Source organism: Phalangium opilio, unplaced genomic scaffold (assembly GCF_054372755.1).
Source record: "Phalangium opilio isolate 3A_F unplaced genomic scaffold, DU_Popi_V2 ptg000032l_1, whole genome shotgun sequence".
Lineage (NCBI taxonomy): Eukaryota > Metazoa > Arthropoda > Arachnida > Opiliones > Phalangiidae > Phalangium > Phalangium opilio.
In genome coordinates, this window is record NW_028324159.1 from 9,090,356 (window position 1) to 9,153,521 (window position 63,166).

The following is a 63,166-nucleotide window of genomic DNA, read 5'->3' on the forward strand; positions in this document are numbered from 1 at the left end:
GCCACCAACGGCAGGTGATCAATCCCAGATATTAGAATCCCCCAACAACGGGTGATCATATTCAAGATATAAGAAGCCCACAACAGCAGGTGATCAAATCCCACATATTAGAAGCCACCAACGGCAGGCGATCAATCCCAGATATTAGAAGCCCCCAACAACGGGTGATCATATTCAAGATATAAGAAGTCCCAACGGCAGGTATCAAATCCAAGATATTTCCAGCCCCCAACGGCAGGTTTCAATTCTAAGATATTAGCAGCCCCCAAAGGCAGGTGATCAAATCCCAGATATTCGAAACCACCAACGGCAGGTGATCAAATCCCAGATATTAGAAGCCCCCAACAACGTGTGATCATATTCAAGATGTAAGAAGCCCACAACAGCAGGTGATCAAATCCCACATATTAGAAGCCACCAACGGCAGGCGATCAAATCCCACATATTAGAAGCCACCAACGGCAGGCGATCAATCCCAGGTATTAGAAGCCCCCAACAACGGGTGATCATATTCAAGATATAAGAAGCCCCAAAGGCAGGTATCAAATCCAAGATATTTCCAGCCCCCAACGGCAGGTTTCAATTCTAAGATATTAGCAGCCCCCAAAGGCAGGTGATCAAATCCCAGATATTCGAAACCACCAACGGCAGGTGATCAAATCCCAGATATTAGAAGCCACCAACGGCAGGCGATCAATCCCAGATATTAGAAGCCCCCAACAACGGGTGATCATATTCAAGATATAAGAAGCCCACAACGGCAGGTGATCAAATCCCACATATTAGAAGCCACCAACGGCAGGTGATCAATCCCAGATATTAGAATCCCCCAACAACGGGTGATCATATTCAAGATATAAGAAGCCCACAACAGCAGGTGATCAAATCCCACATATTAGAAGCCACGAACGGCAGGCGATCAATCCCAGATATAAGAAGCCCCCAACAACGTGTGATCATATTCAAGATATAAGAAGCCCACAACAGCAGGTGATCAAATCCCACATATTAGAAGCCACCAACGGCAGGCGATCAAATCCCACATATTAGAAGCCACCAACGGCAGGCGATCAATCCCAGATATTAGAAGCCCCCAACAACGGGTGATCATATTCAAGATATAAGAAGCCCCAAAGGCAGGTATCAAATCCAAGATATTTCCAGCCCCCAACGGCAGGTTTCAATTCTAAGATATTAGCAGCCCCCAACGGTAGGTGATCAAATCCCAGATATTCGAAACCACCAACGGCAGGCGATCAATCCCAGATATTAGAAGCCCCCAACAACGGGTGATCATATTCAAGATATAAGAAGCCCCAAAGGCAGGTATCAAATCCAAGATATTTCCAGCCCCCAACGGCAGGTTTCAATTCTAAGATATTAGCAGCCCCCAAAGGCAGGTGATCAAATCCCAGATATTCGAAACCACCAACGGCAGGTGATCAAATCCCAGATATTAGAAGCCACCAACGGCAGGCGATCAATCCCAGATATTAGAAGCCCCCAACAACGGGTGATCATATTCAAGATATAAGAAGCCCACAACGGCAGGTGATCAAATCCCACATATTAGAAGCCACCAACGGCAGGTGATCAATCCCAGATATTAGAATCCCCCAACAACGGGTGATCATATTCAAGATATAAGAAGCCCACAACAGCAGGTGATCAAATCCCACATATTAGAAGCCACCAACGGCAGGCGATCAATCCCAGATATTAGAAGCCCCCAACAACGGGTGATCATATTCAAGATATAAGAAGTCCCAACGGCAGGTATCAAATCCAAGATATTTCCAGCCCCCAACGGCAGGTTTCAATTCTAAGATATTAGCAGCCCCCAAAGGCAGGTGATCAAATCCCAGATATTCGAAACCACCAACGGCAGGTGATCAAATCCCAGATATTAGAAGCCCCCAACAACGTGTGATCATATTCAAGATGTAAGAAGCCCACAACAGCAGGTGATCAAATCCCACATATTAGAAGCCACCAACGGCAGGCGATCAAATCCCATATATTAGAAGCCACCAACGGCAGGCGATCAATCCCAGGTATTAGAAGCCCCCAACAACGGGTGATCATATTCAAGATATAAGAAGCCCCAAAGGCAGGTATCAAATCCAAGATATTTCCAGCCCCCAACGGCAGGTTTCAATTCTAAGATATTAGCAGCCCCCAAAGGCAGGTGATCAAATCCCAGATATTCGAAACCACCAACGGCAGGTGATCAAATCCCAGATATTAGAAGCCACCAACGGCAGGCGATCAATCCCAGATATTAGAAGCCCCCAACAACGGGTGATCATATTCAAGATATAAGAAGCCCACAACGGCAGGTGATCAAATCCCACATATTAGAAGCCACCAACGGCAGGTGATCAATCCCAGATATTAGAATCCCCCAACAACGGGTGATCATATTCAAGATATAAGAAGCCCACAACAGCAGGTGATCAAATCCCACATATTAGAAGCCACCAACGGCAGGCGATCAATCCCAGATATTAGAAGCCCCCAACAACGGGTGATCATATTCAAGATATAAGAAGTCCCAACGGCAGGTATCAAATCCAAGATATTTCCAGCCCGAAACGGCAGGTTTCAATTCTAAGATATTAGCAGCCCCCAACGGCAGGTGATCAAATCCCAGATATTCGAAGCCACCAACAGCAGGTGATCAAATTCCACATATTAGAAGCCACCAACGGCAGGCGATCAATCCCAGATATTAGAAGCCCCCAACGGGTGATCCTATTCAAGATATAAGAAGCCCCAAAGGCAGGTATCAAATCCAAGATATTTCCAGCCCCCAACGGCAGGTTTCAATTCTAAGATATTAGCAGCCCCCAACGGCAGGTGATCAAATCCCAGATATTCGAAACCACCAACGGCAGGTCATCAAATCCCAGATATTAGAAGCCGCCAACGGCAGGTGATCAAATCCCAGATATTAGACGCCCCCAACTGCAGGTGATAAAATCCAAGATTTTAGAAGCCACCAACGGCAGGTGATAAAATCCCAGATATTCGAAGCCACCAACAGCAGGTGATCAAATCCCACATATTAGAAGCCACCAACGGCAGGCGATCAATCCCAGATATTAGAAGCCCCCAACAACGTGTGATCATATTTAAGATATAAGAAGCCCACAACGGCAGGTGATCAAATCCCACATATTAGAAGCCACCAACGGCAGGTGATCAATCCCAGATATTAGAAGCCCCCAACAACGGGTGATCATATTCAAGATATAAGAAGCCCACAACAGCAGGTGATCAAATCCCACATATTAGAAGCCACCAACGGCAGGCGATCAAATCCCACATATTAGAAGCCACCAACGGCAGGCGATCAATCCCAGATATTAGAAGCCCCCAACAACGGGTGATCATATTCAAGATATAAGAAGCCCCAAAGGCAGGTATCAAATACAAGATATTTCCAGCCCCCAACGGCAGGTTTCAATTCTAAGATATTAGCAGCCCCCAACGGTAGGTGATCAAATCCCAGATATTCGAAACCACCAACGGCAGGCGATCAATCCCAGATATTAGAAGCCCCCAACAACGGGTGATCATATTCAAGATATAAGAAGCCCCAAAGGCAGGTATCAAATCCAAGATATTTCCAGCCCCCAACGGCAGGTTTCAATTCTAAGATATTAGCAGCCCCCAAAGGCAGGTGATCAAATCCCAGATATTCGAAACCACCAACGGCAGGTGATCAAATCCCAGATATTAGAAGCCACCAACGGCAGGCGATCAATCCCAGATATTAGAAGCCGCCAACAACGGGTGATCATATTCAAGATATAAGAAGCCCACAACGGCAGGTGATCAAATCCCACATATTAGAAGCCACCAACGGCAGGTGATCAATCCCAGTTATTAGAATCCCCCAACAACGGGTGATCATATTCAAGATATAAGAAGCCCACAACAGCAGGTGATCAAATCCCACATATTAGAAGCCACCAGCGGCAGGCGATCAATCCCAGATATTAGAAGCCCCCAACAACGGGTGATCATATTCAAGGTATAAGAAGTCCCCAACGGCAGGTATCAAATCCAAGATATTTCCAGCCCCCAACGGCAAGTTTCAAATCCCAGATATTAGCAGCCTCCAACGGCAGGTTTCAATTCTAAGATACTAGCATCCCCCAACGGCAGGTGATCAAATCCCAGATATTCGAAGCCACCAACAGCAGGTGATCAAATTCCACATATTAGAAGCCACCAACGGCAGGCGATCAATCCCAGATATTAGAAGCCCCCAACGGGTGATCATATTCAAGATATAAGAAGCCCCAAAGGCAGGTATCAAATCCATGATATTTCCAGCCCCCAACGGCAGGTTTCAATTCTAAGATATTAGCAGCCCCCAACGGCAGGTGATCAAATCCCAGATATTCGAAGCCACCAACAGCAGGTGATCAAATTCCACATATTAGAAGCCACCAACGGCAGGCGATCAATCCCAGATATTAGAAGCCCCCAACGGGTGATCATATTCAAGATATAAGAAGCCCCAAAGGCAGGTATCAAATCCATGATATTTCCAGCCCCCAACGGCAGGTTTCAATTCTAAGATATTAGCAGCCCCCAACGGCAGGTGATCAAATCCCAGATATTCGAAACCACCAACGGCAGGTGATCAAATCCCAGATATTAGAAGCCGCCAACGGCAGGTGATCAAATCCCAGATATTAGACGCCCCCAACTGCAGGTGATAAAATCCAAGATTTTAGAAGCCACCAACGGCAGATGATAAAATCCCAGATATTCGAAGCCACCAACAGCAGGTGATCAAATCCCACATATTAGAAGCCACCAACGGCAGGCGATCAATCCCAGATATTAGAAGCCCCCAACAACGGGTGATCATATTCAAGATATAAGAAGCCCACAACAGCAGGTGATCAAATCCCACATATTAGAAGCCACCAACGGCAGGCGATCAAATCCCACATATTAGAAGCCACCAACGGCAGGCGATCAATCCCAGATATTAGAAGCCCCCAACAACGGGTGATCATATTCAAGATATAAGAAGCCCACAACAGCAGGTGATCAAATCCCACATATTAGAAGCCACCAACGGCAGGCGATCAAATCCCACATATTAGAAGCCACCAACGGCAGGCGATCAATCCCAGATATTAGAAGCCCCCAACAACGGGTGATCATATTCAAGATATAAGAAGCCCCAAAGGCAGGTATCAAATCCAAGATATTTCCAGCCCCCAACGGCAGGTTTCAATTCTAAGATATTAGCAGCCCCCAACGGTAGGTGATCAAATCCCAGATATTCGAAACCACCAACGGCAGGCGATCAATCCCAGATATTAGAAGCCCCCAACAACGGGTGATCATATTCAAGATATAAGAAGCCCCAAAGGCAGGTATCAAATCCAAGATATTTCCAGCCCCCAACGGCAGGTTTCAATTCTAAGATATTAGCAGCCCCCAAAGGCAGGTGATCAAATCCCAGATATTCGAAACCACCAACGGCAGGTGATCAAATCCCAGATATTAGAAGCCACCAACGGCAGGCGATCAATCCCAGATATTAGAAGCCCCCAACAACGGGTGATCATATTCAAGATATAAGAAGCCCACAACGGCAGGTGATCAAATCCCACATATTAGAAGCCACCAACGGCAGGTGATCAATCCCAGATATTAGAATCCCCCAACAACGGGTGATCATATTCAAGATATAAGAAGCCCACAACAGCAGGTGATCAAATCCCACATATTAGAAGCCACCAACGGCAGGCGATCAATCCCAGATATTAGAAGCCCCCAACAACGGGTGATCATATTCAAGATATAAGAAGTCCCAACGGCAGGTATCAAATCCAAGATATTTCCAGCCCAAAACGGCAGGTTTCAATTCTAAGATATTAGCAGCCCCCAACGGCAGGTGATCAAATCCCAGATATTCGAAGCCACCAACAGCAGGTGATCAAATTCCACATAATAGAAGCCACCAACGGCAGGCGATCAATCCCAGATATTAGAAGCCCCCAACGGGTGATCATATTCAAGATATAAGAAGCCCCAAAGGCAGGTATCAAATCCATGATATTTCCAGCCCCCAACGGCAGGTTTCAATTCTAAGATATTAGCAGCCCCCAACGGCAGGTGATCAAATCCCAGATATTCGAAACCACCAACGGCAGGTGATCAAATCCCAGATATTAGAAGCCGCCAACGGCAGGTGATCAAATCCCAGATATTAGACGCCCCCAACTGCAGGTGATAAAATCCAAGATTTTAGAAGCCACCAACGGCAGATGATAAAATCCCAGATATTCGAAGCCACCAACAGCAGGTGATCAAATCCCACATATTAGAAGCCACCAACGGCAGGCGATCAATCCCAGATATTAGAAGCCCCCAACAACGGGTGATCATATTCAAGATATAAGAAGCCCACAACAGCAGGTGATCAAATCCCACATATTAGAAGCCACCAACGGCAGGCGATCAAATCCCACATATTAGAAGCCACCAACGGCAGGCGATCAATCCCAGATATTAGAAGCCCCCAACAACGGGTGATCATATTCAAGATATAAGAAGCCCACAACAGCAGGTGATCAAATCCCACATATTAGAAGCCACCAACGGCAGGCGATCAAATCCCACATATTAGAAGCCACCAACGGCAGGCGATCAATCCCAGATATTAGAAGCCCCCAACAACGGGTGATCATATTCAAGATATAAGAAGCCCCAAAGGCAGGTATCAAATCCAAGATATTTCCAGCCCCCAACGGCAGGTTTCAATTCTAAGATATTAGCAGCCCCCAACGGTAGGTGATCAAATCCCAGATATTCGAAACCACCAACGGCAGGCGATCAATCCCAGATATTAGAAGCCCCCAACAACGGGTGATCATATTCAAGATATAAGAAGCCCCAAAGGCAGGTATCAAATCCAAGATATTTCCAGCCCCCAACGGCAGGTTTCAATTCTAAGATATTAGCAGCCCCCAAAGGCAGGTGATCAAATCCCAGATATTCGAAACCACCAACGGCAGGTGATCAAATCCCAGATATTAGAAGCCACCAACGGCAGGCGATCAATCCCAGATATTAGAAGCCCCCAACAACGGGTGATCATATTCAAGATATAAGAAGCCCACAACGGCAGGTGATCAAATCCCACATATTAGAAGCCACCAACGGCAGGTGATCAATCCCAGATATTAGAATCCCCCAACAACGGGTGATCATATTCAAGATATAAGAAGCCCACAACAGCAGGTGATCAAATCCCACATATTAGAAGCCACCAACGGCAGGCGATCAATCCCAGATATTAGAAGCCCCCAACAACGGGTGATCATATTCAAGATATAAGAAGTCCCAACGGCAGGTATCAAATCCAAGATATTTCCAGCCCAAAACGGCAGGTTTCAATTCTAAGATATTAGCAGCCCCCAACGGCAGGTGATCAAATCCCAGATATTCGAAGCCACCAACAGCAGGTGATCAAATTCCACATAATAGAAGCCACCAACGGCAGGCGATCAATCCCAGATATTAGAAGCCCCCAACGGGTGATCATATTCAAGATATAAGAAGCCCCAAAGGCAGGTATCAAATCCATGATATTTCCAGCCCCCAACGGCAGGTTTCAATTCTAAGATATTAGCAGCCCCCAACGGCAGGTGATCAAATCCCAGATATTCGAAACCACCAACGGCAGGTGATCAAATCCCAGATATTAGAAGCCGCCAACGGCAGGTGATCAAATCCCAGATATTAGACGCCCCCAACTGCAGGTGATAAAATCCAAGATTTTAGAAGCCACCAACGGCAGGTGATAAAATCCCAGATATTCGAAGCCACCAACAGCAGGTGATCAAATTCCACATATTAGAAGCCACCAACGGCAGGCGATCAATCCCAGATATTAGAAGCCCCCAACAACGGGTGATCATATTCAAGATATAAGAAGCCCACAACAGCAGGTGATCAAATCCCACATATTAGAAGCCACCAACGGCAGGCGATCAAATCCCACATATTAGAAGCCACCAACGGCAGGCGATCAATCCCAGATATTAGAAGCCCCCAACAACGGGTGATCATATTCAAGATATAAGAAGCCCCAAAGGCAGGTATCAAATCCAAGATATTTCCAGCCCCCAACGGCAGGTTTCAATTCTAAGATATTAGCAGCCCCCAACGGTAGGTGATCAAATCCCAGATATTCGAAACCACCAACGGCAGGCGATCAATCCCAGATATTAGAAGCCGCCAACGGCAGGTGATCAAATCCCAGATATTAGACGCCCCCAACTGCAGGTGATAAAATCCAAGATTTTAGAAGCCACCAACGGCAGGTGATAAAATCCCAGATATTCGAAGCCACCAACAGCAGGTGATCAAATCCCACATATTAGAAGCCACCAACGGCAGGCGATCAATCCCAGATATTAGAAGCCCCCAACAACGGGTGATCATATTTAAGATATAAGAAGCCCACAACGGCAGGTGATCAAATCCCACATATTAGAAGCCACCAACGGCAGGTGATCAATCCCAGATATTAGAAGCCCCCAACAACGGGTGATCATATTCAAGATATAAGAAGCCCACAACAGCAGGTGATCAAATCCCACATATTAGAAGCCACCAACGGCAGGCGATCAAATCCCACATATTAGAAGCCACCAACGGCAGGCGATCAATCCCAGATATTAGAAGCCCCCAACAACGGGTGATCATATTCAAGATATAAGAAGCCCCAAAGGCAGGTATCAAATACAAGATATTTCCAGCCCCCAACGGCAGGTTTCAATTCTAAGATATTAGCAGCCCCCAACGGTAGGTGATCAAATCCCAGATATTCGAAACCACCAACGGCAGGCGATCAATCCCAGATATTAGAAGCCCCCAACAACGGGTGATCATATTCAAGATATAAGAAGCCCCAAAGGCAGGTATCAAATCCAAGATATTTCCAGCCCCCAACGGCAGGTTTCAATTCTAAGATATTAGCAGCCCCCAAAGGCAGGTGATCAAATCCCAGATATTCGAAACCACCAACGGCAGGTGATCAAATCCCAGATATTAGAAGCCACCAACGGCAGGCGATCAATCCCAGATATTAGAAGCCACCAACAACGGGTGATCATATTCAAGATATAAGAAGCCCACAACGGCAGGTGATCAAATCCCACATATTAGAAGCCACCAACGGCAGGTGATCAATCCCAGTTATTAGAATCCCCCAACAACGGGTTATCATATTCAAGATATAAGAAGCCCACAACAGCAGGTGATCAAATCCCACATATTAGAAGCCACCAGCGGCAGGCGATCAATCCCAGATATTAGAAGCCCCCAACAACGGGTGATCATATTCAAGGTATAAGAAGTCCCCAACGGCAGGTATCAAATCCAAGATATTTCCAGCCCCCAACGGCAAGTTTCAAATCCCAGATATTAGCAGCCTCCAACGGCAGGTTTCAATTCTAAGATACTAGCATCCCCCAACGGCAGGTGATCAAATCCCAGATATTCGAAGCCACCAACAGCAGGTGATCAAATTCCACATATTAGAAGCCACCAACGGCAGTTGATCAAATCCCAGATATTAGACGCCCCCATCTGCAGGTGATAAAATCCAAGATTTTAGAAGCCACCAACGGCAGGTGATAAAATCCCAGATATTCGAAGCCACCAACGGCAGGCGATCAATCCCAGATATTAGAAGCCCCCAACAACGGGTGATCATATTCAAGATATAAGAAGCCCCAAAGGCAGGTATCAAATCCAAGATATTTCCAGCCACCAACGGCAGGTTTCAATTCTAAGATATTAGCAGCCCCCAACGGTAGGTGATCAAATCCCAGATATTCGAAACCACCAACGGCAGGTGATCAAATCCCAGATATTAGAAGCCACCAACGGCAGGCGATCAATCCCAGATATTTGAAGCCCCCAACAACGGGTGATCATATTCAAGATATAAGAAGCCCACAACGGCAGGTGATCAAATCCCACATATTAGAAGCCACCAACGGCAGGTGATCAATCCCAGATATTAGAAGCCCCCAACCACGGGTGATCATATTCAAGGTATAAGAAGTCCCCAACGGCAGGTATCAAATCCAAGATATTTCCAGCCCCCAACGGCAAGTTTCAAATCCCAGATATTAGCAGCCTCCAACGGCAGGTTTCAATTCTAAGATATTAGCAGCCCCCAACGGCAGGTGATAAAATCCCAGATATTCGAAGCCACCAACAGCAGGTGATCAAATCCCACATATTAGAAGCCACCAACGGCAGTCGATCAATCCCAGATATTAGAAGCCCCCAACAACGATTTTTCATATTCAAGATATAAGAAGTTTCCAACGGCAGGTATCAAATCCAAGATATTTCCAGCCCCCAACGGCAGGTTTCAATTCTAAGATATTAGCAGCCACCAACGGCAGGTGATCAAATCCCAGATATTCGAAACCACCAACGGCAGGTGATCAAATCCCAGATATTAGAAGCCGCCAACGGCAGTTGATCAAATCCCAGATATTAGACGCCCCCAACTGCAGGTGATAAAATCCAAGATTTTAGAAGCCACCAACGGCAGGTGATAAAATCCCAGATATTCGAAGCCACCAACGGCATGCGATCAATCCCAGATATTAGAAGCCCCCAACAACGGGTGATCATATTCAAGATATAAGAAGCCCCAAAGGCAGGTATCAAATCCAAGATATTTCCAGCCCCCAACGGCAGGTTTCAATTCTAAGATATAAGCAGCCCCCAACGGTAGGTGATCAAATCCCAGATATTCGAAACCACCAACGGCAGGTGATCAAATCCCAGATATTAGAAGCCACCAACGGCAGGCGATCAATCCCAGATATTAGACGCCCCCAACTGCAGGTGATAAAAACCCAGATTTTAGAAGCCCCCAACAACGGGTTATCATATTCAAGGTATAAGAAGTCCCCAACGGCAGGTATCAAATCCAAGATATTTCCAGCCCCCAACGGCAAGTTTCAAATCCCAGATATTAGCAGCCTCCAACGGCAGGTTTCAATTCTAAGATATTAGCAGCCCCCAACGGCAAGTGATAACATCCCAGATATTCGAAACCACCAACAGCAGGTGATCAAATCCCACATATTAGAAGCCACCAACGGCAGGCGATCAATCCCAGATATTAGAAGCCCCCAACAACGGGTGATCATATTCAAGATATAAGAAGCCCCAAAGGCAGGTATAAAATCCAAGATATTTCCAGTCCCCAACGGCAGGTTTCAATTCTAAGATATTAGCAGCCCCCAACGGCAGGTGATCAAATCCCAGATATTCGAAACCACCAACGGCAGGTGATCAAATCCCAGATATTAGAAGCCGCCAACGGCAGTTGATCAAATCCCAGATATTAGACGCCCCCAACTGCAGGTGATAAAATCCAAGATTTTAGAAGCCACCAACGGCAGGTGATAAAATGCCAGATATTCGAAGCCACCAACGGCAGGCGATCAATCCCAGATATTAGAAGCCCCCAACAACGGGTGATCACATTCAAGATATAAGAAGCCCACAACGGCAGGTGATGAAATCCCACATATTAGAAGCCACCAACGGCAGGTGATCAATCCCAGATATTAGAAGCCCCCAACAACGGGTGATCATATTCAAGGTATAAGAAGTCCCCAACGGCAGGTATCAAATCCAAAATATTTCCAGCCCAAAACGGCAAGTTTCAAATCCCAGATATTAGCAGCCTCCAACGGCAGGTTTCAATTCTAAGATATTAGCAGCCCCCAACGGCAGGTGATAAAATCCCAGATATTCGAAGCCACCAACAGCAGGTGATCAAATCCCACATATTAGAAGCCACCAACGGCAGTCGATCAATCCCAGATATTAGAAGCCCCAACAACGGTTGATCATATTCAAGATATATGAAGTCCCCAACGGCAGGTATCAAATCCAAGATATTTCCAGCCCCCAACGGCAGGTTTCAATTAGAGGGCTGCAAACTGAAAAAAGTCATTCCCAAAGCCTGCCAACTCCAATGGTAAAATTTTCACAAACGCCACTGCCACCCTAACGCCATTGTTATATTTTCAACTCCTCCCTAACGCCACACTCAAGTTCATTTCATTTTTGAATCCCTGCCAAAGCCAATTGTGAAGTTTCACACGAATTCCAATCCCTGCCAAAGCCAATTGATAAATTCAATAATATTTCCAATCCCTGCCGAAGCCAATGTGAAATTTGAAAATTTTTCCAATCCCTGCCAAAGCCAATGAGATATGCGGCAAGTTTTCTAATCCTTGACCAAACTAATGAGATATCCGACAAGTTTTCCCATCTCTGCCAAAGCCAATGAGAGCTTCAACAAACTTTCTTACTCCAAACACAAAAGCATTTAGCCTAACCAATTTCCATTGATATTTACCCCAACGTTTCCCAGCCGGCCGTGTGGTATATTATGGACTTATATATTATGAAGGTTTTCCAACGTTATCCCACTGCATTTTTTCAATTATTTTTATTGTAAACTCGAACATTGTTTATAATTGTAGTTTTCCTTTTTACGTTTAATCTAAGGCGACGGAAAAATTTATGACTCTCTAACTTAAAAAAAAAACAAATAGTTTTAGTTTCGTTTTCTCTCGCACAGCAATGAATTGGAATTTTTTTTGCGGAGGGGCGGCTGTATCAGCCGCGAGCGTCATGTGCCGTCTGTGTGGGGTTGAACTTCATGCATCCCGCTTGCGCCAAAACAACCGCGTGGGAAATTCAAAGAGGAAAAATTGACTAATATCACTAATGCCACCAACTCCATTTGGATACTATAAATGCCAACGCCAGCGAAAGCCACCTGAATCCAACAATAATCCAGTCCCGTCCGACTCCCGTATAAGTTTTCAAAATATTTCCACTCCCTTCCGACTCCGTTCCATTTCAGAGATAGTATTCCCAAAGCCACCCAAAGCCAAATTATTTATTTTACCCAACTCCAACTCCGACCAAAAATGAGGGAGTCCCTTGGCTTTCTATGGAGTTGGAGTTTTCCCAAAGCCTTTGCAGTCCTCTAGTTTCAATTCTAAGATATTAGCAGCCCCCAACGGCAGGTGATCAAATCCCAGATATTCGAAACCACCAACGGCAGGTGATCAATTCCCAGATATTAGAAGCCGCCAACGGCAGGTGATCAAATCCCAGATATTAGATGCCCCCAACTGCAGGTGATAAAATCCAAGATTTTAGAAGCCACCAACGGCAGGTGATAAAATCCCAGATATTCGAAGCCACCAACAGCAGGTGATCAAATCCCACATATTAGAAGCCACCAACGGCAGTCGATCAATCCCAGATATTAGAAGCCCCCAACAACGGGTGATCATATTCAAGATATAAGAAGTCCCCAACGGCAGGTATCAAATCCAAGATATTTCCAGCCCCCAACGGCAGGTTTCAATTCTAAGATATTAGCAGCCCCCAACGGCAGGTGATCAAATCCCAGATATTCGAAGCCATTAACAGCAGGTGATCAAATCCCACATATTAGAAGCCACTAACGGCAGGCGATCAATCCCAGATATTAGAAGCCCCCAACAACGGGTGATCATATTCAAGATATATGAAGTCCCCAACGGCAGGTATCAAATCCAAGATATTTCCAGCCCCCAACGGCAGGTTTCAATTCTAAGATATTAGCAGCCCCCAACGGCAGGTGATCAAATCCCAGATATTCGAAACCACCAACGGCAGGTGATCAATTCCCAGATATTAGAAGCCGCCAACGGCAGGTGATCAAATCCCAGATATTAGATGCCCCCAACTGCAGGTGATAAAATCCAAGATTTTAGAAGCCACCAACGGCAGGTGATAGAATCCCAGATATTCGAAGCCACCAACAGCAGGTGATCAAATCCCACATATTAGAAGCCACCAACGGCAGGTGATCAATCCCAGATATTAGAAGCCCCCAACAACGGGTGATCATATTCAAGATATAAGAAGTCCCAACGGCAGGTATCAAATCCAAGATATTTCCAGCCCAAAACGGCAGGTTTCAATTCTAAGATATTAGCAGCCCCCAACGGCAGGTGATCAAATCCCAGATATTCGAAGCCACCAACAGCAGGTGATCAAATTCCACATAATAGAAGCCACCAACGGCAGGCGATCAATCCCAGATATTAGAAGCCCCCAACGGGTGATCATATTCAAGATATAAGAAGCCCCAAAGGCAGGTATCAAATCCATGATATTTCCAGCCCCCAACGGCAGGTTTCAATTCTAAGATATTAGCAGCCCCCAACGGCAGGTGATCAAATCCCAGATATTCGAAACCACCAACGGCAGGTGATCAAATCCCAGATATTAGAAGCCGCCAACGGCAGGTGATCAAATCCCAGATATTAGACGCCCCCAACTGCAGGTGATAAAATCCAAGATTTTAGAAGCCACCAACGGCAGGTGATAAAATCCCAGATATTCGAAGCCACCAACAGCAGGTGATCAAATTCCACATATTAGAAGCCACCAACGGCAGGCGATCAATCCCAGATATTAGAAGCCCCCAACAACGGGTGATCATATTCAAGATATAAGAAGCCCACAACAGCAGGTGATCAAATCCCACATATTAGAAGCCACCAACGGCAGGCGATCAAATCCCACATATTAGAAGCCACCAACGGCAGGCGATCAATCCCAGATATTAGAAGCCCCCAACAACGGGTGATCATATTCAAGATATAAGAAGCCCCAAAGGCAGGTATCAAATCCAAGATATTTCCAGCCCCCAACGGCAGGTTTCAATTCTAAGATATTAGCAGCCCCCAACGGTAGGTGATCAAATCCCAGATATTCGAAACCACCAACGGCAGGCGATCAATCCCAGATATTAGAAGCCGCCAACGGCAGGTGATCAAATTCCAGATATTAGACGCCCCCAACTGCAGGTGATAAAATCCAAGATTTTAGAAGCCACCAACGGCAGGTGATAAAATCCCAGATATTCGAAGCCACCAACAGCAGGTGATCAAATCCCACATATTAGAAGCCACCAACGGCAGGCGATCAATCCCAGATATTAGAAGCCCCCAACAACGGGTGATCATATTTAAGATATAAGAAGCCCACAACGGCAGGTGATCAAATCCCACATATTAGAAGCCACCAACGGCAGGTGATCAATCCCAGATATTAGAAGCCCCCAACAACGGGTGATCATATTCAAGATATAAGAAGCCCACAACAGCAGGTGATCAAATCCCACATATTAGAAGCCACCAACGGCAGGCGATCAAATCCCACATATTAGAAGCCACCAACGGCAGGCGATCAATCCCAGATATTAGAAGCCCCCAACAACGGGTGATCATATTCAAGATATAAGAAGCCCCAAAGGCAGGTATCAAATACAAGATATTTCCAGCCCCCAACGGCAGGTTTCAATTCTAAGATATTAGCAGCCCCCAACGGTAGGTGATCAAATCCCAGATATTCGAAACCACCAACGGCAGGCGATCAATCCCAGATATTAGAAGCCCCCAACAACGGGTGATCATATTCAAGATATAAGAAGCCCCAAAGGCAGGTATCAAATCCAAGATATTTCCAGCCCCCAACGGCAGGTTTCAATTCTAAGATATTAGCAGCCCCCAAAGGCAGGTGATCAAATCCCAGATATTCGAAACCACCAACGGCAGGTGATCAAATCCCAGATATTAGAAGCCACCAACGGCAGGCGATCAATCCCAGATATTAGAAGCCACCAACAACGGGTGATCATATTCAAGATATAAGAAGCCCACAACGGCAGGTGATCAAATCCCACATATTAGAAGCCACCAACGGCAGGTGATCAATCCCAGTTATTAGAATCCCCCAACAACGGGTTATCATATTCAAGATATAAGAAGCCCACAACAGCAGGTGATCAAATCCCACATATTAGAAGCCACCAGCGGCAGGCGATCAATCCCAGATATTAGAAGCCCCCAACAACGGGTGATCATATTCAAGGTATAAGAAGTCCCCAACGGCAGGTATCAAATCCAAGATATTTCCAGCCCCCAACGGCAAGTTTCAAATCCCAGATATTAGCAGCCTCCAACGGCAGGTTTCAATTCTAAGATACTAGCATCCCCCAACGGCAGGTGATCAAATCCCAGATATTCGAAGCCACCAACAGCAGGTGATCAAATTCCACATATTAGAAGCCACCAACGGCAGTTGATCAAATCCCAGATATTAGACGCCCCCATCTGCAGGTGATAAAATCCAAGATTTTAGAAGCCACCAACGGCAGGTGATAAAATCCCAGATATTCGAAGCCACCAACGGCAGGCGATCAATCCCAGATATTAGAAGCCCCCAACAACGGGTGATCATATTCAAGATATAAGAAGCCCCAAAGGCAGGTATCAAATCCAAGATATTTCCAGCCACCAACGGCAGGTTTCAATTCTAAGATATTAGCAGCCCCCAACGGTAGGTGATCAAATCCCAGATATTCGAAACCACCAACGGCAGGTGATCAAATCCCAGATATTAGAAGCCACCAACGGCAGGCGATCAATCCCAGATATTTGAAGCCCCCAACAACGGGTGATCATATTCAAGATATAAGAAGCCCACAACGGCAGGTGATCAAATCCCACATATTAGAAGCCACCAACGGCAGGTGATCAATCCCAGATATTAGAAGCCCCCAACCACGGGTGATCATATTCAAGGTATAAGAAGTTTCCAACGGCAGGTATCAAATCCAAGATATTTCCAGCCCCCAACGGCAGGTTTCAATTCTAAGATATTAGCAGCCACCAACGGCAGGTGATCAAATCCCAGATATTCGAAACCACCAACGGCAGGTGATCAAATCCCAGATATTAGAAGCCGCCAACGGCAGTTGATCAAATCCCAGATATTAGACGCCCCCAACTGCAGGTGATAAAATCCAAGATTTTAGAAGCCACCAACGGCAGGTGATAAAATCCCAGATATTCGAAGCCACCAACGGCATGCGATCAATCCCAGATATTAGAAGCCCCCAACAACGGGTGATCATATTCAAGATATAAGAAGCCCCAAAGGCAGGTATCAAATCCAAGATATTTCCAGCCCCCAACGGCAGGTTTCAATTCTAAGATATAAGCAGCCCCCAACGGTAGGTGATCAAATCCCAGATATTCGAAACCACCAACGGCAGGTGATCAAATCCCAGATATTAGAAGCCACCAACGGCAGGCGATCAATCCCAGATATTAGACGCCCCCAACTGCAGGTGATAAAAACCCAGATTTTAGAAGCCCCCAACAACGGGTTATCATATTCAAGGTATAAGAAGTCCCCAACGGCAGGTATCAAATCCAAGATATTTCCAGCCCCCAACGGCAAGTTTCAAATCCCAGATATTAGCAGCCTCCAACGGCAGGTTTCAATTCTAAGATATTAGCAGCCCCCAACGGCAAGTGATAACATCCCAGATATTCGAAACCACCAACAGCAGGTGATCAAATCCCACATATTAGAAGCCACCAACGGCAGGCGATCAATCCCAGATATTAGAAGCCCCCAACAACGGGTGATCATATTCAAGATATAAGAAGCCCCAAAGGCAGGTATAAAATCCAAGATATTTCCAGTCCCCAACGGCAGGTTTCAATTCTAAGATATTAGCAGCCCCCAACGGCAGGTGATCAAATCCCAGATATTCGAAACCACCAACGGCAGGTGATCAAATCCCAGATATTAGAAGCCGCCAACGGCAGTTGATCAAATCCCAGATATTAGACGCCCCCAACTGCAGGTGATAAAATCCAAGATTTTAGAAGCCACCAACGGCAGGTGATAAAATGCCAGATATTCGAAGCCACCAACGGCAGGCGATCAATCCCAGATATTAGAAGCCCCCAACAACGGGTGATCATATTCAAGATATAAGAAGCCCACAACGGCAGGTGATGAAATCCCACATATTAGAAGCCACCAACGGCAGGTGATCAATCCCAGATATTAGAAGCCCCCAACAACGGGTGATCATATTCAAGGTATAAGAAGTCCCCAACGGCAGGTATCAAATCCAAAATATTTCCAGCCCAAAACGGCAAGTTTCAAATCCCAGATATTAGCAGCCTCCAACGGCAGGTTTCAATTCTAAGATATTAGCAGCCCCCAACGGCAGGTGATAAAATCCCAGATATTCGAAGCCACCAACAGCAGGTGATCAAATCCCACATATTAGAAGCCACCAACGGCAGTCGATCAATCCCAGATATTAGAAGCCCCAACAACGGTTGATCATATTCAAGATATATGAAGTCCCCAACGGCAGGTATCAAATCCAAGATATTTCCAGCCCCCAACGGCAGGTTTCAATTAGAGGGCTGCAAACTGAAAAAAGTCATTCCCAAAGCCTGCCAACTCCAATGGTAAAATTTTCACAAACGCCACTGCCACCCTAACGCCATTGTTATATTTTCAACTCCTCCCTAACGCCACACTCAAGTTCATTTCATTTTTGAATCCCTGCCAAAGCCAATTGTGAAGTTTCACACGAATTCCAATCCCTGCCAAAGCCAATTGATAAATTCAATAATATTTCCTATCCCTGCCGAAGCCAATGTGAAATTTGAAAATTTTTCCAATCCCTGCCAAAGCCAATGAGATATGCGGCAAGTTTTCTAATCCTTAACCAAACTAATGAGATATCCGACAAGTTTTCCCATCTCTGCCAAAGCCAATGAGAGCTTCAACAAACTTTCTTACTCCAAACACAAAAGCATTTAGCCTAACCAATTTCCATTGATATTTACCCCAACGTTTCCCAGCCGGCCGTGTGGTATATTATGGACTTATATATTATGAAGGTTTTCCAACGTTATCCCACTGCATTTTTTCAATTATTTTTATTGTAAACTCGAACATTGTTTATAATTGTAGTTTTCCTTTTTACGTTTAATCTAAGGCGACGGAAAAATTTATGACTCTCTAACTTAAAAAAAAAACAAATAGTTTTAGTTTCGTTTTCTCTCGCACAGCAATGAATTGGAATTTTTTTTGCGGAGGGGCGGCTGTATCAGCCGCGAGCGTCATGTGCCGTCTGTGTGGGGTTGAACTTCATGCATCCCGCTTGCGCCAAAACAACCGCGTGGGAAATTCAAAGAGGAAAAATTGACTAATATCACTAATGCCACCAACTCCATTTGGATACTATAAATGCCAACGCCAGCGAAAGCCACCTGAATCCAACAATAATCCAGTCCCGTCCGACTCCCGTATAAGTTTTCAAAATATTTCCACTCCCTTCCGACTCCGTTCCATTTCAGAGATAGTATTCCCAAAGCCACCCAAAGCCAAATTATTTATTTTACCCAACTCCAACTCCGACCAAAAATGAGGGAGTCCCTTGGCTTTCTATGGAGTTGGAGTTTTCCCAAAGCCTTTGCAGTCCTCTAGTTTCAATTCTAAGATATTAGCAGCCCCCAACGGCAGGTGATCAAATCCCAGATATTCGAAACCACCAACGGCAGGTGATCAATTCCCAGATATTAGAAGCCGCCAACGGCAGGTGATCAAATCCCAGATATTAGATGCCCCCAACTGCAGGTGATAAAATCCAAGATTTTAGAAGCCACCAACGGCAGGTGATAAAATCCCAGATATTCGAAGCCACCAACAGCAGGTGATCAAATCCCACATATTAGAAGCCACCAACGGCAGTCGATCAATCCCAGATATTAGAAGCCCCCAACAACGGGTGATCATATTCAAGATATAAGAAGTCCCCAACGGCAGGTATCAAATCCAAGATATTTCCAGCCCCCAACGGCAGGTTTCAATTCTAAGATATTAGCAGCCCCCAACGGCAGGTGATCAAATCCCAGATATTCGAAGCCATTAACAGCAGGTGATCAAATCCCACATATTAGAAGCCACTAACGGCAGGCGATCAATCCCAGATATTAGAAGCCCCCAACAACGGGTGATCATATTCAAGATATATGAAGTCCCCAACGGCAGGTATCAAATCCAAGATATTTCCAGCCCCCAACGGCAGGTTTCAATTCTAAGATATTAGCAGCCCCCAACGGCAGGTGATCAAATCCCAGATATTCGAAACCACCAACGGCAGGTGATCAATTCCCAGATATTAGAAGCCGCCAACGGCAGGTGATCAAATCCCAGATATTAGATGCCCCCAACTGCAGGTGATAAAATCCAAGATTTTAGAAGCCACCAACGGCAGGTGATAGAATCCCAGATATTCGAAGCCACCAACAGCAGGTGATCAAATCCCACATATTAGAAGCCACCAACGGCAGGTGATCAATCCCAGATATTAGAAGCCCCCAACAACGGGTGATCATATTCAAGATATAAGAAGCCCCAAAGGCAGGTATCAAATCCAAGATATTTCCAGCCCCCAACGGCAGGTTTCAATTCTAAGATATTAGCAGCCCCCAACGGTAGGTGATCAAATCCCAGATATTCGAAACCATTAACGGCAGGTGATCAAATCCCAGATATTAGAAGCCACCAACGGCAGGCGATCAATCCCAGATATTAGAAGCCCCCATCAACGGGTGATCATATTCAAGATATAAGAAGCCCACAACGGCTGGTGATCAAATCCCACATATTAGAAGCCACCAACGGCAGGTGATCAATCCCACATATTAGAAGCCCCCAACAACGGGTGATCATATTCAAGGTATAAGAAGTCCCCAACGGCAGGTATCAAATCCAAGATATTTCCAGCCCCCAACAGCAAGTTTCAAATGCCAGATATTAGCAGCCTCCAACGGCAGGTTTCAGTTCTAAGATATTAGCAGCCCCCAACGGCAGGTGATAAAATCCCAGATATTCGAAACCACCAACGGCAGGTGATCAAATCCCAGATATTAGAAGCCGCCAACGGCAGTTGATCAAATCCCAGATATTAGACGCCCCCATCTGCAGGTGATAAAATCCAAGATTTTAGAAGCCACCAACGGCAGGTGATAAAATCCCAGATATTCGAAGCCACCAACGGCAGGCGATCAATCCCAGATATTAGAAGCCCCCAACAACGGGTGATCATATTCAAGATATAAGAAGCCCCAAAGGCAGGTATCAAATCCAAGATATTTCCAGCCACCAACGGCAGGTTTCAATTCTAAGATATTAGCAGCCCCCAACGGTAGGTGATCAAATCCCAGATATTCGAAACCACCAACGGCAGGTGATCAAATCCCAGATATTAGAAGCCACCAACGGCAGGCGATCAATCCCAGATATTAGAAGCCCCCAACAACGGGTGATCATATTCAAGATATAAGAAGCCCACAACGGCAGGTGATCAAATCCCACATATTAGAAGCCACCAACGGCAGGTGATCAATCCCAGATAGTAGAAGCCCCCAACAACGGGTGATCATATTCAAGGTATAAGAAGTCCCCAACGGCAGGTATCAAATCCAAGATATTTTCAGCCCCCAACGGCAAGTTTCAAATCCCAGATATTAGCAGCCTCCAACGGCAGGTTTCAATTCTAAGATATTAGCAGCCCCCAACGGCAGGTGATAAAATCCAAGATATTCGAAGCCACCAACAGCAGGTGATCAAATCCCACATATTAGAAGCCACCAACGGCAGTCGATCAATCCCAGATATTAGAAGCCCCCAACAACGATTTTTCATATTCAAGATATAAGAAGTTTCCAACGGCAGGTATCAAATCCAAGATATTTCCAGCCCCCAACGGCAGGTTTCAATTCTAAGATATTAGCAGCCCCCAACGGCAGGTGATCAAATCCCAGATATTCGAAACCACCAACGGCAGGTGATCAAATCCCAGATATTAGAAGCCGCCAACGGCAGTTGATCAAATCCCGGATATTAGAAGCCCCCAACAACGGGTGATCATATTCAAGATATAAGAAGCCCACAACGGCAGGTGATCAAATCCCATATATTAGAAGCCACCAACGGCTTGTGATCAATCCCAGATATTAGACGCCCCCAACTGCAGGTGATAAAAACCCAGATTTTAGAAGCCCCCAACAACGGGTTATCATATTCAAGGTATAAGAAGTCCCCAACGGCAGGTATCAAATCCAAGATATTTCCAGCCCCCAACGGCAAGTTTCAAATCCCAGATATTAGCAGCCTCCAACGGTAGGTTTCAATTCTAAGATATTAGCAGCCCCCAACGGCAAGTGATAACATCCCAGATATTCGAAACCACCAACAGCAGGTGATCAAATCCCACATATTAGAAGCCACCAACGGCAGGCGATCAATCCCAGATATTAGAAGCCCCCAACAACGGGTGATCATATTCAAGATATAAGAAGCCCCAAAGGCAGGTATAAAATCCAAGATATTTCCAGCCCCCAACGGCAGGTTTCAATTCTAAGATATTAGCAGCCCCCAACGGCAGGTTTCAATTCTAAGATATTAGCAGCCCCCAACGGCAGGTGATCAAATCCCAGATATTCGAAACCACCAACGGCAGGTGATCAAATCCCAGATATTAGAAGCCGCCAACGGCAGTTGATCAAATCCCAGATATTAGACGCCCCCAACTGCAGGTGATAAAATCCAAGATTTTAGAAGCCACCAACGGCAGGTGATAAAATGCCAGATATTCGAAGCCACCAACGGCAGGCGATCAATCCCAGATATTAGAAGCCCCCAACAACGGGTGATCATATTCAAGATATAAGAAGCCCACAACGGCAGGTGATGAAATCCCACATATTAGAAGCCACCAACGGCAGGTGATCAATCCCAGATATTAGAAGCCCCCAACAACGGGTGATCATATTCAAGGTATAAGAAGTCCCCAACGGCAGGTATCAAATCCAAAATATTTCCAGCCCAAAACGGCAAGTTTCAAATCCCAGATATTAGCAGCCTCCAACGGCAGGTTTCAATTCTAAGATATTAGCAGCCCCCAACGGCAGGTGATAAAATCCCAGATATTCGAAGCCACCAACAGCAGGTGATCAAATCCCACATATTAGAAGCCACCAACGGCAGTCGATCAATCCCAGATATTAGAAGCCCCAACAACGGTTGATCATATTCAAGATATATGAAGTCCCCAACGGCAGGTATCAAATCCAAGATATTTCCAGCCCCCAACGGCAGGTTTCAATTCTAAGATATTAGCAGCCCCCAACGGCAGGTGATCAAATCCCAGATATTCGAAACCACCAACGGCAGGTGATCAATTCCCAGATATTAGAAGCCGCCAACGGCAGGTGATCAAATCCCAGATATTAGACGCCCCCATCTGCAGGTGATAAAATCCAAGATTTTAGAAGCCACCAACGGCAGGTGATAAAATCCCAGATATTCGAAGCCACCAACGGCAGGCGATCAATCCCAGATATTAGAAGCCCCCAACAACGGGTGATCATATTCAAGATATAAGAAGCCCCAAAGGCAGGTATCAAATCCAAGATATTTCCAGCCACCAACGGCAGGTTTCAATTCTAAGATATTAGCAGCCCCCAACGGTAGGTGATCAAATCCCAGATATTCGAAACCACCAACGGCAGGTGATCAAATCCCAGATATTAGAAGCCACCAACGGCAGGCGATCAATCCCAGATATTAGAAGCCCCCAACAACGGGTGATCATATTCAAGATATAAGAAGCCCACAACGGCAGGTGATCAAATCCCACATATTAGAAGCCACCAACGGCAGGTGATCAATCCCAGATATTAGAAGCCCCCAACAACGGGTGATCATATTCAAGGTATAAGAAGTCCCCAACGGCAGGTATCAAATCCAAGATATTTCCAGCCCCCAACGGCAAGTTTCAAATCCCAGATATTAGCAGCCTCCAACGGTAGGTTTCAATTCTAAGATATTAGCAGCCCCCAACGGCAAGTGATAACATCCCAGATATTCGAAACCACCAACAGCAGGTGATCAAATCCCACATATTAGAAGCCACCAACGGCAGGCGATCAATCCCAGATATTAGAAGCCCCCAACAACGGGTGATCATATTCAAGATATAAGAAGCCCCAAAGGCAGGTATAAAATCCAAGATATTTCCAGCCCCCAACGGCAGGTTTCAATTCTAAGATATTAGCAGCCCCCAACGGCAGGTTTCAATTCTAAGATATTAGCAGCCCCCAACGGCAGGTGATCAAATCCCAGATATTCGAAACCACCAACGGCAGGTGATCAAATCCCAGATATTAGAAGCCGCCAACGGCAGTTGATCAAATCCCAGATATTAGACGCCCCCAACTGCAGGTGATAAAATCCAAGATTTTAGAAGCCACCAACGGCAGGTGATAAAATGCCAGATATTCGAAGCCACCAACGGCAGGCGATCAATCCCAGATATTAGAAGCCCCCAACAACGGGTGATCATATTCAAGATATAAGAAGCCCACAACGGCAGGTGATGAAATCCCACATATTAGAAGCCACCAACGGCAGGTGATCAATCCCAGATATTAGAAGCCCCCAACAACGGGTGATCATATTCAAGGTATAAGAAGTCCCCAACGGCAGGTATCAAATCCAAAATATTTCCAGCCCAAAACGGCAAGTTTCAAATCCCAGATATTAGCAGCCTCCAACGGCAGGTTTCAATTCTAAGATATTAGCAGCCCCCAACGGCAGGTGATAAAATCCCAGATATTCGAAGCCACCAACAGCAGGTGATCAAATCCCACATATTAGAAGCCACCAACGGCAGTCGATCAATCCCAGATATTAGAAGCCCCAACAACGGTTGATCATATTCAAGATATATGAAGTCCCCAACGGCAGGTATCAAATCCAAGATATTTCCAGCCCCCAACGGCAGGTTTCAATTCTAAGATATTAGCAGCCCCCAACGGCAGGTGATCAAATCCCAGATATTCGAAACCACCAACGGCAGGTGATCAATTCCCAGATATTAGAAGCCGCCAACGGCAGGTGATCAAATCCCAGATATTAGACGCCCCCATCTGCAGGTGATAAAATCCAAGATTTTAGAAGCCACCAACGGCAGGTGATAAAATCCCAGATATTCGAAGCCACCAACGGCAGGCGATCAATCCCAGATATTAGAAGCCCCCAACAACGGGTGATCATATTCAAGATATAAGAAGCCCCAAAGGCAGGTATCAAATCCAAGATATTTCCAGCCACCAACGGCAGGTTTCAATTCTAAGATATTAGCAGCCCCCAACGGTAGGTGATCAAATCCCAGATATTCGAAACCACCAACGGCAGGTGATCAAATCCCAGATATTAGAAGCCACCAACGGCAGGCGATCAATCCCAGATATTAGAAGCCCCCAACAACGGGTGATCATATTCAAGATATAAGAAGCCCACAACGGCAGGTGATCAAATCCCACATATTAGAAGCCACCAACGGCAGGTGATCAATCCCAGATATTAGAAGCCCCCAACAACGGGTGATCATATTCAAGGTATAAGAAGTCCCCAACGGCAGGTATCAAATCCAAGATATTTCCAGCCCCCAACGGCAAGTTTCAAATCCCAGATATATGCAGCCTCCAACGGCAGGTTTCAATTCTAAGATATTAGCAGCCCCCAACGGCAGGTGATAAAATCCAAGATATTCGAAGCCACCAACAGCAGGTGATCAAATCCCACATATTAGTAGCCACCAACGGCAGTCGATCAATCCCAGATATTAGAAGCCCCCAACAACGATTTTTCATATTCAAGATATAAGAAGTTTCCAACGGCAGGTATCAAATCCAAGATATTTCCAGCCCCCAACGGCAGGTTTCAATTCTAAGATATTAGCAGCCCCCAACGGCAGGTGATCAAATCCCAGATATTCGAAACCACCAACGGCAGGTGATCAAATCCCAGATATTAGAAGCCGCCAACGGCAGTTGATCAAATCCCGGATATTAGAAGCCCCCAACAACGGGTGATCATATTCAAGATATAAGAAGCCCACAACGGCAGGTGATCAAATCCCATATATTAGAAGCCACCAACGGCAGGTGATCAATCCCAGATATTAGACGCCCCCAACTGCAGGTGATAAAAACCCAGATTTTAGAAGCCCCCAACAACGGGTTATCATATTCAAGGTATAAGAAGTCCCCAACGGCAGGTATCAAATAAAAGATATTTCCAGCCCCCAACGGCAAGTTTCAAATCCCAGATATTAGCAGCCTCCAACGGCAGGTTTCAATTCTAAGATATTAGCAGCCCCCAACGGCAAGTGATAACATCCCAGATATTCGAAACCACCAACAGCAGGTGATCAAATCCCACATATTAGAAGCCACCAACGGCAGGCGATCAATCCCAGATATTAGAAGCCCCCAACAACGGGTGATCATATTCAAGATATAAGAAGCCCCAAAGGCAGGTATAAAATCCAAGATATTTCCAGCCCCCAACGGCAGGTTTCAATTCTAAGATATTAGCAGCCCCCAACGGCAGGTGATCAAATCCCAGATATTCGAAACCACCAACGGCAGGTGATCAAATCCCAGATATTAGAAGCCGCCAACGGCAGTTGATCAAATCCCAGATATTAGACGCCCCCAACTGCAGGTGATAAAATCCAAGATTTTAGAAGCCACCAACAGCAGGTGATAAAATGCCAGATATTCGAAGCCACCAACGGCAGGCGATCAATCCCAGATATTAGAAGCCCCCAACAACGGGTGATCATATTCAAGATATAAGAAGCCCACAACGGCAGGTGATGAAATCCCACATATTAGAAGCCACCAACGGCAGGTGATCAATCCCAGATATTAGAAGCCCCCAACAACGGGTGATCATATTCAAGGTATAAGAAGTCCCCAACGGCAGGTATCAAATCCAAAATATTTCCAGCCCAAAACGGCAAGTTTCAAATCCCAGATATTAGCAGCCTCCAACGGCAGGTTTCAATTCTAAGATATTAGCAGCCCCCAACGGCAGGTGATAAAATCCCAGATATTCGAAGCCACCAACAGCAGGTGATCAAATCCCACATATTAGAAGCCACCAACGGCAGTCGATCAATCCCAGATATTAGAAGCCCCAACAACGGTTGATCATATTCAAGATATATGAAGTCCCCAACGGCAGGTATCAAATCCAAGATATTTCCAGCCCCCAACGGCAGGTTTCAATTCTAAGATATTAGCAGCCCCCAACGGCAGGTGATCAAATCCCAGATATTCGAAACCACCAACGGCAGGTGATCAATTCCCAGATATTAGAAGCCGCCAACGGCAGGTGATCAAATCCCAGATATTAGATGCCCCCAACTGCAGGTGATAAAATCCAAGATTTTAGAAGCCACCAACGGCAGGTGATAAAATCCCAGATATTCGAAGCCACCAACAGCAGGTGATCAAATCCCACATATTAGAAGCCACCAACGGCAGTCGATCAATCCCAGATATTAGAAGCCCCCAACAACGGGTGATCATATTCAAGATATAAGAAGTCCCCAACGGCAGGTATCAAATCCAAGATATTTCCAGCCCCCAACGGCAGGTTTCAATTCTAAGATATTAGCAGCCCCCAACGGCAGGTGATCAAATCCCAGATATTCGAAGCCATTAACAGCAGGTGATCAAATCCCACATATTAGAAGCCACTAACGGCAGGCGATCAATCCCAGATATTAGAAGCCCCCAACAACGGGTGATCATATTCAAGATATAAGAAGTCCTCAACGGGAGGTATCAAATCCAAGATATTTCCAGCCCCCAACGGCAGGTTTCAATTCTAAGATATTAGCAGCCCCCAACGGCAGGTGATCAAATCCCAGATATTCGAAACCACCAACGGCAGGTGATCAAATCCCAGATATTAGAAGCCGCCAACGGCAGGTGATCAAATCTCAGATATTAGACGCCCCCAACTGCAGGTGATAAAATCCAAGATTTTAGAAGCCACCAACGGCAGGTGATCAAATCCCAGATATTATAAGCCACCAACGGCAGGTGATCAAATTACAGGTGTTAGAAGCCCCCAACGGCAGGTTTCATATCCAAGATATTTGCAGCCGACACCTTGCCGTCTCTCACCCGACACCTTGCCGTTTCTTACCCGACACCTTGCCGTCTCTCACCCGACACCTTGCCGTCTCTCACCCGACACCTTGCCGTTTCTCACCCGACACCTTGCCGTTTCTTACCCGACACCTTGCCGTTTCTTACCCGACACCTTGCCGTTTCTTACCCGACACCTTGCCGTCTATCACCCGACACCTTGCCGTCTATCACCCGACACCTTGCCGTCTCTCACCCGACACCTTTCCGTCTCTTACCCAACACCTTGCCGTCTCTTAATGCCTGCGAACCAATTTCTATTCTCCGCTTCTCTTCCAACTAGTCATGACCTTACCTCCAATTTGAAACCATCGAAAGTGAAACGTTCTACTTGATTCATAGGTTTTTGATAGAATAATCACTGTTGTTCTTTTTTTGGGAGAAAGGAACTTAGCCTTCAGAGGTTCATCGTGTAAATTAGGAAATAAAGACAACGGAAATTTTTTGGGAATAATTAAACTTCTAGCCAAATATGATTCAGGCATGAGAGATCATGTCACAAAAATAAAAGAAGCTCAAGAAAAAGGCAATAGGCTACAAGCTCACTATCTTTCGCCAGAAATGCAAAACGATATTATTGACGTTTGTCAGAAGAGAATTCTTAACTTGATTCTAAGGCAGCGTGAAAAATATAAATACTATGCGGTAATTGTTGACGCAATACCTGACATAGCTCACAACGAACAAACAATATCTCTCATAAGATATGTGCACGACGATGGCAAACAGTCTCAATGTGCACGTGTGATTCTTGGGTTTCATCAACTGCAACCAGAAGAAAGGAAAAGACATATGTGAAATGATGCTTTCACAGTTAAAGCAGTGGAATATTCCTTTTGAAGATTGTAGGGCCCAATGGTACGACAATGGTTCGAACATGGCAGGCATGTACAAGGGCGTTTAAGCTAGAATCTCAGAACTAAATCCATCTGCTGTGTTTTTTAACTGCGCTTCGCATAGCTTAAATTTATGTTGAGTAAATTCTGCATAATGTTGCCCAGAAGTCATAACCTTTTTCGGGACGCTGCAAGGAGTATATAACTTTTCGTCGCATAGTCGTCAGCGCTGGCTAATTCTTTTATAAGAAACGAAATACTCAATTCAGAGTCTTTCTAAGACTAGGTGGTCTGCGAGAGTCGATTGTGTAAAACCAATAGCGAAAAACCACCCTCGCGTTAGACAAGCTCTTATTCGTTGGTCTGTTGAGCTTAATCTTTCGGCTAAGTGCAAGACGGAATTATCTGGAATTTTGAAGTACTTCGATCAGTTTAGGTCGACTCTTTTGGCAAAAATTTGGCTGAAAATACTTGTAGCCATGGATGAGCGCAATAAATTTTTACAATTACGAAGTGCAACACTAGATAATGAAGTGGAAAATATCGATGGTCTTTTGAAGGAAGTGGCTGAACTTCGTGAGAAGTGGAATTCAATTTTACAAGAATCTAAAATTGTTTCTTCAAATCTTGACGTAGAATCTGAACTGCCACTAAGACGAGCTATGACAAGAAAACACGTTTTTGATGAGGGTCACAAGAAACATGAAACACCGGGTGCTACGGTGACTGAGAACAGGGAAAACACTTCAGAAACCAAATTTAAAGTGGACGTGTTTTACAAGACCATGGATTCTATTATAAAAGGATTACACGACCGTTTCGCCAAGGCACAAAAACTATGTAATAGCTTTAAAGTGTTATGGATGTACATAGATTTCCCCGAAGAAAAATTGGAAGAGATGTGTTCCTGTCTAATAAATGAATACAAAGGTGACATGTCTATAGAAATCATCGATGAATTGAAATTTTTAAAGAAAATTCATCATTCGAACATTAATGAGACCAAATTAAAATCTTTTGAACTTCTAAACAAATTGAGGAAAATAAATTTGTCTCGCTATTTGCAAATATTTGCGTTGCAATTCCAATATTTCGCTCGATTCCTATATCCGTTGCCGACGCTGAAAGAAGTTTCAGTAAATTGAGCCTTATGAAGAACGAGCGACGGTTAACAATGGGTCAAGAAAGACTAACCGAACTTGGGATGCTTAGTATTGAGTCGGAACTTGTACGCCAAATTAGCTTTGACGAAATTATCGATGACTTTGCAGTTTGCACGACGAAGAGCTCGTAAATTTGAATAAAACCAATTAGAGATGGCCGATACCAGGCTTAACCCGATATCGATCGATACCGGTGCAAACATAAACCGATACCAATATTTATTCACTAAGATCGAAAACCCGATACTTCAACCGATACCGATATGTTATCAGTACCGGTTCATCCCTACAGGCGCGTACTAAGAAAGATTTTCGCTTAATTGTTGTTAAATAAACTGAATTCAGGTACTTTTTATATAAATGAGATCTCTTCACGATTGAAATTCATAGAAATGAGATATTATCACCATAAATACGTTAACGAAAGACCTAGAAATGTCATGTAGCGCCATATAACGCATGTTAAACGATTATCGGTTTAGTATCGGATTAAACCAACCGATCCGATACTATCGGGAAACCCCGAGTATCGGTGCCGATACGATATGGTATCGGTACCGGTTCATCCCAAAAACCAATTAATAGTTAAACCATTTACTTTAGAATTTTCAGTTAAAAGTAACTGTTTAAAATCATAAAATACCATTTTATATTCCTATTGTTGTAATTTAGATACTTTGTGAGTTCAAGTTAAAGAAGAATAAAAGTATTCATAATTTTAATTTACATGAACTTTCCAAATACGACGTGTCTATTTTGGCCAGTTTTTCCGGCCAAATTAGCCCAAGACGATTTTAGCCGGTTTGTCCGGCTAAAATAGCGGCCATTGCCCCGATCACTATTTTAGCCGGTTTTTCCGGCCAAAATAGTCTACGAGTAGAGTGGAGCTATTTTGGCCGGTTATTCCGGCGTGGGACAAATCCGGCCAAAATAGCGGCCCCCTAGCTCAGGGCTAATTAGGCCGGTTTTTTACTGTATGGCAATTATCCGGCCAAAATAGTCTTTGCCGCGCGGGCCACACTATTTCGGCCGGTTTTTACAACTTAGGCGAAATTAGCTGCACCTTACTCAAGGACTATTTAGGCCGAGTTTTACGGCCTCTAAAATCTTTCGACCAAAATAGTCATCGCCGCGCGGCCGAGACTATTTTGGCCGGGTTTTCCCTCGTGGGACGAATCAAGCCAAAATAGCGACCCTCCTAGCTCAGGGCTATTTTGGCCGGTTTTTATTATCTTGTAAGTTTCCGTCTCAAAAAGTCTTTATCGCACGGGGCCACACTATTACGGCCGGTTTTTAAAGCACGGACTAATTAAGAGAAGAATATTTTCCAATTACATAATTTATAGCATAAGTTTATAAGATATGTTCCATAAGTATGACACTACCTATACTTCGTAATGCTAGTGGCTTAATGAGAGCTAGCTCGAGAACGACTTGAGAATTGACTATACTCGGTTTTGCAGTCCATCTTCCTATTTAGTCTGTACTAAGCCTTGGACAGCGCCTTACCAGCCGTCACTTTACGAGAATCTATGACATTCAACCTACGTCACCTCAAGACAAGCTCTCAATAACCAGTTTCAAACTTATGGAACATATCTTATGAGCTTATACTTATAGGTAATGGTCGCAAATTCTCCATAGTTTGGGAAAGAGTTCCCAGAGACTCCTGATGGTCCCATTCTCCGGAAATTACGTCATTTCACCTGAGAACAGTGAGAATGGCTTGGTTATGATTAGCTAATTCATTTGAACTAGCCATTTGTAAATAAGGCGATAAAATATTTACCATACGTTTTTAAAATATTCATATAAGTTTGTAAAATATTCGCATAAGTCTGTAAAATATTCGCATAAGTCTGTAAAATATTCGCATAAGTCTGTAAAATATTCGCATAAGTCTGTAAAATATTCGCATAAGTCTGTAAAATATTCGCATAAGTCTGTAATATATTCGCATAAGTCTGTAATATATTCGCATAAGCCTGTAATATATTCGCATAAGCCTGTTATATATTCGCATAAGTCTGTAATATATTCGCGTAAGTCTGTAATATATTCGCGTAAGTCTGTAATATATTCGCGTAAGTCTGTAATATATTCGCGTAAGTCTGTAATATATTCGCATAAGTCTGTAATATATTCGCATAAGGCTATAAAATTTCTCCACAAGTCTGTAAAATGTCCCCGAAAGTCTCCAAATATTTCCATAAGTCTACATTTCCATAAATCTAAGAAATGTTCCCCGTAAGTCTTAAAATATTCCTCAAAAGTCTACCAAATATTTCCATAAGTTTACGAAATATTTCCATAAGTCTACATAATGTTCCCCGTAAGTCTTAAAATATTCCTCAAAAGTCTACAAAATATTTCCATAATTCTACGAAATATTTCCATAAGTCTACGAAATATTTCCATAAGTCTACATAATGTTCCCCGTAAGTCTTAAAATATTCCTCAAAAGTCTACAAAATATTTCCATAATTCTACGAAATATTTCCATCAGGGTTCGTACAACTTTTGGAAAACAAATTTCCCTGAGATTTCCAGGAATATTTTGTAGACTTATGGGAAATATTTTTTAGACTTATGGGATATATTTTTTTAGACTCTTGGGGACATTTTATAGACTCTTGGGGACATTTTATAGACTTACGGGGACATTTTTATAGAATTACGGGGACATTTATAGACTTACGGGGACATTTATAGACTTACGAGGACATTTATAGACTTACGAGGACATTTTATAGACTTACGGGGATATTTATAGACGTAAGGGGGCATTTTATACACTTACGGGGACATTTAAGAGACTCGTGGAAAATGTTGTAGAAGTAGGCCAATGTTTTCCATCCACACGACAGATATTTCGCACGCCTCGCACCCGTTGCCCGATCTCTAGCTTGGCGCGCTTCGCTCGCATCTCGTCCACACACACGAAGTTTATTTTAATAATAATAATAATAATAATAATAATAATATTTATTTATTTAGGGAGAAAACCGCAGGCAACCACAGAGGCAAAGCCTATTCATGGTGGTTACCGGGACAATACAAAAACACTTAGTACACAGATATAAATATACAAAAGATAAAATGAATGAAAGTTAATTAATTTGAAGTAAAATCATAAACCCAGGCATCTAGCAAAAATTTCGAAATTAAAGACCGAAACTGTAAAATCGATGAATGAGTAGCGTCTGGTCTGAGGTTTTCAGGTAACGCGTTCCAAGCACTAGCGCTTCTGTAGAAGAATGAGTTCTTCAAGGCAAGGCATCGCGCATATTCTATTGAGAACGTTGGAATGGCGTGTCTCGGGTTCAAGGTCAAAAATTCGTGTAGGTGGAAGGTAGGTGAAGTGGCAAGGCGGACTAGTGTAACCATATCGCAGACATCACGACGAACGGACAGTGGCAAAAGATGTAAGGTGCGCAGTCTGTCTACATATGGTATATGATTGATTTTATGCGGTTTGGGAGACTTCAGAATGAAGCTTGTGAAACGCCGTTGAACACCTTCTAAGGTAGAAATATCTTTCTTCAGGTAAGGATTCCAAACCGGGGATGCAAACTCCAAAACAGGTAGACACATCGAGTGGTAGAGGGTTAGGGACGCCCTGGAGTAGCCAGTCGTTCTACGAATTAATCCACACAAACGTTTGGCACGGTTAGCAGAAAAGGCGACATGAGAAGCCCAGCCTAGGTCGCCGCTGACCCTGACTCCAAGTAGCCGCATGAAGACAACACGCGTCATTGGAGTGTCGTTGATCCGATAGGAAACGTCATCTAGATATTTTCTTCTTGTCAGAAACATGAAATTACATTTCCGGATATTAAGCAAAATGTTGTTGGCAACACCCCATTGATAAACTCGATCGATATTTTCCTGCAAATCAGACCGGTCGGATGCCTCGCGTATGTTCTGAGAAATGTAACTGTCATCCGCATATTGATAGATGGAACATCGTTCAGATAAAACGGACGGTAGGTCGGCCACAAACACGTTGAAAAGCAATGGTGCGAGAACCGAGCCTTGTGGAACTCCAGATAGAACATGGCGGTAGGAACTGAACTCTAATCGATAAATCACGCGTTGAAAGCGGTTGGACAGGAAGTTCCGAAACCAGAGAAGAACAGGTCCCGAAACTCCAATACGTTCAAGCTTGTACGAGAGTCGCTTGTGGCACACCGAGTCAAAAGCCTTCGACCAGTCGAAGGAGACAACATGCACATCTGGAGGACCCTCTCATCAAGGAAAGACGACCATTGGTGAAATGATTGTAAGAGTTGCTGCATGCATTGTAACGAGCGCAAGTGCCACACCTGTTTGTTTCAACCAATAGGAAATGCCGGAACTTCGAAGTCTAGTTTGCTCTTTGCCTTTCTAAGCTTCTGTTCTGTTGAGTACATCCTTAACTACGGGACTAAATTATGAAAATCTCCGTCTTTCTCACGGTCAGCGAATACTTCCCAAAACCCATATTATTCTTCTTTTTTTATTTTTCATTTTATTTCTACGATTTATTAAAAGTAGAGAAAATATCACGAGATTATATTCATTTCTAAACACTGCTTGCGGTGTGTTTCACCGATCGACGCCATCTTAAAAATATCACGTGATTCATTCATTTCATTGCCTCTCCTGATTGGCTGCGTTGGCGCGTACGACGCGAAAATGTTTGAAATTTCAAACAAATTTTCTTGGTGCTGCGTACAGAGCGATCTCGCGTGCGAAGCAAATATTTTGTGTGTGAACGAGGCGTGTAACTGGCGTGCGATGCGCGCGCGAGCGAAACTGAAAAATACTTCTAGTGTGGACGGACCTTGTGGAGAAATGTTGTAGACCTATTCGAATATTTAACGGACTTATGCGAATATTTAAAAGACTTACGTGAATATTTAAATGACTTATGCGAATATTTAAAAGACTTACGCGAATATTTAAAAGACTTATTTACAAGTGCCTAATTCATTTGAATTAGCTGATCATAATTGGAAAACATTCTTCTCTTAATTAGTCCGTGCTTTAAAAACCGGCCGTAATAGTGTGGCCCCGTGCGATAAAGACTTTTTGAGACGGAAACTTACAAGATAATAAAAACCGGCCAAAATAGCCCTGAGCTAGGATGGTCGCTATTTTGGCTTGATTCGTCCCACGAGGGAAAACCCGGCCAAAATAGTCTCGGCCGCGCGGCGATGACTATTTTGGTCGAAAGATTTTAGAGGCCGTAAAACTCGGCCTAAATAGTCCTTGAGTAAGGTGCAGCTAATTTCGCCTAAGTTGTAAAAACCGGCCGAAATAGTGTGGCCCGCGCGGCAAAGACTATTTTGGCCGGATAATTGCCATACAGTAAAAAACCGGCCTAAATAGCCCTGAGCTAGGGGGCCGCTATTTTGGCCGGATTTGTCCCACGCCGGAATAACCGGCCAAAATAGCTCCACTCTACTCGTAGACTATTTTGGCCGGAAAAACCGGCTAAAATAGTGATCGGGGCAATGGCCGCTATTTTAGCCGGACAAACCGGCTAAAATAGTCTTGGGCTAATTTGGCCGGAAAAACCGGCCAAAATAGACTCGGCCTAGGTACTTTGGCCTCAAATGAAAGTGTAAAATTTATTCCGACTATTATTGGGAGTTCGAGGGGCTACAAGGGTAATGTTTTATCAAGATATGAAAATCTGAGACAAACAACTTATATTTTCAGTTAAACGAGGGAATTGGAATTTTAAGGATAGCCGGGTATACAATTTGAGAAACTAATGTCAAAGAAACCATAGTTTTCACCATGTTTTTGATTGTTTAATGCTGTTATCCTGAAAAACCTCTAACAAGCCTTAATATATACAGGTAGTCGCTCTTTTTTAAATTACATTACCTTGATTTTAAATATACAGCAAAACATTGTTTTTATATGTTAACGACTGTGGGAATAACGGTTAGTTTTTATTTCTCAAACGAAAGTGCAGGATATGTTATTATTAATAGAACGTTGCTGTTTTCCGGAAAAATAGTATTCTGCCGTGAAGAATACAGTAGTATATAATTAAAAACACAGATAGTTACACTATTATGTATAAATTTAACGTATATTTTACTGTATAATCCACCGTAAAATTAAGTTTTACATACTATAATTTGAACATTAAGTACTTTATTTTAAACCTTGAAGCACTTTATTTTTAAACCTTGAAGCGCTTTATTTTAAACCTTGAAGCACTTTATTTTAAACCTTGAAGCGCTTTAATTTAAACCTTGAAGCAATATAACATAACCTTACCTAACCATATAAGCCTTTTGGAAAGGGTCCGCATTTATTATGAAAGGGCCCATATGAAAATAAAAATATTTTGAAAAGTCAGTGATGCTACCAATTGCTAATTTCAAAACCAATTTCTTAACTTTGCAATTTCTCTTCTTCATTATACTTTCAACCTACTTATTTTTAAAATTGACCGAAAGTGAGAAATATTATTAGTAATACTTGTAATTAGTTTTATATATTATGATCATGCCTTCGGGGATTCGAACCTGAGACCTTTCGTTCCGCAGTCTAATCTCCATTCAATAGAAACCCGCCACCTGGCTATATTTAATATAATTAGGCTATTTTATCGTTTAGTCGAATGGAAATTCGGTCTTACGAGACAGTACCCTTTCACATATTGACCTTAGACCCCTTCGGACCACGTTACCGTTATTCGTCAGCTAGCAACGGCCGTTATTTGTAAAATCATTTGAAATTTGAATACGAAGAGATAATTATGCCTTCAAGCTAAATATCCGGTGAGTTTGATTTTACGTTACTTTATAAATATAAGATTATATATTTTAATATGTATTGTATTATACATATCTTAATTCATTTTTTAAATTGTATCACACTCGTGTCCTGGAATTGTAGGTTTATTGTCCTGAAATCGAATTACATAAGTGAATAAAAGTTACTATCCTCAAGAGAAAGCCACTCAATTAAACTGCAATTCTTCTGGATTAAAGGTAACTTTACTAACATTATTTAAGCATATACACACATAAATAGCTCTACATAATCATGTTCAAAGGCCCATAAGATATATTTTTTCTTATGATATTCTGTTAGCCGAGGTAATAATCACTCTAACATTCCCTGTACACAGAGTAAGGTTAGAAATGTCACACTAGGGCTTTTAAATGTTGGGGTACACCTATTATGCTGAGTGGCATAAGTCCCTCAGTTTTAGTATATAGTTTCCACTAAAGAGTTAATCCAACATTGCCAGCGCGACGGCTAATCAAGAGGTACCAGAGAGAAAAGGTAGCGGTTCAGTTTCACTCAGTACTTGACTATCTTGGCTCACAGAACGCCGGACAACACTGCACTGAAATTTTAGCTGAAAGAGGGAGCAATTTTTTCTAGTCCCTTTAGAGCAAACTATAGACAGCTATCACCTAGATCTTCTTCAGAGCTCCTCACCGTGCGTAGCTTCACGATGGCGTTAGAAAGGGAAGTAGACTGTGTATCTCTCCCTCGCGCCCAGAGGGAGGGATGCACAGTCTACTTTCCTGAGGGAAAACTGTACGTGCCAGATAGGGGGATGACACTGAGCTAAAAAATTAGCAGGCTCTGAAGTTTGCATACTTAGAACTTTACATTACTCGAGATCTCCATAACCAGTATTAAATTTATTGAACATATAAACTTATGATAACATTTTGTTAACAAATAGGGTCTTGGCAATTTCGTCGTAGCTCTACCTGTAACTCAGTTATTGTACTTTTCTTTTTTGGGGAATTTTGGGTATTTCAGCCCCTAGTCTTTTAGCATGCATGTGACATGTCAGTTAGTGTGACGAAATTTTAGCAAAATCTTATTTAGGCATACATTAGTGAGAGGTAGTAAAGGAAACGTATGATAAGCGCAGTTTAGACTGCCAATCGCGATTTAAAGTCCCACATCGGGAGAGATGGGTAACTTGATTAGAACTTATCATGTGGCGAGTGCCATCAGATTTCCGACCAACACGCAATACAAAGTGCCTTCTCGTAATAGCTGCGGCTAGAGCCTTTTGAAAAGTCAGGGGTAAAATAGAGTCTGTTTTCTTGAAACGAAACAAATGGTATCTGAACAACAATGAAATTAGATTTGGCTTCAAACAATTTGGACTAAATTTGTTGGAAAGATAACGTTGAAGCCCTATAACGTTCTTGGTTCCACACACCGAATGTTTAGCCTTAACGCTATACCAAGCGGACGACTATTCCTTAAAATTTCATTGAGTGCCGAAGAGAATATTTTTGTACATTGATAAAGTGGGTAAAGCCCGTTACACTGGTCAAGCTACCCTTAGTTCCGAGAATTTATCAGCTCTGAGTCCTTTGTTCATAAAAAGTGTGCGGAGACCAAATACTATGGCAACTTCTAAATCATAGCAAGAGTATGATTTTGAGAATACTACTCATTTGTTGGAAAGTGGGGGCAAAATAGAAATTCATTACAAGTGTGTCAAGAATAAACCAATTTAATCCAGTTTTCTTTAGCAGCCCCATTTCTTCCACTGTGGAAGGTTAGGTTCACTGTGTAGAATTCTAATTCATCCCACAATACGACTCCTTTTCTTCGCCTTCCTGGCTGCATACCCTGCCTACATGGTTTACTTACTCTGTATAATGGATGTCGTTTTATCTTCTCTACTGCTCTCTTTCTGATGTCTTTTCTAGCTGTCATAAGTTTGCAGGACGGAATATTGTCAAGTCCCTACTGGTTAGCAAAATCAGCGAATACCATCGAATTTTGTTAACTAAAATAAATCTACATAAAAATTTTAGATTCAGGCCATGGATTCTATTAGGAAATGCACTGTGTGTGGGTTTAGCTCATTTGAACCTTGGGACTACGTAAAATATTACAAACTTCATAAAAACGTTCCAAACCTCCAATATCCATGTTTCTATACTACATGCCCCTTTTCTTCGTGGAACTATAATACACTGATAAGCCACTGCCAAAGCAAACACAAGAAAAGGCACGACAATGAAACACTTGAACCACAACCTTACAAACGATGCAGAACAGAAACAGGAATTCATGCAGGCTTGGTAAAATGTTCGGTTTAAGAGTGTAGTTTCACGTTTCAAGATTTTAAAAAATACGTTAAGCACTTAAAAGATCATATCGGTAGTGGAACAGGTATTACATGCCCATTTCAATGTGTAGAAGGAAAGATTTACGGAGTCATTTCCACATTTTCGTCCCACCTCTTTAGGAAGCACAGGGGCCAAACAAATTTTTGTAGTAACCAAATATTTCAATTAGAAAATATAAACTATATACATTCACTACCTGAATCGAACCGCGAACCACAAGATTTCCCTGATACCAGTAGTGAATACCCAAGCGTTAATGTCGAAGCATCGTCTGACCCAAATTTAAAAACTGATTTCAGTACAGCCGTAACGGAATATGCCAAAAACCTTGGTTTATATTTTTATATTCATTATTATAAAGTATACATTCTAGTGTTTCATTTTTCATAGTTTTTTTAAATTATTCGAAGACATAATAATTCTTTACTATTATTTTGCACCTTGTAAAAATAATTCAGTATAGTATAGATGAGCGAGTATGCAGCCAGTATGAGCTACAAAGATGGCGGCCACTGTTAAGGCGGGGGAGCCTAGTTTCTACGTTTTCTCTCTTTTTTGGGGAGGAATACCTGTCAATCTTTGATTGATTTTGTATGCTTAAAGGATTTTTGGTAGGAGTAAATTTATAAAGACCATAATATAATGTAAAAAGTTATTTTCTTTAAAAGTTCTAATATTAAAGATAAGTTCTCAATTTGTAGGCTTATAAATGAAGACCATAATATAAAGTGAAAAAAATGAAGACCATAATATAAAGTGAAAAGTTATTTATTTTCTTTAAAAGTATAGGTTTTAATATTAAAGATACATTTTCAATTTTCATATTAAAATGTATTTGATTAATTCTAAAATAATTTCGTCTATCTTCGTAAGGAAGAAGATAAATTTTAATATTATTTTTAAATCTTACGCAAGGCATCAAGTCGTTCTTTGATATACAAAGCGTTAAGTTGTTTTCTAGTGTAGAGTTCTAGGACTAGTCTTTCGAGATCTTTAGTTTTAACTTTAAAGGTATGATAAAGTTCTTCAGTGTTTTCCATGGGTTTTTCGGGTGTTTTTTCCTCGGTCTTGATTTCTTTATTTATACTTTTGGTGTATGTTTCTGTTTCATCAAAACTGAAGGGTATATTTTTTGTTTGCCCACCTCTAATAAAGTTGCATTTGGGGAAATGTTTTAAATGTTCTTCGTAAGGATTATCATCGGGTTTCCATGCTAATAATATTCCATCGCATTCGAAGCACTGTACTAGATCGTCGGTATGTAATGAATAAAATCCCGCTCTGCTTAAAGTTTTTATATAGTTTCCGTCTTGAGGCCAGGAGTAAAAAGTACGATATCTCTGAAGCTCCGAGTTCATGATGAGGAATGAAAATGATTATGGGAATATCCAACTTATACATCTGCCAAACATCCCCCCTTTTTTTACCTCCCCTCTACCGCCTTGTTTAGTCTCTAAAATTACTAACATTATTAAAGTTAAAGGATTCTACTTAAACACATCTACTGAAAATTATGTTAATTTTGATATCCTGAAAAAATTATTAGGGGTGAACAACCAGGGGAAACCTGAAATAAACGCTGTACAGGTACCCATTGGACCCCAAATACGACGGCTACCCAATCATACTTTAATTACGATAGAACAGACCAAAACATATCAGGTGGTCGTAGATAAAGTTCGCGTTTTCCCCGATTATACTACAGCACCTTATGGTTACATTAAATAATTTTAAATTTGTAAAATTGTATATATTTTAATTGACTGGTGGTTTGTTTGCTGACTTTTCTATTAACACAAATTAGTCTTCATTGTTCTTGTGAGATAAATATTTCTCACCTTATATTATGGTCTTTATAAATTTATTCTTACATTTAAGCATACAAAATCAAATATTGACAGGTGTTCCTCCAAAAAAAAGAGAGAAAACGCAAAAACTAGGCTCCCCCGCCTTAACAGTGGCCGCCATCTTTGTGGGTTTTCCAGGTTTTTCGTCACGAATCCCATCTTGCCCAGACCGTTTTGAACAGAATTAGGGACTCATTTGCTCAATCTCATATTCAACCACCTACTCCACAACCAAATCTCAACAATCAACTGTAAGTGAAAACACCGAATAACTTTATCATACCTTCAAAGTCAAAACTAAAGATCTCGAAAAATTAGTTTTAGAACTCTACGCGAGAAAACGACTTAACGCGTTGTATATCAAAGAACAACTTAATGCCTTGCGTAAGATTTAAAAATAATATCTCACGCGGTAATCTAAAACACGATCTCCGACATTGGTGGACATTCTTTGCGACAGGTCTTTACGGCTTGAAAGGTGATGACCTAATCATCTTTATCGAGAGATTTTCTTGGAAGCCTGGGGTTGATATTTAGCCTGAGGGTATATTGACTGATGCTTATTTTATTGTCCTTTCTTCAATTGGCTACATACCAGGTGGTTTAGGACCTAAAAAGGGGGCGTGGCTAAACCATTTGTATTGTTATCAATGGAATCTGTATTTGGAGTGATTTATGACTCACACAAACGTGTTAAGACATTCCATCGGCTTTTTTATTTATACGTAACCATGTTCAGACGTTCTATGGTAGATCGTGAAAGATAGGCTTATGCTATTTTAGGCTTATTCTATGGTAGATCCTGGTAGGCCTATATGCTGTATTAGTTCTTGAAAGATAGGCTTTTGCTAGGTATATTCTTTGGTAAATGCTGACAAAATATAGTCTTATGCTAGGTTATTCTATGGTAGATCCTAAAGAAAGATAGGCTTCTGCTAAGTTATTCTATGTTAGATCAGGAATGATTGGTCTATGCTAGGTTATTCTATGCTAGATCCTGAAACACAGGCTTATGCTAGGTTATTCTAGTTGTATAGGTTGAAGAATCAGAGTTTGATTACTAACGGTTTTTCATACGATTACTACTAAAATACACATGAATATTGATTAAAATACTGGCATTTATATAAAACTACCTAAAAGACACGATTTTTACCCTGCACAAGTGTCTTATTAGAAATTAATACTGAATTCCATACGAATATTACTAAACTACAAGGGATTTATATAAAATACATGCAAAAGTTATAGCTGAATTCTGGCTAAAATACACATGAATATTTATTAAAATACTGGCATTTCCTTAATACTACCTAAAAAACACCAATTTTACCATACACTAGTGGCTTATTATAAACTAATGCTGAATTTCATACAAATGATACTAAATTACAAGGGATTTATATACATTACATGCAAAAGTTATAGCTGACTACTACTAAAATACACATGAATATTTATTAAAATATTGGCATTTCCTTAATACTACCTAAAAAACACCAATTTTTACCATACACTAGTGGCTTATTATAAACTAATGCTGAATTTCATACAAATGATACTAAATTACAAGGGATTTATATACATTACATGCAAAAATTATAGCTGACTACTACTAAAATACACATGAATATTGATTATAATACTGGCATTTATATAATCCTCCCAAAAAAAAACAATTTTACCCTGCACTAACGAATACGGAATTTCATACGAATATTACTAAACTACAAGGAATTTATATAAAATACATGCAAAAGTTATAGCTGAATACAGGCTAAAATACACATGAATATGGATTAAAATACAAACATTGTTATAATGCAAAGTGAAACATACCCTTTTTTATGAAGCAAAAGTTGATTTATATTAACTATGATGCTTCCACAATTCTATTTCATCTCGAAAGTCACTGCTGTACCTGATTTAAATCTCTGGTGAATCATCTTTCCAATTGTAACACGGGCACAAGTCCTTAATTCGGTATTTAAACTCACCGCACAGAGTACAAAAGTTTCGCTCGTCAAGAAGATGTCTTCGCTTTTTTTGGGTCGACATACGGATTAGGTTTTTAGACTGAACTAAAACACAACGTCTGAAGTGCGCACAATCACGTGATGTGCAGAAATAATTTAATTGGCCGCAGTCAGGCACGTCTTTTAAAGTCCCATCACAATGAGGGCAGTGTAGATGACTCGTACGTGGCATGGGGACATACCCTAGTTTTTTGAGGTTTCCATGAACATTTTCGGCCATACCGAAAGAGACGTGGTCAGATGAATGAAATATACCGGAATATTGCTTATTATGCTAAAAAACTTACCGATCTGAACATTTCAGAGTAAAGTATACACGAATATGGCTAGACCGTTTCATATGTTTTCTATTTAGCACACATTTTAAGGGACATTTTTACAAAAAAAGAATTACATATTACGTAAGGTGCATCGGAGGAAACACGGGTTTGTCACCTGTGAAGCGTTGTTTGCGAGGCCCAAATTGATTACATTTAATACAATTAAAATCGAAGGACGTTTCGTCAATGCAGTCTTCGCAGACCGAGATGCTAACGCATAAGATGGCTTGATGCTCGAGTATCTACCCGTTATACGAAGGTATTTACTACCCCCCCCCGCAAACCAATTTTTTGAGATGTTTACCCCCAATAAACCCCCCCCCATCTGTGACGTATGCATTAGCTTTGAAAATATTCTTATTTTAATTAAAGAGGACCATTATAAAAAATGTACATTATACAAACTAACAATTACGAAAACCGTTCTCCTTTATGATCTATTATTTTGTATGCCAATAAGAAATCCATATTTAAATGCAATAAACTTAACTTTAATTTTTTAAATTTTACACTATTAGCATAAAATTTATACTGTCCTAGTTCTGGTATACGAAATCAGCGTATTAAAGGCACTTTTCCAATGCTCACGGACGATGACGGGCTAACGTGTTTCTTTGATGATCATAGAGACAGGTGACACGTGTCTCACCTTCTATATCCATGGCCTTTGGACAATCCACGTCATTCAAATTTATGACTTCTTTATTTAAAATATTAAAAAGAAAGAAACATTTTTGATTACCCTTGCAATATATACGGTCTGCGAACCGGGTACCTAACATGAGACAGCGACGAAGATTATGATAAGGCGTTTCTCCTCATCCAAATGAGATTCCGTGTAAATTTCTGGTGATGTAGCTATTGAGTCGTTGTGTAGACGAAGGAAGCGTAGATTGACTATAAGGCGGTAAAAATGTCCATAACACTATTTCTGAAAGTTTAGTAACAGTAGCACAACTTAGTTCTTTAACTATCAGATCGCCTGCGAGGTTCCATTTTTCGTCCTTCCCGTGTAGATACTCAAAGTCAACTAGTACAGATTTCATGTTATCTAGAAGGTAGTTTCCTAAATGATGATTCTCCAAATGGTTGGAGTGCGGTTTATATACTTTTCAAAGTCCTTTCACTAAGTATATTAGCTATAGAATATAAATCACATGACGGAGGGGGGTGGCATGCTGAAACACGTATGACAATAGCTCTTAAGAGGTCCAATCGTTGTCCAAAAATTGACAGTAGGTATAACAATAGAACTGTGTTTTCGACAGAAGATTAAAAATGCAGAGACAACAATCTCTTTTTAATGTCAGGCGGTCAAACATTCTCCACAAAAGGTATATTGACAGATGTCTTAAAAGGGGATGTAAAGGTAAATAATGAGCCCTTGGCTAAAATTATTAGACAGATAATTATAGTTTTGTTGAACCCATGTACCCTTAAAGCATTAACGTCTGAAGTACTGTACCAAGAATGCGTACGAGATCTTAGATAAATCTTCAAACGTTTCTTTGTGATATTGTGTACACTAGTTTTTAGGTAACGTTTCAAAAACTTTAACGTAAGAATACGCCTACAGTCAAACCATTCAGCAGTGAGAAAAAATAGGCATTTCAACGTTTCTTATTGTTTTGTGCATACTAGATTTAGCTAAGGTTTCAAAAACTGACATAAAAATACGCCTACAATCAAACCATACAATTCAACAAAAGGATTAATTATAACAAAGGAATTGATGCGTCATTCCATTAGTGGGTTTTACGACAGTAAACTTTGGTCTCCGAAGATGCATTGTTAAGAAAAAATTTCTTCAATCAATCAAATATTGACAGGTCTATTGAAATGCTAGGAGTAATAGACAAATAGGTCAAGATTACTATTGTATAATTTATTTACTGGTAAACTATTATGGAGTCAAGTACAAAAAAGTCGTCAAGAATACGTCAGATCTTGGAGATTAACCCTCCAAAAACTACTTATTGTATTATTTATTTTATTGATTTTAGGGGTACTGGAATTCCTTAATCTCTGGTTTCTGAACGTTGACATAAAAATACGCTTACAGTCTAACAATGGGACAGTCAAGGTCAATAGAGTAATTCGCAAAGCACCAAGGGCGAAGGCATCTTCATTTATAGTATTTATAATAAAAGAATTTAGCTTGAATAAGAAAAATATATCGTTGAATTGTTCAATCAAATATTGACAGGCCTATTTTTTTAAAAAAAATGGGTGAGTAATCCATAGGAATATAATCAACAGGGAAGGGGGAAAAGTATTGGATAAATAAGATGATCGTATAGTTGTTCAATTTATCTATTCATAGATCACTAGGGAGAGTAGGATGGAAGCACCTTACGTATAACCAAAGGAGAAAATGTAATAGATAATAGCTAGGCATCCTAAAATACAATGGAACTGAAGGGTGAAAAAGCCGAGAAGATATATTCAGCAGGGGGAAGGTGTGGAGGATGTTCGACAAATAAGATCTAACCATAGATTAATAGGTTGAATTGTAGAATGACGATCCCTTAAGTATAACACAAGGAGAAAATGTATTAGACAAATCACAAAATGTTACTGTTTCGTGTATTCTGTTATATAACCATTTATAAAATCAATATCAGTTATAAAAGTATACAAAAACATTTTTTGATAATTTTTTTAAACTTTAATTTTTTATAATTTTTTTCTTATCTTTAATTTAAACTTTTTTCCTTAACTTTATTTTAAACTTTTTTCATTTCTTTTCTTAACTTTATTTTAAACTTTTTTCATTTCTTTTCTTAACTTTATTTTAAACTAATTTTTTAACAAAATACTTTTCAAACACATCTGCACAGATTTTTTCAGGTTTTTAGTACTTTTTACTTTTTTAAACATTGTAATAACTATCAAAGACTTTCGTTGTTGAATATAACGATAATCTTTATTAAAGTGTATTAGATATGCAAATTTATTATAATATCGCCAATCTAAAAGAACATATTCTTAAAGATAGTGTAAAATTATCAAATTTGCAGGAGGAAAAAATGGTGAAGAAGGGCAAGTCCGACTTCAGGTTGAAGGCGGTTATCCCTCCCTCTGTAGAGGGAGGGATAATACACTTGCCCTTCTTCACCATTTTTTCCTCCTGCAAATTTGATAATTTTACACTATCTTTAAGAATATGTTCTTTTAGATTGGCGATATTATAATAAATTTGCATATCTAATACACTTTAATAAAGATTATCGTTATATTCAACAACGAAAGTCTTATTATTACAATGTTTAAAAAAGGAAAAAAGTACTAAAAACCTGAAAAAATCTGTGCAGATGTGTTTGAAAAGTATTTTGTTAAAAAATTAGTTTAAAATAAAGTTAAGAAAAGAAATGAAAAAAGTTTAAAATAAAGTTAAGAAAAGAAATGAAAAAAGTTTAAAATAAAGTTAAGGAAAAAAGTTTAAATTAAAGATAAGAAAAAAATTATAAAAAATTAAAGTTTAAAAAAATTATCAAAAAATGTTTTTGTATACTTTTATAACTGATATTGATTTTATAAATGGTTATATAACAGAATACACGAAACAGTAACATTTTGTGATTTGTCTAATACATTTCCTCCTTGTGTTATACTTAAGGGATCGTCATTCTACAATTCAACCTATTAATCTATGGTTAGATCTTATTTGTCGAACATCCTCCACACCTTCCCCCTGCTGAATATATCTTCTCGGCTTCTCCACCCTTCAGTTCCATTGTATTTTAGGATGCCTAGCTATTATCTATTACATTTTCTCCTTTGGTTATACGTAAGGTGCTTCCATCCTACTCTACCTAGTGATCTATGAATAGATAAATTGAACAACTATACGATCATCTTATTTATCCAATACTTTTCCCCCTTCCCTGTTGATTATATTCCTATGGATTACTCACCCATTTTTTTAAAAAAATAGGCCTGTCAATATTTGATTGAACAATTCAACGATATATTTTTCTTATTCAAGCTAAATTCTTTTATTATAAATACTATAAATGAAGATGCCTTCGCCCTTGGTGCTTTGCGAATTACTCTATTGACCTTGACTGTCCCATTGTTAGACTGTAAGCGTATTTTTATGTCAACGTTCAGAAACCAGAGATTAAGGAATTCCAGTACCCCTAAAATCAATAAAATAAATAATACAATAAGTAGTTTTTGGAGGGTTAATCTCCAAGATCTGACGTATTCTTGACGACTTTTTTGTACTTGACTCCATAATAGTTTACCAGTAAATAAATTATACAATAGTAATCTTGACCTATTTGTCTATTACTCCTAGCATTTCAATAGACCTGTCAATATTTGATTGATTGAAGAAATTTTTTCTTAACAATGCATCTTCGGAGACCAAAGTTTACTGTCGTAAAACCCACTAATGGAATGACGCATCAATTCCTTTGTTATAATTAATCCTTTTGTTGAATTGTATGGTTTGATTGTAGGCGTATTTTTATGTCAGTTTTTGAAACCTTAGCTAAATCTAGTATGCACAATACAATAAGAAACGTTGAAATGCCTATTTTTTCTCACTGCTGAATGGTTTGACTGTAGGCGTATTCTTACGTTAAAGTTTTTGAAACGTTACCTAAAAACTAGTATACACAATATCACAAAGAAACGTTTGAAGATTTATCTAAGATCTCGTACGCATTCTTGGTACAGTACTTCAGACGTTAATGCTTTAAGGGTACATGGGTTCAACAAAACTATAATTATCTGTCTAATAATTTTAGCCAAGGGCTCATTATTTACCTTTACATCCCCTTTTAAGACATCTGTCAATATACCTTTTGTGGAGAATGTTTGACCGCCTGACATTAAAAAGAGATTGTTGTCTCTGCATTTTTAATCTTCTGTCGAAAACACAGTTCTATTGTTATACCTACTGTCAATTTTTGGACAACGATTGGACCTCTTAAGAGCTATTGTCATACGTGTTTCAGCATGCCACCCCCCTCCGTCATGTGATTTATATTCTATAGCTAATATACTTAGTGAAAGGACTTTGAAAAGTATATAAACCGCACTCCAACCATTTGGAGAATCATCATTTAGGAAACTACCTTCTAGATAACATGAAATCTGTACTAGTTGACTTTGAGTATCTACACGGGAAGGACGAAAAATGGAACCTCGCAGGCGATCTGATAGTTAAAGAACTAAGTTGTGCTACTGTTACTAAACTTTCAGAAATAGTGTTATGGACATTTTTACCGCCTTATAGTCAATCTACGCTTCCTTCGTCTACACAACGACTCAATAGCTACATCACCAGAAATTTACACGGAATCTCATTTGGATGAGGAGAAACGCCTTATCATAATCTTCGTCGCTGTCTCATGTTAGGTACCCGGTTCGCAGACCGTATATATTGCAAGGGTAATCAAAAATGTTTCTTTCTTTTTAATATTTTAAATAAAGAAGTCATAAATTTGAATGACGTGGATTGTCCAAAGGCCATGGATATAGAAGGTGAGACACGTGTCACCTGTCTCTATGATCATCAAAGAAACACGTTAGCCCGTCATCGTCCGTGAGCATTGGAAAAGTGCCTTTAATACGCTGATTTCGTATACCAGAACTAGGACAGTATAAATTTTATGCTAATAGTGTAAAATTTAAAAAATTAAAGTTAAGTTTATTGCATTTAAATATGGATTTCTTATTGGCATACAAAATAATAGATCATAAAGGAGAACGGTTTTCGTAATTGTTAGTTTGTATAATGTACATTTTTTATAATGGTCCTCTTTAATTAAAATAAGAATATTTTCAAAGCTAATGCATACGTCACAGATGGGGGGGGTTTATTGGGGGTAAACATCTCAAAAAATTGGTTTGCGGGGGGGGTAGTAAATACCTTCGTATAACGGGTAGATACTCGAGCATCAAGCCATCTTATGCGTTAGCATCTCGGTCTGCGAAGACTGCATTGACGAAACGTCCTTCGATTTTAATTGTATTAAATGTAATCAATTTGGGCCTCGCAAACAACGCTTCACAGGTGACAAACCCGTGTTTCCTCCGATGCACCTTACGTAATATGTAATTCTTTTTTTGTAAAAATGTCCCTTAAAATGTGTGCTAAATAGAAAACATATGAAACGGTCTAGCCATATTCGTGTATACTTTACTCTGAAATGTTCAGATCGGTAAGTTTTTTAGCATAATAAGCAATATTCCGGTATATTTCATTCATCTGACCACGTCTCTTTCGGTATGGCCGAAAATGTTCATGGAAACCTCAAAAAACTAGGGTATGTCCCCATGCCACGTACGAGTCATCTACACTGCCCTCATTGTGATGGGACTTTAAAAGACGTGCCTGACTGCGGCCAATTAAATTATTTCTGCACATCACGTGATTGTGCGCACTTCAGACGTTGTGTTTTAGTTCAGTCTAAAAACCTAATCCGTATGTCGACCCAAAAAAAGCGAAGACATCTTCTTGACGAGCGAAACTTTTGTACTCTGTGCGGTAAGTTTAAATAACGAATTAAGGACTTGTGCCCGTGTTACAATTGGAAAGATGATTCACCAGAGATTTAAATCAGGTACAGCAGTGACTTTCGAGATGAAATAGAATTGTGGAAGCATCATAGTTAATATAAATCAACTTTTGCTTCATAAAAAAGGGTATGTTTCACTTTGCATTATAACAATGTTTGTATTTTAATCCATATTCATGTGTATTTTAGCCTGTATTCAGCTATAACTTTTGCATGTATTTTATATAAATTCCTTGTAGTTTAGTAATATTCGTATGAAATTCCGTATTCGTTAGTGCAGGGTAAAATTGTTTTTTTTTTGGGAGGATTATATAAATGCCAGTATTATAATCAATATTCATGTGTATTTTAGTAGTAGTCAGCTATAATTTTTGCATGTAATGTATATAAATCCCTTGTAATTTAGTATCATTTGTATGAAATTCAGCATTAGTTTATAATAAGCCACTAGTGTATGGTAAAAATTGGTGTTTTTTAGGTAGTATTAAGGAAATGCCAATATTTTAATAAATATTCATGTGTATTTTAGTAGTAGTCAGCTATAACTTTTGCATGTAATGTATATAAATCCCTTGTAATTTAGTATCATTTGTATGAAATTCAGCATTAGTTTATAATAAGCCACTAGTGTATGGTAAAATTGGTGTTTTTTAGGTAGTATTAAGGAAATGCCAGTATTTTAATAAATATTCATGTGTATTTTAGCCAGAATTCAGCTATAACTTTTGCATGTATTTTATATAAATCCCTTGTAGTTTAGTAATATTCGTATGGAATTCAGTATTAATTTCTAATAAGACACTTGTGCAGGGTAAAAATCGTGTCTTTTAGGTAGTTTTATATAAATGCCAGTATTTTAATCAATATTCATGTGTATTTTAGTAGTAATCGTATGAAAAACCGTTAGTAATCAAACTCTGATTCTTCAACCTATACAACTAGAATAACCTAGCATAAGCCTGTGTTTCAGGATCTAGCATAGAATAACCTAGCATAGACCAATCATTCCTGATCTAACATAGAATAACTTAGCAGAAGCCTATCTTTCTTTAGGATCTACCATAGAATAACCTAGCATAAGACTATATTTTGTCAGCATTTACCAAAGAATATACCTAGCAAAAGCCTATCTTTCAAGAACTAATACAGCATATAGGCCTACCAGGATCTACCATAGAATAAGCCTAAAATAGCATAAGCCTATCTTTCACGATCTACCATAGAACGTCTGAACATGGTTACGTATAAATAAAAAAGCCGATGGAATGTCTTAACACGTTTGTGTGAGTCATAAATCACTCCAAATACAGATTCCATTGATAACAATACAAATGGTTTAGCCACGCCCCCTTTTTAGGTCCTAAACCACCTGGTATGTAGCCAATTGAAGAAAGGACAATAAAATAAGCATCAGTCAATATACCCTCAGGCTAAATATCAACCCCAGGCTTCCAAGAAAATCTCTCGATAAAGATGATTAGGTCATCACCTTTCAAGCCGTAAAGACCTGTCGCAAAGAATGTCCACCAATGTCGGAGATCGTGTTTTAGATTACCGCGTGAGATATTATTTTTAAATCTTACGCAAGGCATTAAGTTGTTCTTTGATATACAACGCGTTAAGTCGTTTTCTCGCGTAGAGTTCTAAAACTAATTTTTCGAGATCTTTAGTTTTGACTTTGAAGGTATGATAAAGTTATTCGGTGTTTTCACTTACAGTTGATTGTTGAGATTTGGTTGTGGAGTAGGTGGTTGAATATGAGATTGAGCAAATGAGTCCCTAATTCTGTTCAAAACGGTCTGGGCAAGATGGGATTCGTGACGAAAAACCTGGAAAACCCACAAAGATGGCGGCCACTGTTAAGGCGGGGGAGCCTAGTTTTTGCGTTTTCTCTCTTTTTTTTGGAGGAACACCTGTCAATATTTGATTTTGTATGCTTAAATGTAAGAATAAATTTATAAAGACCATAATATAAGGTGAGAAATATTTATCTCACAAGAACAATGAAGACTAATTTGTGTTAATAGAAAAGTCAGCAAACAAACCACCAGTCAATTAAAATATTTACAATTTTACAAATTTAAAATTATTTAATGTAACCATAAGGTGCTGTAGTATAATCGGGGAAAACGCGAACTTTATCTACGACCACCTGATATGTTTTGGTCTGTTCTATCGTAATTAAAGTATGATTGGGTAGCCGTCGTATTTGGGGTCCAATGGGTACCTGTACAGCGTTTATTTCAGGTTTCCCCTGGTTGTTCACCCCTAATAATTTTTTCAGGATATCAAAATTAACATAATTTTCAGTAGATGTGTTTAAGTAGAATCCTTTAACTTTAATAATGTTAGTAATTTTAGAGACTAAACAAGGCGGTAGAGGGGAGGTAAAAAAGGGGGGATGTTTGGCAGATGTATAAGTTGGATATTCCCATAATCATTTTCATTCCTCATCATGAACTCGGAGCTGCAGAGATATCGTACTTTTTACTCCTGGCCTCAAGACGGAAACTATATAAAAACTTTAAGCAGAGCGGGATTTTATTCATTACATACCGACGATCTAGTACAGTGCTTCGAATGCGATGGAATATTATTAGCATGGAAACCCGATGATAATCCTTACGAAGAACAGTTAAAACATTTCCCCAAATGCAACTTTATTAGAGGTGGGCAAACAAAAAATATACCCTTCAGTTTTGATGAAACAGAAACATACACCAAAAGTATAAATAAAGAAATCAAGACCGAGGAAAAAACACCCGAAAAACCCATGGAAAACACTGAAGAACTTTATCATACCTTTAAAGTTAAAACTAAAGATCTCGAAAGACTAGTCCTAGAACTCTACACTAGAAAAGAACTTAACGCTTTGTATATCAAAGAACGACTTGATGCCTTGCGTAAGATTTAAAAATAATATTAAAATTTATCTTCTTCCTTACGAAGATAGACGAAATTATTTTAGAATTAATCAAATACATTTTAATATGAAAATTGAAAATGTATCTTTAATATTAAAACCTATACTTTTAAAGAAAATAAATAACTTTTCACTTTATATTATGGTCTTCATTTTTTTCACTTTATATTATGGTCTTCATTTATAAGCCTACAAATTGAGAACTTATCTTTAATATTAGAACTTTTAAAGAAAATAACTTTTTACATTATATTATGGTCTTTATAAATTTAGTCCTACCAAAAATCCTTTAAGCATACAAAATCAATCAAAGATTGACAGGTATTCCTCCCCAAAAAAGAGAGAAAACGTAGAAACTAGGCTCCCCCGCCTTAACAGTGGCCGCCATCTTTGTAGCTCATACTGGCTGCATACTCTCTTAGATGAGTTCTTTCTAGATTTTTTTATCGTGTGACCTTCACTAACCACACATTATGCTCAAACCTTTTACCTTATAGATGGCCGCGAGTAACGTTGTCTTAGAAGACAATTTAATTCCACAAAACAATGACTCCCTGATGATGAAATTGAAAAATATCATCATTTCGGCACTTCCATCTCTTTCAAACAAGGAAAGTGCTGTTGAAAAAGCGGCTTCATTTCTGCTGGAACTCGGTGTTGAATCTTTGGAAGATTTGCAGTTCGTGCACCAAATAAAACTGTCCTAAACGCAATTCAACTTAGGAAACTAGTAAACTACGCTAAAACCTTTGTCTCCACCTGCCCAACTACCCCCGAATCCCCTATAGGAGGACGTCAAATCCAAAATCAAACGTATCCCGTAAGTTTAGATTATCACGTATTTATATATAATCAAATATTTTTCATTGTCTAAAGAAAACCTTTTACGACTATGTTATAGCAAATTTCATCACCCTCATTCAATTCAAATTGGTTCAATGGATTTACTGTTAATTTAAGTATTTTTAAAAACATCACTGCACAAAACTTAAAAAACAGTAAAAGATTAAAGGATAAGGAACGTCGCGAAGTCGTTAGAATTATAATTTTAGAGATTTGTCCTAGGCCGGTCTATAGCCAGTTGAAAGAAATAGCCAGGAGATTTAATGAAGAATTTTCGCGCGCAATTTGTGATGAGGTAGATGGTGAGGTGTTAGGTTCAGGGTACGAGAGTTTTGCGATGCAACTCAAAACAAGAATAGAAAATAATGTCAAGAGACAAGGATAACGAAATTCCATCTGTAAGGAAATCTAAAAGTTGTAGCAAATATATATACAGGGAGCTCAGTTGCGCCCCTTTAGATTCTGTTGATGAAGGAAATCAAATAGAAATCGCTAAAGCAGCCCAAATGCAGCTAAAAGACCTGCGTCACGAGGAAAAGCCAGATTTAGATACAGTTAAACAAAAATTATTCGAAGGCGTTATTTTGCAAAAGAAAGAGTTTGATTCTCAAATAGCATTAGATGTAATTGAAACAAATTGGCCCTTTCTTATTCATTCGAATTATTGCTTAAGAAAAACATATTTGAGCTTTTCGAGTCTTTTCTATTCACAAAAGGCCCAAAAATATTGGGATATTTTATTCACTTAAAACATACAACAAAATCTAAGATCCCACTAAAGCGAAAAAGTGTAGAAAACAATATCAAACGAACCAACGGAAAAGAAAAGACGGTTTTGGATGCGCTTGCGCAATACGATGCCAATGCCGAGCACAAGAGCCAAAATGCCAATGCCACGATAATATTGTGTTTGCTAGCCCATTTCAATGAAAACCCAGACACATTATTTCCATGTTATGAGGTATAGTATTTGGTTTTGATGAGATATTTGACAGTTTAATTAAATTTTTCCTTTTTATAGCCAGGTACAGCGGTACCTGATGTTGAAAAGAGCCTGATAGGAAGGGGTCATCCATGTCTTGCCATCGCAGGTTAGTTATATGGAGAACTATAGAGATTCCTCATATATTCACGAGAAAAACAATAAAGCCTTCTATTAAAGCTGACTTTTTTAAGGTGAAACTTAATTTTATTTCCACTTTTAGGGAGGCTCGTTGACTCGACGTTAATGATGTTGGCAGTGGATGGACATGTTCTCAATAACCACATTGACGGAAAAGATATAATAGAGGCAATGAGTTCTTTATTTGCAATGTACTACATCGCAAGTATAAAATATCCCGAGGACTGTTTTTGCACTTTGGAATTTTTACAAAGGTAAGTAATGTTTACAATTTCCTCGTTTGCACTATCAATTTAAGTAATTTTATGCTCAAACGGAGAAACGTTACCAATGACTAAACTATTGCGTCCTAGATATGCTGCTAAAATTAATCCCAAAAATTCATCTAAAGGATTAAATAAATCGTCGCCAACCCACCCTAAAGTTCTGTCATTGATCAACAAAATTTCGAAATATGAATGGTCAAATGAATGGTGAGTAGTAGTTATTAATAATTTGCTAAAACTATCTTCCTTAAACTCCATTTCAAATTAAGGCTTTTGAAAATACTCTCATACTGATTAATATCTATGAGCTGTTATTTTTCCTTTAATATGGCTTAATTTGAAATGTGCATTTTTTGCAATTTAGCGAAGAAGATAGAGAATAACTTGTATTTAGTACAAATTTTCAATAAATAAAATCTTACTTTGAAAAATATAATTTTGTAATTCCTTTCACGAAGCCTACAGAATACAAAACTTAAGTTAATAAGTGTAAAAATCATCTGTTCCAAAAACCGACGTTGAAATTCTTTAAATAGGATAATGAATGTTAGTTAATTTCATAAAAAAGGAACTCGTGACTACAGTGTTTTAATCTGCATTACTTAATGTCATCAGAAGAATCGGTCTGCACTGTTAAAAATAAGAAACTTATGGGAAGTTAATATAACAGCAACCAGTATAAATCTACCCTAATGGACAGTCTTAACTACTGTTAAAAACAGCTAGTCCTCTTATATAAATGACAAGTTGCATCTTAACCAACAGAGCTTAAATGTTTTTTTTTAAAGGTTTGAGTGCTTTTAGTTTATCAGCAAGGAGCGTCTGTATCAAAATAAGCTCCGGGATTTAAAACTGTTCTAAGAGCTGTTATTTTTACAGCAACCCTATTTTTTTTAGTGTACCATAAGCGGTTTGAAACAGCATGATGTGTTTTTATTTTCACAGCAAACCACGGTTTAATCCATAGTGCTTAGTGAGTTTAAAACCACATATTTTGCGGTTAGTTTTACAGCAGCCGACCTATTATGCAATTGTGATTTATTGGTAGTAAAACAGCGTATAGTGCTGGTTTTTTCATTGACCCCTACAATATAATCAACGGTTAAGACTGTCTTTGAAACAACCTCTGAAGCTATTATTTTAAAAGCTACGAACGCCCCTGAATACACGAACAATTAATACTTAAAACTGTTAGTTAAACTGTTTAGAAAAACAGTATAGTTGACGGTATTAAAAACAGGGAGGATGCGCAATTAAATTAACATCATCTTGATGGCATACGCTATTGCCATTACCATAGTGTTTATTTTACAGCATTTTTATTCTGTGTGTATAGCAGGTTTAGCTTGATATTGCCAGTTGACGATATGTATGGCCTTAAAATATCAAATCTATTCGAAATATCTCTCCATAGAAATTGGAGCAAGTATTCAGTCCTCTTTGGAGTTTCATCATTTAAGAATGAGTAAAAGTCATGAAGAGAACTCATCTCCTTAAGGGTCATGGCTAAACCCATAAGTTCATTATTTGTAGAATTCCACAAAACCTTCAAATCACTTGAACTTCGTCGAAGATCAGGATTCCCTCCCCTAAAGGAGGTTGATGTCCAAGTTGTAATTTCTCAATTTTCATTTTTTCATACAAAATCATTTGTTCAGATATGTAATAGGTAAATATATAAAGTAGGAGGGGCTAATTGAAAAATATAACCAATCGTCACCATGTCGTCACGAGTGGCGTTTCTAGTCTAGAAACATTACGCTCGCGCTCAGAAACACAAGATTCTAACGGGAGAAGGAAGAGTTATTTCCGGTTTAAATGGCTGATGCAGTTTTATACTGGATTTGATAATATTCATGATCTTAATGATTTATTTGAGTTCATTGAACCCGATTTAAATTCGTTAAAACTCTACGATGGAGCTAAAGCCTTCAAGCGTAAATACGGCAGGAACGATCATAATGTTATGGGTCGCCCTTTGCAGTTATCCTTCAAAGATCAGCTGTTTTTGGTACTTTGTCGATTGAAGGATGGCCTTCTTGAAGAAGATTTGGCTTATAGATTAGGCGTTTCTTCTTCATCTGTTTCGAATTTATGTGTAACGTTGTTCGACGTATTAGAGAAAACTCTAACTAAACTAAGGATCTGGCCTTCAAGAAAAGTAGTTGATGAACACATGCCTGAAGAATTTAAAGTTAAATTTAGTAATACACGGGTTATTATTGATGCCACGGAGCTTTTCATTCAGACGCCCGATGATTTCAAGACCCAGTGCGACACTTGGCCTTCATAGAAGACGCACAATACGGCCAAGGGCTTAATCGGATGTACGGTTTCATAAGCTTCGTTTAGGATTTAGTGCCAGGACGCATGTCCGACAGAGAACTGACTTTTGACAGTGGTCTATTAGAACTTATAGAAGCTGAAGTTTCGGTTATGGCCGATAGAGGCTTTTTAATAGAAGACCACTCAAATGAAAAAGGTGCTGCGTTAAATATGCCACCATTTTTAAGGAACAAAGCACAGCTTTCTCCAAATGAAGAGACTTACATCAGGGAAATAGCCAGTGTTAGAATTCACATTGAAAGAGAAGTGTAAAGAAGTTCCATTTATTAAATACTGTTTTCCCTAATAGTATCCATAATCAACTTAATAAAGTGTGGAAAATTTGCTGTTATCTGACAAATTTCTGTAACGAACCATTATTAGATGTAAACAAATAGTGATCTGTATTTAGTTGGAGTAAAAAATTATATGCTACAATAAAATATACATTGAAATTTAACAAAAACCAATCTTGACATTTGTACCCAGTTTATTTTAATACTGTTGCAAGTCACTGAAGGTTCACTCAGCGTGCCACAATAGGTCTCCGAAGGGTTTTTCAGTGAGCCACAAGAGGTCTATTTTATTCAGTGTAACAGGAGCCGTAGAGAAGAAAAATAGGATACAACACAAACAAAGGAAACAGAAAAGAATACAGCACAAACAAAGAAAAAAATCAAAAGACATCTTACTTTAATAAATCCTCAAAGCAGCTAAGTTAAGCTTAGAACTCTTGTAAAAAAGCGTAAACCCTAAGCAGCCCTTGCAGCAAAACTACCCTTACCAAAATGAGAGTCTTATTTTAGTATAAAGTAAGTCTAAAATAAGGATCAAGGATATTTGGGTACCAAACTTGTCTCAAAAATTGTTAAAAAATATAACGGTTTCATATTGGACTCCTTTGAGACTAAATTTAGTCTTACATAAAAGGGCTCAGTTTTAGAGACTGTAAAAGGATTGCTTCTAGACTTGATTGAGAACACAAATCTGCGACTTATTATAGGACTCCTATGAGACACATTTTAATCTCACTAAATAAGGCTTAGTTTTTGAGATTGGAAAGAGATTCTTTCTAGACTTGATTGAGAACACAAATCTGCGACTTATTATAGGACTCCTATAAGACACATTTTAATCTCATCAAATTAGGCTTAGTTTTCGAGATTGGAAAGAGATTCTTTCTACACTTGATTGAGAACACAAATATGCGACTTATTGTAGGACTCCTATGAGACACATTTTAATCTCACCAAATAAGGCTTAGTTTTTGAGATTGGAAAGAGATTCTTTCTACACTTGATTGAGAACACAAATACGCGACTTATTATAGGACTCCTAAAAGACACATTTTAATCTCACTAAATAGGGCTAAGTTTTTGAGATTGGAAAACGATTCTTTCTAGACTTGATTGAGAACACAAATCTGCGACCTATTATAGGACTCCTATGAGACACATTTTAATCTCACTAAATAAGGCTTAGTTTTTGAGATTGGAAAGAGATTCTTTCTAGACTTGATTGAGAACACAAATCTGCGACTTATTATAGGACTCCTATAAGACACATTTTAATCTCATCAAATTAGGCTTAGTTTTTGAGATTGGAAAGAGATTCCTTCTACACTTGATTGAGAACACAAATATGCGACTTATTGTAGGACTCCTATGAGACACATTTTAATCTCACCAAATAAGGCTTAGTTTTTGAGATTGGAAAGAGATTCTTTCTACACTTGATTGAGAACACAAATACGCGACTTATTTTAGGACTCCTATAAGACACATTTTAATCTCAATAAATAGGGCTTAGTTTTTGAGATTGGAAAACGATTCTTTCTAGACTTGATTGAGAACACAAATCTGCGACTTATTATAGGACTCCTATGAGACACATTTTAATCTCACTAAATAAGGCTTAGTTTTTGAGATTGGAAAGAGATTCTTTCTAGACTTGATTGAGAACACAAATCTGCGACTTATTATAGGACTCCTATAGGACACATTTTAATCTCATCAAATTAGGCTTAGTTTTCGAGATTGGAAAGAGATTCTTTCTACACTTGATTGAGAACACAAATATGCGACTTATTGTAGGACTCCTATGAGACACATTTTAATCTCACCAAATAAGGCTTAGTTTTTGAGATTGGAAAGAGATTCTTTCTACACTTGATTGAGAACACAAATACGCGACTTATTATAGGACTCCTAAAAGACACATTTTAATCTCACTAAATAGGGCTAAGTTTTTGAGATTGGAAAACGATTCTTTCTAGACTTGATTGAGAACACATATCTGCGACCTATTATAGGACTCCTATGAGACACATTTTAATCTCACTAAATAAGGCTTAGTTTTTGAGATTGGAAAGAGATTCTTTCTAGACTTGATTGAGAACACAAATCTGCGACTTATTATAGGACTCCTATAAGACACATTTTAATCTCATCAAATTAGGCTTAGTTTTCGAGATTGGAAAGAGATTCTTTCTACACTTGATTGAGAACACATATGCGACTTATTGTAGGACTCCTATGAGACACATTTTAATCTCACCAAATAAGGCTTAGTTTTTGAGATTGGAAAGAGATTCTTTCTACACTTGATTGAGAACACAAATATGCGACTTTTTATAGGACTCCTATAAGACACATTTTTAGGACTGTTCACGAGCCGAGCTGAGCGAGCTTTTTAAAAGCTCGGCTCGGCTCGAGTCAAAAAAAAACGGCGGCTCGGCTCGACTCGAGCCGAGCTGGGTCTTGGCTCGGCTCGGCTCGAAAATGATCGAGCCGAGCCGAGCTGGCTCGATTAACATATACATGTTTAAAAAAAAAAATTGCTACTACCAACGTCAAACTTGAGAATGACTATAAATGCCATCCCATGTTTAGGAATGTAGTGGTTCAGTAAAACCCGCTCTTTAAAATATGCTCAAGGCTAGAGACGAGAGATTTTTCCCACGCTTTATTTCATGTAAAAATAAACGGAACGCTATTGGTGGAGAGAATAAAGACTAAAAGCAAAAGCGCATAGATCAGAAAGTGAAGAACATTAAACCTTTCCAGCCTTTAGCAACGGTATTCGTGTAAAATGAGAAGCAAGGGGGGACACAAATGGGTGGTTGGTGAGCCTCGTTTTCAACTACCAATCGAATCAGAGATATATTAGGTCATCGTTAATGTCACGTGACAAGCGGAAAGTAGTTCGCGATGGTAGCGGCTCCTGGGGAATACTATTGAGAAATCGGCTGCTTAACTAGGCTTAACGGTTGTTCTTTAGCGCTCTTTCGGTTCAATCGTCGTGGAATTTTCAAGTTTCGTTAAGTTGAATTTTGATATTGTTTTTCATGCATTCTATTGCACCTTTAAGTTTTCCGTCTTTATCAATCAGGAAAAGTCATCCTTTTCGTAGCTTTCTAAAATGTTTGCTAAATTCAAATCTGACATTTTGACAAATGTGCCGATTCCCGACTACCTAAATGACTAGATTATATTAAGCCTTGGAATTAAACTATAGCAGACGACATGAAAATAAAGAAATAAGTGAACTATATTTTCGAGAAAACTTACGCATGTACCTTGTGTAAAACTACGCGAAAGTAACTCTCCGCCGCGGCATAAGACCAACTCTTCCCGTCGCTCTGTAAGGGGGACGGAAATCTTGAATCGACTATGGGGGAACTCATTTTTCACGTTGCGTTTTAGGCTTCTCGTTCTTCACTTTCTGGTTATCTATGCGCTTTTGCTAAAAGGAAAGCACTATATCAGTGACTAATTTCGCGAGCCGGCTCGTGAGTCGGCTCGACTCGATGCCTGTCGGCTCGGCTCGGCTCGACCATAAAAAAGCTCGCTCGTTAATTAATCGAGCCGCAAAAGTGGCGGCTCGGCTCGGCTCGAACTCGGCTCGCTCGTCACGAGCCCGAGCTGGCTCGAGCTCGTGAACAGTCCTACACATTTTAATCTCACTAAATAGGGCTTAGTTTTTGAGATTGGAAAACGATTCTTTCTAGACTTGATTGAGAACACAAATCTGCGACTTATTATAGGACTCCTATAAGACACATTTTAATCTCACCAAATAAGGCTTAGTTTTTGAGATTGGAAAGCGATTCTTTCTAGACTTGATTGAGAACACAAATCTGCGACTTATTGTAGGACTCCTATGAGACACATTTTAATCTCACCAAATAAGGCTTAGTTTTTGAGATTGGAAAGCAATTCTTTCTAGACTTGATTGAGAACACAAATCTGCGACTTATTGTAGGACTCCTATAAGACACATTTTAATCTCACCAAATAAGGCTTAGTTTTTGAGATTGGAAAGAGATTCTTTCTACACTCTAAGAAATGGAAGTGTTAAAAAAGTGTTAAAATGGTGTAGACACCGTAAAAACACCCAAAAGAGAGTTTTATTACGTTGAGTTTTTAGGGGCCAATTTAAAGTGTAAATTCGGTGTAAAATAACACCATTAAAACAACGTTTTGAAATTAAACATGTAAAATTATAGTATACTGCGGGTTTCTTAAAAAAGGTCTTTCATTTTCATTAATGTTTTAATATTAAAGTCAATCCGAACAGTAAAAAATTATTGAAAACCTTAATTTTTAAACTTTTTTTTAAAGATGATACTCATGAAAGAATATATTTTTATCCATTAAATAAAATTAACAAGGAAATTCTTAATTCAACGGTATTGTACATTCATAAAGCACTGCTAAACGTGTTAGGTGACACTCTTTAAAGTGTTATGCGACACTCTCGCAGTGGCGTCACTAGGCCTTTTATGGGGGCTATAGCGTCCCCAAATTTAAAAGTTAGCCCCCTCAAAATAATCCGTAAACTATACCAAAAAATTGCTCGTAGCCCCCTAAAGTTCTTTAACAATATAGTGTATATAAATTATAATGAAAAGTTCGTTAAGGTTCATCTTTGTAGAGATGAATTTCAATATCAAACAGTAGTGGGGGCTAAAAGCAAACGAAAACTAAACTTAAAAAAGACGAGCGAAATTCTTTCATCCACAATTGTCTCATAGTCAATAACTCGTTTCTGTACTCTTTATCAATAAAAGTTTGTATATCTTTAATATACGAATAATAAGATTAAGCCCCCCAAATTTCAAGCCCTAGCAACGCTATTGCACTCTTGAAAGTGTTACGCGATACTCTTAAAAGTATTGTGTGACACTAAAAAAAACGAGACTAGGTTAGGTACTGGCCTCACAGTAGGGCGACTATTATTATTATTGTTACTATTGGGGAGAGGGGGGCTCACATCCTTGCACCAATATCAGAGGCATATTGTGCACCCACATATTCAGGCCTTGAAGAGACCTGTGGCCACGGTGTAGCGTAGAATTCGTTCCACCGTTATGGACTATAGACGCCAGCTTGAGAGACCAACATGTGGGGCACATGCTTTTGTGACATGTCTTATCTTTATTTTGAGTAAAATTAGAGTAGAAAATGGTTTTTTTTTAAAAATATTTTAGAGTAGATTCGGTCAAACGCGTTTCGGGTGTTCGAAAAACTCTTCGTGAAAAGAGATTGTTAAATTTAACGAGTTCGTCTGTATCTACTGTTGGGATATTATAGCCTCCAAAACCAATTTAACACCCGATGCATTTTTACTAATTTAAAACTTTCTGCCTTTTCAGAAGTTATTAAGTTATTAACATATCATGCAGTTTCACGCTGGATTTTGTGCAGTTTCACGTTGCATGAGAGAACTACCCTTGCCTAAAGGGTTATAGCTCTGCATGTCAGAACTGT

The 63,166-nt window shown here is 40.0% G+C and overlaps 3 long non-coding RNA genes across 3 annotated transcripts; 2 read left to right on the top strand and 1 right to left on the bottom strand.

Moving 5' to 3' along the window:
- Window positions 1-43,851: 43,851 nt before the first annotated feature.
- LOC149685922 (uncharacterized) lies at window positions 43,852-44,308 on the bottom strand. The gene is made up of 2 exons (XR_016384103.1): window positions 44,158-44,308; window positions 43,852-44,082 (listed from the first exon to the last, which is right to left on the bottom strand). It is a non-coding gene; the product is annotated as an uncharacterized LOC149685922 (long non-coding RNA).
- Window positions 44,309-48,601: 4,293 nt separating this feature from the next.
- Window positions 48,602-49,058, top strand: LOC149685923 (uncharacterized). The gene is made up of 2 exons (XR_016384104.1): window positions 48,602-48,752; window positions 48,828-49,058. It is a non-coding gene; the product is annotated as an uncharacterized LOC149685923 (long non-coding RNA).
- Window positions 49,059-49,824: 766 nt separating this feature from the next.
- Window positions 49,825-51,969, top strand: LOC149685924 (uncharacterized). Its single transcript, XR_016384025.1, has 3 exons — window positions 49,825-49,884; window positions 49,961-50,042; window positions 51,634-51,969. It is a non-coding gene; the product is annotated as an uncharacterized LOC149685924 (long non-coding RNA).
- The last annotated feature ends 11,197 nt before the right edge of the window (window positions 51,970-63,166 follow it).